Here is a 72089-nt window from a genome sequence, read left to right on the forward strand (position 1 = left end):
AAAATTAGATGCCTGACCCTCGATTTTACGCACAAAGCATAAACATCACATTAACCAATCTCACCGCGACTTTTAAACAGGGGTTCCGCTTAAATAAACGAATTTTAAACGGGGGTTCCCTTTTGTCAAGATATCAAGAAATTTCAAGATTTCTTGAATCAAGACAAGAAATCAACTCTCAAGAAATGGTCAAGACAAGATTTTTTTTTTAATTTCTGAAAATATTTTAAGAATATAGATATTGCTTGTCAAGACAAGATTTCTTGTCTTGCCGATCCCTAGTGTCAATAGACAGGTAGAACTAAAATAAGATTTGATGGTAATGCATTAAATAATAAGTTTTTGGAAATTAGCCCCACACAAGACAGAGGCAATTTTGTTGACAACCAAAAGGAAAATATCTGAAATATATTTTAACTTTGAAGATGTAGAAATTAAACTCAGCAAAACCATTAGATACTTAGTAGTCTGGTTTGATACCAAAATAAAATTTGGTGAGCACATTGATAAAACGGTAACTAAGGCAAGCAAAACCCTTTAGCTGTCGTCTACTTCCAAATGCTGCTGGACCAAGAGATTCTAAGAGAAGGATTCTTGTAGGAATCATTCATTCCCAATTTCTGTATGCTGCACCTATATGGTCCAAAATAATGGAATAAAATAGATATAGACAGAAAATAAATAGTATACAGCGTACAGCGGTACAGCGGCTATAAGAGTCAGTAGTGTCTACAGACCCACTTCTGCAGAGGCTGTTCGCGTTATAACGGGTATACCCCAATGCACCTCTTGGTTCAAGAACGAGTTGAAACCTACCAAGGAACTTTGAAAGCTGAAGCTAGAAATAAACTATGGATAAAATGGTAAGAAGAATGAATCATCGGCAAGTATGGAAGGTGAACGTATAGTTTAATTTCTAATATTAGAGAGAATTGGTAGAGAGACTATATGGTGAAGTAGATTATTATACCACCCAGGCCTTGTCCGGCCATGGGCGTTTCAAAAGTTATCTATTTAATCGGGCGGAATCACCAAAAACCATTGTATATAATGTAACGATATACAGGGTCCGGCAATAGTGCGTCGGGCATCTGTAGCTCCTAGAATAAAAAACTTGGGAATTTTGTTTAGCAAACTTAAATTATGTACTAGGATATATTTCAGAAAAATATTTTCTATAATATATAAAACTTCTATAGGGTGGCTCAAAAAGTGTGAGTAGATCGTGATGATTTTATTTAAATGGAACACCCTGTATATTATTGCAATTTGGCTTCCTTTATATCACTTTACATAATCCTAATACATGAGTAAACATATTTCTATAATTTCAGAGATATTAATAAATAAATAAAAATTATATTTTTACAGCCTTTCTTAATAAAATTATTAATAATACAAGAACTGTCCTGAAATCAAAACTATATTAGATATTTGCTTTAGATAGTCAGTACTTACTTTGCTATAAATATGGAAATCGTAAATCAAACAGGATGTTCAAAATTCTACGCCAAACTTTCTAAAATATAAAATAATTTTTCTTCGTTTTTTTTTAATGTTAATACACCCTGTATATTATTTTTTAAATAGATGGAGTATTAAAAAATGAACATTTTTTGTATTTAGAGTATTTCAAAATGTTTAGCGGTTTCGCAGATATTTCCGGTTATGTATTTCATATGGCATTTTCCACAGTAAATTTTTATCAAAGCCATCCAATGATTTTTCTCTCGTATTTTACCATTGAAAGCGCCATATGAAATAATACTGCGTGTATCCGGAAAATTATTAAAAATTTTGAAATAGTTCAAATACAAAAAATGTTCATTTTTTAATTCTCCATCTAATAAAAAAATAATATACAGGGTGTTCCATTAAAAAAAACGAAGAAAAATTATTTTATATTTTTGAAAGTTTGGCGTAAAATATTTTACATCCTATATGATTTAGGATTACCATATTTATAGCAAAGTAAGAATAGACCATCTAAAGTGAATACCTAATACCTATAGTTTTGATTTCAGAATAGTTCTTGTATTTTTAATATTTTTTTAAGAAGGGTTGAAAAATCTACATTTTTGATTTTTCTTTCAGTATCTCTGAAACTATCGAAATAGATTTACTCATATCTTAGGATTATGTAAAGTGATCTGAAAGGAAGCCAAAAATTCAATAATATACAGGGTGTTCCATTTAAAAAAATCATTTAGATCCACTCACACTTTTTTGAGCCACCCTATAGAAGTTAAAATATTTTCCGGAAATACATCCTGGTACATACTTTAGATTTGCACTTAAAGTAAATTCTCAAGTTTTTTATTCTAGCAGCTACAGATGCCCGACGCACTATTCCCGAACCCTGTAGACGATGCTCAACATACCTTGTTCGAATGTCCAAGTCGGTCTGGGTTAAGACATCAGTACTATGTAGCTATGAGCATTCCTTTTACAGTAGAAACTATGATGAATAGCCTAAAAGGAGGGGAAAATGGGACTCTGGCAAAGAGTAGATAAGACAAGAGACGACAGTGAACATAGAAGTCAAATTTCGCGAGAGAGACGCAGATATATTAAAATTTAAAGGTCCCATCAAGTCCCATTTTGTCTGTTGCCATGTATATTTCTTTGAAAAATAAACAAGATTTTCTGAAAATAAATTAATAATATAAGAAGGATATAAGTAACGTATGTTAATACGGAAATGTAAATTTTTAGTTTAGGTTGGTTTAGGTTCTTTTTTCGCAATGTACTGATAATATCAAAGAAACAGAATGACTAACTAAGTTGATCGATTTCAAAGATAAACAGATAAAATCTGAAAATCTGACAACGGCGTATTTTATTTATTCTATGATTTTAATTCTAACCTATGATTTTAGGAAGCTAATCAGCTGTGCTAATCAGGCTTAAACATAAACAAATCTGATTAGTTGTTTTCTTGCATTTTTGCCTTTTTAAAGTGTGTTTTCAGAGTTTTTCGATATATTATCGTTTTGAGAGTTTTTAAGGTTTAATTTTAGTATCGTTTTTGTTGCGTACTAATTTGTAATAATTGTTAAATATGAATAGTGAACAGGACACGAGTAGCAGGAAAAGACGTGATGGTGGCAATGTGTGTGCTTATACGGACTGCAAAAATAGGTCTTATTCTTCGACAAACATAATATTTCACTCTTTTCTAAAGGATCCTGAAAAGTATTTTTATAGAAATATACTATATAATTATGTTATTAAACTTAATGTAATCCATAGATCGAAGACATGGTTAGAAGCTTCTAATATATTTTTACAAAAAAAATTGAGCAACTCTATTTTTTTGTACATAAACTCCACATTGTGATATTATACTTGTTCAACTCCATATGTAAAAAAATACACGTAAATAAAACATTTCTTACAAATCGACTTGGTCACTTTATCTTGTTTACCAACGATATACAAAATATTGCTTTTATTATCTTTATTCCCCGACTAATATGTTTCTAATTATAATTTATTTTATATAATATTTAGAAAACTCATTTTTTTTCCTTTCTATTTATTTCTTTACCCATACAGTAACTATTTATAAGCTATACGGGCAAGTTTTTATAATAGTCTATGAGAACGAATCGTTCTGTGGCCATCTTCACAGACAGCCAAGCGGCTAAAGGCTAAAGGCACTCAGCTCCGCGGAGGTCAATTCTAGACTAGTGTGGGACTGTGTGCGAATACTTTGGGCGGACGTAGCACTGTTACGTTGGCCTGGGTGCCAGGGCACGAGGGTCACAAGGGTAACGAAAAGGCAGATGAAAGGGCCAAGCAAGGCTCATCAATGCCATTCATAGGTCCAGAACCCTTCTGCGGCGTTGCAAAGGCGGTCACGAGAATGGCCACGGAACGGTGGGTGGCCAACAAATCTCTAGAATGGTGGAGAAATTCACCAGGGCAGAGACAGGCGAAAAGGTTCATTGTAGAATATTCGCCAAAATTCACGGTAGACTTGATAAGCAAGGACAGAAAGACAGTCAAAGCTGTAGTAGGTCTACTAACAGGGCATTGTAAGCTAAATAGGCATCTAAAGCTGATGTGATTCGCAGACGAAGCTATGTGTAGGTTCTGTCAATTTGAAGAAGAAACGTCAGAACACATTTTATGTCGGTGGACAGCCTGGCAAATGTGCGGTTCCCGGTAATAGGCAATGATAGGCCATTGCCAAGGAGCTACATGGAGGGTTCAGTCTCCAAGTTGCTAAACTTTGTCAAAAGGATAGGACTGGAGAATGTAATCTAAGGATCAGAAGAGGACCACAATAGATCTGAGAAGGTCGCAGTGGATCAGGCCGAAAGCCACCTCTAAGAATCTAATCTAATCTAATAATAGTCTATTTCAAATTTCCCGCGAAAAAATTACGAAAACTTAAAGGGGCAAGCGAGACGAGGTCACTCTCCCCACCACTCAAACATGAAAGGTACCGCGCGAACTGTCGTCTCTTGTCTTATATACTCTTTGACTCTGGCCTATACAGTAATAAAAGGAATCCTAAAAATTAAAGAAAAAAAGCACGTAGAAATACGTAGAGAGTTCTCACGTCGCAGAAATGCCCAAGCGGTACCGGCATGATGTGCCGTAGAGAGGGGGAGGTGGTTTTAGTCAGTAGGAATCTGACACTACGTCTTATGCAAGATTTCCTCTTCCTCTAAAAAAAATAAAATAAGTTTTCTGAATAATATACACCGTCAGCTGATACTAAATTGTAAATTGTGTGGGAGGGGGTAAGTTAATTACCGTAACGTTATATAGATCTATGGTGTCACCCTTTCTTGAGTTATAACTCATCATATAGTCTCAGCCGGGCTTTGACAAAAGCCAGTACCTGAAACAGCTTCACAGAGGCTTCTCCATCTCCGATATCAGTCGTACCAAAGTTTATGGCACGAACGGTTGTCATCTCGGCGAACTTAGTGGTGAGGTGTTCTGGTGTTTCTCTCTTTTCCCCACAAAATCTACATACGCCGTTGTTTCTTAGTTTCAATCTACTGAGATGTTTATTGAGGAGGCAGTGTCCAGTTAAAAACCCCGTGACAATCCGAAGATTGTTCTTACTTAAATTTAGGAAAATCATTGATTTAGTTTGGTTTGGTCAGTTCTGAGAAATTTCTTCGAGTGTCTTAGACCGTTGGAGGATTCCCATTCCAGGTTACGGATGGAGTCTTCCAGGTTCTTGACTTCGGCTTTAAGTTGGTTTTCACTTAGGAAGTAGAACGGTTCTGGTGCAGTTACTGGAGTGTTTGCCCCTTTTCTAGCTAGATCGTGTGCTTTTTCATTACGTTTTATCCCTTTGTGTACTGGCACCTAGAGTAGGAGGACTTTATTTTCTTTGCCTAATTTGTTCAGCTTCTCTAGGCATTCTTTGACCAACTTCGAAATGGTTATTACTGAGTTGATCGCTCTTAAGGCTGCTTGAATATAGGATAAGCCCGTGGTTACATTGGATGCGTGTCCGTGCGTTTTTTTGGCCGTACGTGCTCGGACGTGCACGCAGCAAAAAACAAACAAATGGTATCTACGCAGGCGGTTACATTGCATCGGAGTTTGCGCGTTCGTGCACGTACGTCAATTTCCGTTGGTCGGATGAAAACAAACTGGTTTGTTTTTTTAATACGTGCACGTCCGAGCGTTCGAATTTTTATGTCTCTGGGCCCAATACATTCCCTAAAAATTTGAATATTTTTGAATACCAGGTTTATTTTTATTTTAGATATATTAATGGTGCTTGAAACATTCTAAAATATTCAAAAAATTTGACCGGTTGCTATTTTAATTCACCAAATATTTTACATATTCATTTTCTTCCCCCTTTTCTTGCATATAAATCATTTACCTAACATTTTCTTCTGTTCATTAGTAGTTATTTTAACATTACATCCTCAGACAGCATCAAAGTAGTGGCGTCCGTTTTGACAAACTCGACACACAGGACACCATGAACGCGCATCTAATGTAACCACTAAAATAAAACAGTCGTGCGAATAAATTTGGTCAGAGCTCGCACATTTAAAAAAAACGCACGGACCCGCGTCCAATGTAACCACGCCGACGGAATTTACTCGCACGACTAATTTATTATAGTGGTTACATTAGATGCACGTTCATGGTGTCCTGAGTGTCGAGTTTGTCAAAACAAGAGCCACTACTTTGATGCTGTGTGAGAATATAATGGTAAAATAACTACTCATGAAAAGAAGAAAACGTTGGGTAAATGATTTATATGCAAGAAGAGGAGAATAAAATGAATATGTAAAACATTTCGTGAATTAAGACAGCAACCGGTCAAATTTTTTGAATATTTTAGGATTTCTCCATCAACATTTATATATCCTAAATAAAATTAAACCTGGTATTCAAAAATATTCAAATTTTTCGGAAATGTATTGGGATTAGAGAAGAAAAATTCGAACGCTCGGACGTGCACGTATTAAAAAAACAAACCAGTTTGTTTTATCCGACCAACGGAAATAGACGTACGTGCACGGACGCGCAAACTCCGATGCAATGTAACCGCCTGCGTAGATAGTATTTGTTTGTTTTTTGTTGCTACGACCAAAAAAACGCACGGACACGCATCCAATGTAACCACGGGCTAAGGTGGCTATTTCTAGCTTGTACCACAGATTATACAGATTATAAACTTATCGTCAAAAGCATTGTTTTTCGTGGTTCCAATTTTTGGAGTCGCGCACTAATTAGGTTACCAGTTTGCGCACAAGCACGCCCACTTATGGCCTCTAAAATTGTGCACAGCGCCTGACCGGCCTTGTGACCGGCCCAGTTATTACGCTGTTTAAACGGGAGTTTATTTTTGCGCACAAGCAAATTTACTCGTTTGCTCATCGTCATAAAAAATAATTTTTGTACCACGAATTAGGGACAAGATTTTTATCTGAAAATTATTCTCATTAGTGGACGGTACTGCACCACTTAGTTTAGAACCAGAAAGGCAGGACTTTGATTCTATTGGATTCCTAGTAGAGAAGGTCAGATCCGCAAATTTTAGATTGCAGTTATTACTACTTCCAAATGGTAGGATTCAAAAAAACAGCTCAAAAGTAGCAGATTTTTGGCCGTGCATATATAGCTGCCCTACACAACACTTCCATCCACAAACCCTTTCAAAAAACCCTTCCACAAACCAAATTTCAATCATCTCAAGTAAACTGTTCAACTGTTATTTGACTGTTAAACTGCGATTCAATCGTAGCGATTTTTAAAATCGCAATCGCAACCTGCGATTGGCTCTCATAGGGAACTGCGATTTACTATATCTTCTACTTGCGAATTTCAATTTAAGCAACCATTATTACTATAGTTGCGATTTGCGACTTTGTTGGAATTGTGATTTTGTAAACTAGGACCCTGATGTGATAACCTTTTATCTGCGAGTTAGAATTTTTAGGAGTTACGATTTGCGATTTTGTTGCGAATGTACCTAATATTGTGGTTCATTGCAGCATTTTATAGTTAATTGCGATATTATTTTTTCTCTGATTTTATTTATTTATAGATAAGGTATTTTGTTCTAGGGCCAAGATCATAATATACCGGGTGTTTCTCAAGAGTGGTTCGCTTCTATAAATTTTTATTTTTTTTCTGATAAAAAACGAGATTTGGTATGTCAGCATATTATGACATAAATTAGGATTGATTGACGTATTCAATTCGTTTGGACCACTTCCTGTTTCACTGGAAATGACTACAACTTTTGATTTTTAAATGGCACCCTCGGTATTTTTTTTACTTTATTCGATAGAAATTGACACTCATCTGAATAGAATGCTTAGTACAATATTTAAATATTAAAATCGCAATCGCAGGTTACAATCGCAACGGCTTGAAAATCGCAATCGCAGTTTCAATTGCGATGATGCTATCAAATGCTTCCAAAGCTAAATTAATACTCTATTATAAATTTTTCTTTACAATTTCAAACTGAATATATACTCTATATCTTGAAGAGGAATCGAGCAAAATATCAAGTGTGTTATATTTTTGGAAAGATAATTTTAAATTCTTTTCAATAAATTAAAAATATACAGGGTGTCCCATATTAAAAATCAAATTTTCTTTTGATAATTCTAAAATTATTAATTTTAAAAAAAATATACTTAAACCATTAAATTCTACGTAAAAAGGTGCCTTGGAAATGTTTTCATAAAAATACAAAATTTTCCATAGCAAAAAAGTCACAGTGATTTGTTAAAAATGCATATTTTTGAAAAATACCCCGTAACTCCGAAACGGTAAATCAATATGCGGTTTTCACCATCATATTATTGACAAAAATTGAGCTACAGACACCGATATTAGTTTTTGTCTATCTCCTATAGAAAAGAGTGTTTCCATTTAAAAGCGTCGAATTTGACCCACCCTGTACATAATTTTTGGTACCGTTTTTTTGCTCTCCTGTAAAATTAGAAATAATGGAGTTAGCAGTTTATCACATTTCACCGACGATATTATGTAAAATAGATAAATCCAACTTATACGAGTATTTTGTGTTACCCAGGAGCTTTTGAGGGGGTTTGATGAGTTTACAGGGTTTCTTGTTTGTGAGTAGAGGTATCAATGACTAAAGAATAGAAGAGGGTACAAAGATATGGTGTTCACATAATGCTTTTTTTATATGCTTTTTTTAAAATGTTGTTTTTTTTTACCTCCTTCGTATCTTGGTTATCTTCGTACTAAAGCAATTGAAGCTCGAATTGAAGTATATGGAGCACTGAAACGAAACTTTTCCTACATAGCTTTTCTGAAACAATGGATCACCCTGTATATAAAAAAATTATAAGGCGTTCAGCATAATACACTTTAATGTGTGATTTTTAAATAGATAATTTTTATTTACTTTTTGTTTGATGGTTTTCTATTTTAACCATTATTTAATGTAAATATTAAATTTAATAAATTTTTTGAATATTATAGAAATGTGGCGCCATCTACCCATCATAGCGTTAACACATTAAATAAAAATACCGTGATCTACTTTACTAGGCTAACTATATCGTTGTCTCCTTTCACCCGAGAGAGATAAATAAAGAGAAAAAATAATGACAGATCACCTTGTTCCTATTTTCAAGCCGGTTGTTGATCTGTTTACATTTTTCATATGGTTGTCGAAGTTTAATGTTGACTTTCTAAACATTTGTCAGTATTTTCGAACGATTTTAACTATTGTCGATATTCATTGATTGTAATAATGCGTTTTTACGTGAACCTAGTGGATAAATTTGTTACCAGTTTCCAGTGTTTGATTTAATTTTCGTACTTATTCTTTAAATGGTAGTGGTAAAAACTTGTTTTTTTATTACGCATATTATTAAACTTTTATTATAATGAGTTTAATACAAGCTAGTTTACTTTTCTTAATAATTGCCATATATGAAGTTAATACCAAAGATTCTTGTAACAGCCAGGTTAGTTAATATCCCAGTTATTTTTACACATTAATTTTAAACTTTATACCTTTAAGTAATAAGAATTCTGCATCTAAATTAACTATTACCTTTATTAACAATATAGATATCTTTGTCTTAATTATTTTTGGTCTATTAACAATTAATTATATACATAATTAGATGCATGTTCTGTTTGTATTCTATTCGAGTTAAGTATATTTTGTTTATATTGTGTAAAGTGTGTTATCTTGATCCTTATACTATAAGTTAGAAGTTAAGTACCTATAACTATTTGAGAAGATTATTATTTACATAGTAATCTACTTCGATACAAAGATATTTTATTTAAGGATTGCCTAAAATAAATATGCTTACTCAATAGGATAGTTACACAAGCCATAAAAGTTAATTTATTTTAGATATATCTGGATTTGCAGGAACAAATTCGAGTAAAACATTATTCACCAAATGAATGTCTTCAGTTGAATTTTGATGGCAATGAAAAGCTTAATTCACGTTTGGGTAATGTGGGCTTGGAAATTCTGAAGGAAAATAAATCTATATTTCTAAATGTATCCTTGAATGAAATAAAATGGAACAGTAAGTATTTAAATGTAGATAGAAAAAAAAATCTTTAAACCTAATAAAATATTTTATAATAATGAATAAGATTTATTTATCCAGAACGAATGTTGCAGCTGTCCTTGACTAAAAATACAGTACGTAGTATTTATTACCTATATTTGTATTATATATTGAGTTTTGATTTTTTCCAAAATGATCTAGCCTTGGTAGTTATTTTTACTATTTATTTACTTTTATAAAGTTTATTTAGGAAGTTTGATTATATGCTCAGTAAGTAGTGATATTTCTTATTTTAATAATTATGCATCTTGCTATTTCCGGTCTAAGCTTGTTGGATAATACAGGGTTATTCACCACATACCACACGGAATATTATAGGTAAACAATTAGATTTTTACAATTTGTAAGTTTAAGGGTTCTTTGTAAGACTATTACAGTTACAGTTTTAAATATTTTTACAAGATACCGAGTGTCCCAAATAATTTAAAAATATTATAGTATTTTTTTGGATGGATGTGTAACACCTGTATACTATTTTATTCTTAGATTTTACAATTGAAATAAAGGTAAATTTGATTAAGGTTTATCACACTTAAACCTTACCGTTTTTGAAATATATTCAATTTTGTGAAATTGTAGTAAAAATTTAAAGGCTTCATTTCTCCAAGGGTATGCAAGTTTTTAATGCTAAATATTTACTGAAATTTATTTATTGATCAGATATCGTGTTGCAATAATAAAAATAATACTACCTAATACAGGGTATCTAAAAATTTATTTTAAATAATTACTAGCACAGCAATAACTTGTTTAATTTAAATGGAACACCCTGTATATTTTACGGGAATCAGATGTACAGGGTGGTCGGAATTGGTCTGTTTTAACAGAGAAAACCTATTTCCTGCAGCAAAACCGACATAGATGTCATGAGCTCGATTTCTAAGACACCTTTAATGGCATAAACCGCCTGTTGATATTTTCACTGCCAACTGAGATACGGGGTCTTTTTGATTTTTTATAAGGCACTTTTTTAAGCACAATCCAGTGGCGTAGTCAGTTTTTTTCAAACCATATATTGGTAATTGGTATTATACACAAAATTATATTGGTATAATGGTATTATAAAAAAACTAACGGTAGTTGAAACTAATGGTGGGTTCGTGGAGCACGCTATTTGCGCTATCTGGTACATGCACGAAATTGCTCCGCGAGCAAAAAGTAGTATCAAACAGAGCAAATAGTACACTTTAGCATGACCTCCCCGTACACCCTGTGTCCAAACTTTTCCAACCATCAAACTTTTTCCATAGTAAAAAAATAAAATAAATACCATAAAAAATAAAAGTAACAAACGGGTAACCAAAATAGAAGATAATAAACTAACAAGAATTAACAGCTTTTATTTGGTAATGGCTCCTGGTTCGTCAAACGGGCGAGTTGACGTAGTTCGTTTGCGGTCCGTTAAGATTTTTTTTGCTAAAATTAGCATCGTTGTTGTTCATTTTTCCCTATTACATTTTGTATACGACGCTTTCTATGAAATAAAATATAGAAATATTATTACCTTTTTGTTAGAATGTAAAATTTTTCAAGACAAGAAATTTCAAGAGTCTTGCAAGACAAGACAAGACTTTGCCATTCAAGAAATCTTCAAGACAAGACTGAAAATTTCTTGTCTTGAATTTCAAGACAAGACAAGAATTTGATTTTCAAGACAAGAATTCTTGTCTTGTGCAACACTAATACTCCGTGTCGTATCTGGTGAATAACACTGTATACAATATGATCGAAAAAAAATCGTCGTCAGCGATGGCTATGAATTGAAGATCGCTGTCATTTTATATGTAAAATTATATGGGGAATGTCATCGATATTCATTTCCAAGCCAAACTGGGACGCCGTTTTTTTTTCGATATCATACGGTATTTTCCATAAATTCTTATAAATCACCTTTTTTAAACATATTCATTTCTTCTGTGTAGTAAAATACATATACAGGGTGACCCAGGCTTATGAAGAAGCTCTACATATATTGGGTTTTTGGTTTTTTATTTTCATTTACATGTTTTTACATAATATGGAGGCAACGGTAACGCAAATTTTAAGAATATTTTTGAAAAGGCAACTCGGACAAAGTTTTGTTTAATCTTTTTGTTTTATTAAGCACTTCATATACCTAAAATCGATAGTTAAGGAGAAAATTGTGTTTGTTTTTAAATATTAGACAAGATCTGACTTTTGACCCTGTAATTCTAATTCAAAAAATCAATGAAATAAAGAAAAAAATTCTGATAAACAGATGTACTACAGCATTCTTATATTAACTGTTAAAGTTTTATTTTTATAACATAGTAATTATCTAGCATAAGGAACATGGGGATAAGTATTTCATCGTATTTTACTTGTTACTTTTAATCTCAATTAGCCATGTACTGGGTGCGTCTGAAAAGTGGGTCACCTCTATAACTTTTTTATTTTTTCAGATAAAACAACGAGATTTGGTATGTTAGTACCTATATAACATAAGATAGGATTAATTGACGTATTCAATTGTTTTGGTCACTTCCTGTTTCACCGGAAATGACTACAACTTTTGATTTTTAAATAGCACCCTCTGTATATTTCTACTTTATTCGATAGAAAATGACACTCTGAATAGAATGACATTTCATATGTCAACTTTTGACATTTTCACAAATTTATTTGAAATTTTAACATACGGTTCATAACGACAACTTGACTCGAAATACCAAGTGTGTGGCACCAAATTATTCGTAAAGAATGCTTTTCCCAAATATCCTAATAAGCAATCCTCGTTCCATTTGAAGAAATTGAGGTATGATTAAAAATACGATTTGGGCGTCTTTTAACAGGCCAGGACAAGACACGAAGAACGATTAGACGATCAAAACTAAAAACTCCAAGGCTTCTTGATTAAAAATTAGTGTTTTTAACACAGCCATGGCACTCTAGATTGAAATTTAAAATACGATTTTATTTAGAGCAAAAATGTCAAAAGTTGACATATGATACGCTATTCTATTCAGAGTGTAAATTTCTATCGAGTAAAATAAAAAAATACGTAGGGTGCCATTTAACTATCGTAAGTTGTAGTCATTTCCGGTGACACAGGAAGTGACCAAAAACAACTGAATTCGTTAATCAATCCTAATTTGGGTCTTATACTAACATACCAATTCTCATTTTTTTATCTGATAAAATAAAAAAGTTATAGTGGTGAGTCATTTTCGAGACGCAAAGCAAGCATTAAAAAAAAAAAGTTTTAAATCAATATGTCAATATTAACCTCAGAATTGCTGATCCGATACTAATTTTTATTGCATTATTTGCGATATTGAAGTTGTACAGTTTTATAAAAATATCTTTTTATGCTATAAATATGAATGTTATTTTTAGTTATGTTATATCCTTTCATAAAATTCATATATAAGGGTTATACAGGATGGCCCATCGAAAACGTTCCGCAAGGCATAACGGCCAGGGTATTCTTTTTTCAAAAAATCCAAAAAAACACGTCAATTTTGTTTGTGAGGGGGACAACTTTTGCCCCAAAAATGATTGCAAAATCTTCAATCCTTTAAGCGGGGTGCCATCCCCCAACTTTTTTCGAATGGGAAGGGGGGTCAAATGATGCCGCAATGAAAAGAGCTTTCTATTCTCTATATTTCCCCGCCTCGTTTTTGAAAATCGGTCTGAAGTCAAATCGTTTTTGAAGTCATTGAGAAAATATGAAGGATTGAAATTTGAAAAGTTTATTTAAACATTTATCAGAGTAAATGATAAGGATAAATTCCTTCGACCTTACTGTATCTTCTTCAAAATTCTTTCTTCTTCAAAATTTGAGTTTTTTTCTTATAATTTCTAGATGTTTACGCATTTTTCATTTGCCACAAGGTTGAACGATCAGGTGCGGTAGTTGCTAGATAGCTGTTCTGTGACTTGTGCGTTGAAGTTCTTCTCAATATCGTTAAACTGACCCACTAGAATTTCCAAAAATACCAGCCCACACGTTCAATTTCTGAGGGTTTTGTGTGTGCACCTCCTGACAAACCCTGGGGTTTTTCTCAGCCCAGTACCGACAGTTGTGCCGATTAACTACACCGTTCAAAAAGAAAGTACACTCATCCGAAAAACACATTAAATGGGAAATTATTATCATTCGCCACTCGTTCACTCATAGTTTCACAAAATTGCAAGCCACGATCAAAATCGTCTTCGTTGAGTACTTGTATCAACTGAATTTTGTACGGGTGGAACTTGTGTTTTTTAATATCCTTTGGACACTTGTACGATTCACGCCGGTCTTATTGGCTAATTTTCTTGTACTCAGCGTACTATCCATGGCAACTTGGCCCAATACGAATACCTCCATAGCTTCATTTACTACAAGATTTTCCCTCTGCCTCTTTTTATTCATAACGGAACCAGTTTCGCGAAATTTTGCTACTAACTCGCGAACAATTTTGCCATAAAGGTGTTTGTGACGTTCATTGAATATCTGCGCAACCCGATTGCCACATTCGTTATTTTTAAAATAAAGTTCGATTATTTCCACTTTTTCTGCAAGTGAGTACATCATAATTATTAAAAAGTTTAACGATATTGAGAAGAACTTCAACGCATAAGTCACTGAACAGCTATCTAGCAACTACCGCACCTGATCGTTCAACCTTGTGACAAGTGAAACAATGCGTAAACATCTAGAAATAATAAGAAAAAACAGCAAATTGGTCGAAGGAATTTATCCTTAGCATTTACTCTGATAAATGTTTAAAAAAACTTTTCAAATTTCAATCCTTCATATTTTCTCAATGGCTCGACCGATTTTAAAAAACGAAGCCGGAAAGTATAGAGAATTAGCCCTTTTCATTGCGGTACCACTTGACCCCCCTTTCCGTTTGAAAAAAAATTGGGGGATGACACCCTCGCTTAGAGGGTTGAAGATTTTGCAATTATTTTTGGGGCAAAAGTTGCCCCCCTCACAAATAAAATTGACGTGTTTTTGAATTTTCTAAAAAAAAATTACCCTGGCTGTTACGCCTTGCGGAACGTTTTCGATGCTTGTATGTATTATTATCTTAATATAAAATATTTTTGTGTTTTATGTTACTAAAAAACAATGAAATTAATGCAAATATTTTTTATTGTATTAAATAATCATATTGAGATCGGAAAAAAACTGGCGTTAAGTGGGCTCGGAAATGACGATCGATGTTCACCATATATCTAATTTTACATATAGAATGATAGTCTTCATTTCCATTCTAATTTTGACACTTTTTTTTGATTGCGTGTTATGCGAGGGGACAACCGCGGCCAAAATTTTGTACACCATTGACAAATTAATGCCAACTAATGTTATCTATTGCCAAATAATGCCAACTACTGCCAATTAATTTCAGTAATTTCCATACTAATGCCAACAATGCCACTAATTCCTATGACAATGCCAAACCGTACCGTGTAATTTCTGATGTAACAGTGATCGCCATTTCGTTAGTTTTCTAGGTATGTAGTTAAAATTGATATTTGCTTAATAAGGTACTATGCATATTTTGATGTTTAAATTATCTTTTATCACTTTTACCACTGAGAAAGTACAATATGATCGAAAAAAAGGGTGTCACCGATAGCTATGAAATAAAGATCGCTCTCATTTTATATGTAAAATTATATGGGGAATGTCATTGATGAACGTCATTTTAAATTAAAGAAAATATGCACTTTTATATTACCTTATTAAATACAGGGTGCTTAAAAAACATGTGCCATCTCTAGTGGGGAGATTCTTCCCCTAGAAGATGCAAGACCTTGTCGTTGGTGGGGAAGCTCCTGGTCAGGTGCTGGGGGGAATCCCCCCTAGCACTTGGCTTGGTATAAGAAGCATCTCACTCATCGTCTTGTCCCTAACTGTAGTGTCGTGGCCAGGGAATTGCACCAAGACAGCCTCTACCTTGGGGCATCGGGGGGCACCCCATTGTATTTTACCCCTTACTTCTACATGCGGGGCTCTGTGGAAGTGGACCGACTGTCCCTAGCGACTCATGGGAACACTATGAGATCTGGTAATAATAGTAATAAAAACATCACCGGTGAAGCTGTGGGGAAACCCCCTAGCAACACTGGGAACAGTAACAATGAAAGTTCCAAGGTGCCAAACCCAAAGACAACTACAGGAGAGGTGGCTGACACTTGCGTGAGACCATCCTCCGCAAGTGGCATACAAGTTACCACCTCCTCCAAGGGTCGGGAGCCTACCTCCTACCTCTAGACCCAACAGGCGACACAAGCTACCGTTTCGTCTACCCGGCCTGGGTCGTAGCTCCTCGACTGTGAAGGACACGGGTCTCCGTAGGAAGTCCTGGGACTGTATGATGAGTTATAACTCAAGAAAGGGGGACACAATAGATCTCTAAGGTCGCAGAGATTAACCCCCCTCCCACTTCTATTCTAGTGGGGAGATTCCTCATGTAAAAATATGACTTATTTTTCATATCAACATAGGCCCGATTCTGCTTTGTTTTGTAGCTACAGGGTGTTAATGTTTTAATCTTTTTTGGATTTATTATAATTTTCTTCCAAGTACTTTTAGAGTTTCGAATGAAATTTTGAGGGTGAAAGTTATATAAATGCGACGTCTTTCAATGCTAAAAAAGTGTTAATAAATTTATCAGGGACGTGCATCTTAGACCAGTCGACAAGTGGTTTTAGGTGGAAATAATTAGGAGCAAGCTGCAATAACACTTATTCTGTTTGTTTTGCTTTGTTGAATACTCTACTAAATTTGCACGGTTTATCGATCCCGGATTTGGCCGCCATATTGGAAAATCCTGTCAAATTATGACATTTTTATGTTTTTTTTAAATAACTCGGTCTGGGTACGCTGTACAGAAAATTTGCAAGAAACCAAAATTTTAATATATAACTTAATAGAAAAGCTATTTAAATTCTTTACAAAAAAGATCCTATTCACCGATTTCGTGCATGAACAGGTTAACGTAATACAGGCGCTTAAATACAAAGCATATATTTTCTAGTAGTTCATTTAATATGAGACACTGATTCTATGTAAATTTGAATAATTTGCCAGTACAAATTTGTTTTTCTTGTGCTCGTTTCCACACCACCTGGCGGCAGAGCACTCGGCGCACTTTTTTAAATGATTTCCCCTATAGGCCTAATCCACTTTCTTGCCCTTGCAAATGTTCTATTTTTATATCCATATGACATGATATGCTTTATAAGTATTATGTATTTTCACCGTCTGCTTTTTTTGACGTAGAAGGTTGATCAATTGACTCATCAATATATTCTTCATCAGACTGTTCATCTGGTTCTTGTTCAATGTCTATGTCTTCGATATTTTCGATGGTCATTAATTCTTCTAATCGAGAATCGATTTCTTTATCGTCCCCTGGATCTTCTAGAGTTATTTCATAATTTGAACACTACCGAACAGTGTAATCCTGCTTTTCTGCAGCTGCAGGCTGCGTTGCAACCTTTTATGCATTTACAAGAAATCATCTTCAATAACTCTTGGGGAGCGGCGTCTTGCAGCATAGGAATCGGTATAAGTCCATTGGACGACTGCTTCCTACCCCAGTCAGTGGGTATTTTTTCGTTACCGTACCATTTTTGGACTTGTAGGTATATACGAAATGAGTGCATGCGAGCCGCATCTTCGGTTGGAGGAAGGGATGCAAGATTAAATAAACTCTTTGTTATAGATTGCGCAAAAAATCGATGTCTATAGATGTGTAATGATGTATCGTCGCTCTTTGAACCATAAAGTTCAAGAAGAAATTGAATTCCAACTTTGGCTATGCTTTCTGGAGTTTCATTTGGGTCTCTAAAAGAGTAAATGGCAGTTTTCAAACTTGTCTGATTTCTTAGAACCTTAAGGAACTTCATTTTACCCTGCCTGTAAATTGCTGAAGTGGTGTCGCACCCACTAAATGCATGTAAAAACAAAATGTTTTCTTTCACAGCCGTGTCCAATATAGATGCAGGGGGTGAATAGAATAATGAAACACTAAAACGATAATAATTAATAGAACCTTTTTTGTAGAGAATTTAATTTGCTTTATTTTTGGTTACCTGCATTTTTTTTCTACAATGCACCCAGACCGAAATATTTTAAAAAATCTATAAAAATGTAGTTTTTATATCGACTTTTTCAAAATGGCGGCCAAATCCGGGATCGACAGACCGTGCAAATTGAATATATCATTCAGCACATCAAAACAAAGAAAATAAAAAATAATTCAGCTTGCCCCTAATTATTTTCACCTAGGCCTATTTAAAACGACGTACCGACTGGCGTTATCACTGGAATATTTTTCAAAAAAAGCACATGTGCGCCACTGACTTTTTTCTTTTAATACCAAAATTGGGTAGGCCGTTTAATGTCAGTTAAAAGTTATCTCTTAATTTTTTGGCAAATTCGACCTCCTTGATGAGATAAACGCAATTTTATTAATTACAATTAATAAATTTAACATAAAAATAAAATTAATAAATTATACATTTTACCTAACTTATTATTAAATATTATTACTATTAGTTATTATTACTATTAGTTTAACATACAGCAATTTCAAATAAAAAAATAATGGTATTTAAGATAATTACAAAAAACAAATATTAAAATTTTTAACGTAACTCTAAAACTATGCATTTCCATACCCATGTTTATGGGAACTTTTTTTCATATTTTTTGGTGAGAAATCAATGAGTACTTATGTAAAACTTTCGCAAGTTAATGATATTAATTTTTTTTAACGGTTGCTATTAGATATGGATCAAGGCAAATTAATAAAATTGCGTTTATCTCACCAAGGAAGCGGAAATCGAAAACATATCAAGAGACAACTTTTAATCAGTATTAAACTGTTTACACTATTTTGCTAACTAGAGAAAAAAAAGTTAGTGGCGTACATGCTTTTTTAGAAAAATATTCCAGTGATAACCCATATGCACGTCCCTGGTGAATATGTGGACACTTTTTTAGCTTTAAAATATGTCTCATTTATAGTAACTTTTACCCTCATATAACGTGAGTTTCTTTTCCCAATAATATTTCTTTTAACATAGGTTTTAAAACGACACATTTTAAGAGTTTGTGCCTGCTAAGTATTTCTGCGTCTCAAGCATGTCACGCCATATCTGATTTTTATGGGCGTCCTGCACTCCGATTTAGGGGTAAAAGTATTCCTAGAAAAGCGTTCAAAATCGAACGATGATTGGTCGAAACAATTCTGTTTCGGAAAAGAAAGTTTGAGAATATTACCTAAGGCAGAAAAATACACATATTCCGACGCACAGTACAGTTTTGAGTGCGGTGGCGTGAATAGTGTGTCAGTTAAAGTAAAGTTAATTAGTTAGTTAGTGCAGTGATATAAGCAGAAAGCAGGGTGAGTACATCTCACTAAGTGTCGTAGTTTATTAATTAATTAGATCATGAATATTTTGATAAATATATTGATACGTTTTGTTAGATATCATTTGCGTACACATATTATTAAATATTACATTAAATAACTGCGTCGTATACATTAGCTAGGTCAAAATATGAATATGAAAGTTAGATAGGGTTAGCTATTAAGTAATGCGGCGGTATACCGATGCGGCAGCTACGTGAGCTTTGGTTAGATAGGCTATTGAATCTCTTTACTCTGTAGAGTCGGTGCTGTCTAGTCAGGAGGAGCGCAAGGATAGGCCCGTTAATGTTGCTTGGCAGGATCTGGGATCCCGTAATGTCATAGTAGCAGGGACGCGATTCCTCGTAATGTCGCAACGGTGTAGGGAGTAAAATCCTGGTTATCACCGGTTTTTGTTGTGCCTCTGGGCGTAACCAGATGCGGGAGCGGGACCCCGAGAGATTCAGCCGCTGTATCCGGGTCTTCTGGTTCGTCTAGACCGTGCCACGGGGGGGCGTGGACGGGGGCAAGACAGTACGTTAGTATTTGATGAGATAGAGAGAGAGAGAGAGAGAGAGAGATTGGATAGTTCTTTTGTAAAGTAAATAATTAGTTAATATGATAGCCACGTAAGCTTTAGGTGGATTAGTGAATTTCTGTTCTCAGTAGAGTTAGTACTGCTTAGCTTGAGGAAGCGCAAGGATAGGCCCGTTAATGTTGCTTGGCAGGATCTGGAATCCCGTAATGTCATAGTAGCAGGGACGCGAATCCTCGTAATGTCGCAACGTCGCACACGGCAGGGATCTGGGATTCCGTACGCCGTGTGTCAACGAACATTATTATTATGTCTGGGACGGTACCTCCGGGTCTTCAGCGGCGGGAACAGACCCCAGGGTCCTCGAATCTCGGGATCGATATGTTGTGTTTATTCTGTTGCCCGTGCGGCTGATTAGTCTGGAGTCCGCGCCATCAGGGGGTGCGTGGGCGGAAGGCCAAGCAGTGCATTTGCATAGATATGTTGGTAAATCTTGTATTGAGAGAGACAGAGATAAATTAGTCCATCTAGTAAGATAAATAGGAATAAATAATAGGTAGTTAGGGCAAAACAATATCGGCACATAGCAGTTAAGTAGGTCGGAATTATGAACTGGACACTTATCCTTACTTTTAATTGTGACAGGTATTAAAGTACGCCTCCGCTCAGGGTCAATGCTTCACGGATTATTTGGTGAGTCTGTGATTTATTTATTTGTTTTCCTGACAATATAATACTTTGAAACATTTTAATTATCCTGTCACGAGTTATGGTTTTGTTAGTTGTTTAGATTGTTTATTATTATATAAAGAAAGTAAACAAAAAAAAATCTTACACTCAAAATTTCATTTCAAACGCTAAAAGTACTTGGAAGAAAATTATAATAAATCAAAAAAATATTAAGACTTTAACACCCTGTAGCTACGAAAGAAAGCAGAATCGGACCTATGTTGGTATGAAAAATAAGTCTTATTTTTACATGAGGAATCTCCCCAAGAGAGATGGCACATGTTTTTTGAACACCCTGTATATCCACATCATAATTAGGTAGTCTTATAGAAAATAAAGCGAAATGGCGAAATGTATCCTATCTTCGTGGTTAGCCGGTGGTATGACAAAAAATTTGTCCTATCAAATGAAATTTAACACACCCATAAAAAAACATATCTTTATTCTTTTAAAAATGTATAATTCTTATAAAAATGTATAATTCTTATAAAAATGTAAAATTCTTATAAAAATGTATAATTCTTATAAAAATGTAAAATTCTTATAAAAATGTAATAAATCGTTATGGAAATGAAAATATAAAATGACACCAATCACAAGCAAATCGTACATCCGATGAATGAAAATGCAATAAATTTAAAAACTGCGTAATTTTCTAACCAATCGAAGTCTTTAAATTCAACCAATAAAATTAATATCGTATCGTCGGATAACGGATGCATGAAAATCAAACTTTATTATAATTATTTTTTTTACAGGGGCTTATCTAAAATTATCAGAATTGAATAGTGGTGCTATCCTGTCATGCAAATCTTATGTGGTTGGAAATGGGCAGTTATCTCAAATTATACAAGCCAGTGATCGATGCTTCAATTTAACTGGTCAAAATTCGTCGTTAGATTACGAAATTGAATTTCGTGCCCAACTTAATACTGATGTACTGTATAAGAAACTTGTCTTTAAACCTTTACACCCTGATGCATTTGGTAAGTTACTAAACTTATAGACTTATATTATATTGTTACGTATTCCGTGTGTTTCTATAACAAAGACAAACTAATTTATTAAAATAATCAAAACTATAATTAGTTATTTCAGTATTACGCAGAAACACCACATACACGATTAACTAATAAACCCTTTGTTGTTGACCTCGACACGTCGATGGTACATTGACAATGAAATTAATATCGACAATGACCACCACCCCCTCCACTTAAGGCTATTCAACCTTTTCCAATATGGCGGAGATAGAAGGACTTTATTTGGCGCGTATTTTAAACCCTGTTTTATTTCCAAATAGACATTTTTCACACAAATGTCGGGTTAGATTACGTAATATTTCACTAATTTTTAGCCGACCATACCAACAGGTATGGTAGGCTATTAAGATCGGCAATAAATTTTTTTTTTATTTCACTCAAAATGCGTTATTTGGGTCATAAATGACCTAAATACAAAATATTTTCATGGTCTGTTCGTCTGTCTGTAACACGATAACTCAAAACCCGCTAAACCGATTTTAACCAAATTTGGTCTTACTGAGGCACCCGAGAATCTGGCCATTAGTTTTTGGTGGGGGTGGGGGTTTGGTAAGGGGGTATGGGAGGGGATTAAAAATTTAAAAAAATTACAGTAGTCCAAAAAAACAGTAAAAAGTCCAAAATTACAGTAGCTAGCGAAACGCGGTTTTCAATTTTAGATTAGGAATAATATTTGCAACAAAATTTGTAATAACAGGGAGTCCAAAGTTCTCCACATAAGTATGGAATTTTTTGTATTACTTTTATAAAAACATCAGTTAGTTACTTTTTATAAAAATGTCTGCTTTCTCAGAAAATAGGTAGTGTTAAAATATTCAAACTTGAGGTAGCATATACATATAGGGTGTTCAAAATCATCAGAAAAAGAAATAACCAGAAATATATGACAGAAAATAGCAATATAAACTAAATATTCAATTGCAAACACTTACCTACCATAGTTTAGAATTTACTGAACGTTTGATAAATATATACTATTATGGACAGTATAGGAAGTTACTTGTCTTAGTAAAAGCCTTGGTAAATGCTCTTGGAAATAATTCCAAGCCAGTGTAGTTTATAAAAACTACACTGGCTTGGATAAAAAAATATGGAATATTTTTTCTATGTTTTGCAGCATTACACAAATGGGAATAAATTTAAATTGTAATAGGCGAGGATAACTAAAAAATATAATATGTGTTTAAAGATTTTATATAGAAAAAAAAACTAAATACCTTTTTGGGGGTTTGTAAGTAAAACTTACGCTTAGCTTAGTTTTCTTTACTCTTTCTCTTTACATAGGGCATTGTCTTTGTGGTAAAGACGTCATTCTTTTTTTTGCATAGTTCTTCAATAAAATATTGGATATTCTGAACAAGATAGATTTAATAATAAATTCTGACGTATGTGAGGGGCAATTGTCACCTGAAAAAAGACTTACTTCCAGGCCATTTATATTTTCAAATGTCAATGTTGTCAATATCTTTCTGGGATATTTTTTTATGTAAAAAGCTTGATTCTTCTTGCAATATTTTACTTATAGTGAGGTAAGTGTAAGCAGTAGCCATAACTACATCCTCACTAGGGTAACAGAGGCTTTGGCCTTTTTGAGACATATTTAATGCACTTCTTAACCGAGAACTACTAGCAGGAGTGAAATTATCTCTTTTAATAGCTGTCAACCATTTTTTACGAAGCTCGTCATTTTGAGGGAATATAAAAGCAGAAACCTTGGGACCCCCTCTATAATTCCCGTGACAATTTGGAATAGAGCATGTATAAGGCATGCTACAATAAAATGTTAACCCTTTAATATCTATCTTTTGATTATTGTAAGTAACCATTATGGTGCGTCCAGACCTGAGGAGTCGAGTGCGAGATGAGAGCGAGACAAGAGCAAGACGAGTGCGAGACGAGAGCAAGACATTTTCTATCCATTTTTTGACACAAGCCTGCCACGAGACAAGCTAGTTGGATCGTAGTGAAAGGTGACCGGTTTGTGTAAACATGTTCCATGAAAAACCTGCAGCAAATAATAACGCATAAGTAATAAATTTTTGTATCTTTAACATGATATTTGGTTTGTCGTATTTTATTCATCGTCGTTTCATTCATTTCCCCTTTTACCCTTTATTTGTTTCGAGACACGACGTCTTTTACAAAATTCGTTTTTAGAACAAAATGTTAAATAGAAAAGTTATAGGAAATGTTAAGAAGCACATTTGAAAATCACTGTAGAGTATACGGGTACTTCAAAAAGTGTTACGGATAAGGTATGTTTTAATTATTTTAAATACTTTTATATTTTTATTTTATTATTAGATTCTACGTAAAATTCGGTAATTTTTTTGCATATCATATATATCTAAAATAATAAATTTTGTAATAGTTCAATTTGTTTAAAGAAATGTTAGATTTCGGTACGGTAAAAAGTGTCAGTGATGCAAAATTTGTAAATTCTTTTAAAAAAATGATAATACATACGGTGTTCAGATTATTTAATTTTAAATAGTCGAAATTGTACCCTGTATACTCTATAATAATTTTAAAATGTGGATTCCATAATATTGATTTTGCTTTATATAAATCGATGAATTTCAGCTGATCTTTTTCCGTCCAAGTTTCCATTTCAATATGCACTAATATCAGAGCTAATATCTCGCAGTCGAGCGACTCTACCAAAAACACGTCCAGACTTGGCCGCGAGCTTTCTTTGATCGGCCGTCGAAAACCCGACAGGGGACGCATAGCAACGAGACTCCGTGGGTTGGGAGGTTCTTGCGAGACCCGTCCACACTTAGCGAATTTAGAATGTCTCGCGCTCGTCTCGCACTCGACTCCTCAGATCTGGACGCACCATTATAAAGTACTATGCCGACTGGCGGTGAAGGCCTTTTACTCATTTAGGTGTAATATCTTGATAAATACTTCTAGTTCTTACCTTAAAATAATTAATAATACAGGAGTACGATAAGCACAAAAGTTTGAAGTTCCCTATGCGGAATGTCTGGTTTGGATTTTTATTACACTCTTATTTTACCACAATATCCTGATCACACCATGCACTGAACACTAAGAACTAAACAAACGTGTTGCAGAAGCACAACAAACTAGAGATAATTAATTATTTCTGGTATGCAATCGGAACGAGAAACCACTACCGGTTTTTCAGGTTAAAGGTAAACAATTAAAAAATGCACTGCCGTCGCCGCCATATTTGCCTTGCGCATATCTTGTTGAATGACCTTAAGTGAAGGGGGTGGTGCAATGACGATAATGTCACAGGCGCAGGTTTGAGGTTAGGTTTCTCATTTTTGTTTTGTTTCAAAATTCGGAGACTTTTCAATGTCCCGTCTCGAGTCGGTAAAGATCAAAGTGTCTATGTTTTGTTCGTATATTTTTCGACAAGTTATGAGCGCAGTGTGGATGGCGTATGCTGCCAACAGTAGGAGACCAGAGTTACGCCCACGGATTCCTGCACACCTGCTAAAAAAATCAGGCCATCCTGATGGGAAGATGCGGTCCTTGCAGTTTCCACGAGCACCTGCACCAAGCCGAGGAGACTCTTTTCTCACATTTTAAATTCATTCCATTGTCTTTGCTCTTACTGTAAACACCTCGTATTTTTATTAAATAAAATTAAAATTTATTTTTTAAAAAGACCCCGTTTTCTTGAAACGTAATTCCAGTGAAAAATCACACTTATTTAATAAAACTCTTTCGCAACAACTAAACTGACTTTGTTGTACTTTTGTCCTTGCGGTGTGGACAATTTGTCTCAAGTTTGTGTTGTCAGAATTCCCCATTTCCCCATTCCCCATTTTTACTCAATAAAAAAAAACAAATTATTTTAGAAATATTGGGTTTTTTCTTTAATATTTGCAAACAATCTTACATGATACAAATAAATGTGTAGAATCTGTGAAATTAGTCTACCAGAATTATATAAAATTAGTTTTCAAAATAAAAACATCTGTTAAAAAGTTTAATTTTGTAGACCTGTTATTTATTAACACAAACATCCGATACACTAGTGAAGCATGGAATTAGGATTGATTAACGTATTCAATTATTGTTTTTGGTCACTTCCTGTTTCACCGGAAATTATTACAACTTTTGTTATTTAAATGGCACCCTCGGTATTTTTTTCCTTATTCGACAGAAAATGACATTATGAATAGAATGACATATCATCAACTTTGGACATTTTCGCTTAATAAAAAATTGTATTTTAAAATTCAATGTAGAGTGCCATCATGGTACAAAGAATACAAGGTATGATATTGCGCAGGTTGGTCGCTACGTCACAGGTGATAACAGGCGCTATTGGTCAGCACGCTCCGCGCGCCAGTTCAAATCGTCAAGATATTGTTATAAACCTGTTTTTTTTTTGTTTATATACCGTCATTGAATTATTGCTAAGCAAGTTACGGTGGAGCAGTGCATAAGGAGTCGGGCTAGGAAGCGAGAGACCGGAGTTCGAATCTCGGCCGGAATATCACTTTTTATTTATTTTTTTAAATACTGTTGTATTCTATAGTTTATTTTGTAGTATAAAAAAAAGAACTATTTATTCTGTTATTTTTAATCTCCGTTATTAATATAAATTGATTGTTAGTACAATACCTCATTTAATATAAAATAATATTCTACTTTTTGAAATGTATCGGGCCCTAATTGTACCTAAAAGTAATATATTTTTAGTGATATACCATATTGTAAACTATTTAATATTTTAGTCACTTAAAAAGTTAATTTGCATTGAATAATTGCCTACCATTAAAGGAAATTTGAGCTATATAATCCTTGATGGGCATATTCTGGGTATGCAAATACTTCCTTTAAATTTTGGGTGTCGTTCAACCGATTTATTCTCAAAACCAGAAACTTCTACATATAAAAAGAAGCAGAGGTCACTAATTATAATAAACTTCACCCTTGGTATTACTTCCACTAATTATAATAAACTTCACCCTTAGAATTACTTCTATCACAATTACAATACGTTCATCTGCATTGGCATTTTCTACTTTTCGATGGGAAACAATAAACTTCCCAATATTTTTTAAATGATGTAACAATTCCTCTTGTGGTTACTTTTCCATAGATATCCTCAACTCTGTCCTCATGTGAATTCAGAGGCAATGAAAATGAAAATTATTTACCATAAACATCGCAAACTAAAAACCTAATAAACAATTTTATACCGAATATAGAAATAATTTAGTATTTTTACCTATTATCGTCCAAATCCATGTTAATAGATAATTATTATTTTTAAATATATTTTTGGAACTGCTGGTTTTAGTAATTATTAAATTAAACGAACTAAAAAGTCTTAAAAATAAACAATTCTTAACCATAACCTCAAAAATGCAGATCTCCTGTCAACTTTCTTTATTTTTTATTTATTCATTATTTCCCTAGTGATGTCACAGGTGGTATGCGCGAACTGAACGAAATTGGAGCCGCTATCGATCATACCTTGTATTCTTTGTACCATGCTAGTGAAGCGGGTAAATGAAATTGACGTATCTAAATTCTTTGACATCTCAATCTTTGACAAGTAGTAAATAAAAGCAAAGATGTAAAAAAAAACATATATAATTAGTTAATTTGAAATGAATTTTATAAACGATCGGTTTACTACACGTATGTATATCATATAGTCACTTACTAGGAAAAGTGTTTTCCATCGATTTTTGACCGGGCTCTACCGCACGCTACATACCTATACACAACTAACTATTTTACAGTCTTTTTCGGTAAATCGCAATAGTGTCACTGTTAATTTAAGTTGTACCACAATTTCCTTCTAGATTTACTACCTCTAAACAACGTTGCAGAATAAATTATAAATAACATAGAATAAGGTTAGTAAAACCTAACAAATCCACAAAATTTAAAATCAAATTCAAATGTGTCAAATGAATCGTCTGAATCAACAGAACTGTCAAGAATCCTCACCCTAGGGCCCTACCTCCGTCTACCGTGCATGGTTGCTCTATTTTGTTTCTGGTGTTTATCAGAGAGAAACTAATAACTAAAGTGAGAGGGCTTGTGGAATAGGGCATTTCGTAGGCAAGTTTATTTTGTCACCGCGCATCACAGACGCGCATACCATTTAGGCGGTCAAAAAGGAAGTTTTCAGCTTTGCAAGTTAAACATTTGACAGGATTAATTAGATTGTCAGTAGCTTTTTCTATTTCTTAGTTCTAGAAGGAGATAACTAAAATCTGCTTATAATCGTAGCAAATCGGAGTAATAAATTGTTTTTAACTAAATGTGCCTGTTCTTTTAGCTTGTCAGAAGAGAAGTTTATTGTCATTATTGATTATTTCAGATTCCACGATTATTCGGCATTTTTGTAATTTTTGTTTTGTTGTTGAGACCCAGACAAAACGTTTCCTTTAAGGGTAAGTTTTATCTCGGTAATTATTTTAACATACCTAATAGTAACAGTGAGTGCACATAATAATCGTACATTGCTAATTTAATGTTTTTAATTTAAAACATCACATTCTTTTCTGATACCTATGGAACGACTAGGTATTATACCTGGTATTATTTCCAGTAATACAAATTATTTTCTTCAACTTCTAGGTTCTTGTTATAGAATAAAGACTATCAAAAACATTGAATACCTACGGGATACCTACTGATACTCTGTGCGAGCTCCCAACCGTGCTTCCCTGTTCACTCCCGACCAAGTTAGATAAAAAAGATACTGAAGATTGCAGCCTTGAGTTGGAGTATGGCAAGGAGTATGGAGTTAAATAAATTATTATGTTCCTACACAGTATTTTATTTATAGGTTTTAATGCTTTAAAGTCTAATAATAAATTTTCGTTGTCAACAAAATAATCTAAAAAACTACGAAGATTTCTTATTATAAACTTGACAGATTAAGATTCGGTTCAAATATACAAATTTTAAATTTTTGGCGCCAGTATATTGATATGAATGCAACCTACTATATCGATAATACGCTCATAGTTCGGGTTAGACGCCAAAGGCCGCGCCACTAACACATTCTTCAAAAATTAACGTTGATGGGTCTCTCTCACTTTAGTTATTAGTGTTCTCTCTGGTGTTTATCAACGACATTGCAAATCTAGACATTAGCGGTAAAATCTGCCTCTTTGCACTAGACGATACTAGTTTCACTTGGAGCGGCCCAGATGTTACGGCACTATAATACTGTATCCAGTGACTTACGCACCATTAAATCTTGGTGCGATTTTAATCTCCTATACCTCAACTTATCAAAAACTAAAATTTTGTCATATAAAAATACTATACAACCTTTTGTACTTAATAACACCACTATTGACGTCGTGGACTCTGTGAAATTCTTAGGACTTGTTGTAGACAACTCGTTAAAATGGAACTTGCACATCGAAGCTTTATCAAAGAAACTAAGCGCTGCCTGTTTTGCGCTAAGATCACTTTCTAAGGAACTTAACTTATCAACCTCTAGAATAGCCTATTATGCCCTTTTTGAGTCACATCTTCGTTATGCCCTTCTATTCTGGGGTACTTGCTGCCCAACAAAATTTGATCATATTTTCAAACTTCAAAAGAGAGCAGTTCTATATTTATTGATACTGAACAGTAGAACTCACTGCCAGAATTTCTTTAAAAATTTCAAAATACTGACTCTTCCTTCTTTATTCACTTTTGAATCCGTTTGCTGAATCTTCAAGCACATATCTGCTATTCCCGAAAAAAACCTAACACAACTATTCACTTAGGAATGCAGAGCACAATCTTTATCTGCCAAACCCGAGCTCAGAACTAGTTAAAGGCTCAATACTGTACAATGCCAAAAAAATGTACAATCATCTGCTTTTGAATATCAAGTCGCTTTCATTCTTTCCCGCATTTCGCAAAGCTCTGAAATCATACTTACTGGAGAGAGTCCTATATGTGGTAAACGACTTTTTTCTTTAATCATGAACAATTTTGAATTTTAAAATTTTGATCATCTCACACACTGGTCAAAAGTCGAATATTTAATATTTTATAACTCTTAAAATTATATCCTTTTACAATTATCCTATTGTAAAATTTTATTGATACGCCTTTTTTTGTGTTCTGCAATTGTCCATGTATTTTTTAATGACTTAAACTTATTTGAATTGTATGATTTGTATTGTATATTTTTGTGCTTTTGTTTGTTTTGTAAATGCTTTGACGATGAAGGTATTTTGGGTTTTTGGTACAATAAAGCGTTATTTATTTATTTATTTATATTTATGAATATATGGATAGCATTATACCCCTTCCTTAATATTTTTATTCAAAGGTTTTAAACACGATTTAAAGTTGGGACAATGTTTAAAATTAGTTTTTATCTCTTTTTAACATGTTTGATTTTTCTCTTTGGATATCGCTTTCATTACCTTAAGCGTGATAATGACACGGATTTAGGATGACCAGGCCTGTACAAGTTTGTAATAATATTTTATGTATTTTTTACAGATGATTCCATTTCGTTATCTAAACGGCCCATATTTACAAGTGTAGACGTATCTAGTAACTATGAAATCATTTTAAAGATACAGCCACTTCCAACACACTATAACATAATTTATTATAAAGTTGAAGTGTTTAAGGAGAAAGATGAGTCTGACTTGTTGTTGGACGTCAGATTGCTTCAACATGGAACTAACTCCTTTGAGTACATAACATACAATGAAGAAGGATATTATTTTTTTAAAGTTAGTGCTATTAGTAAGGAATGTCCCGAGGATATGTGTATGACGACTGTTTCTTCAAAAATTTATATTAGTAAGTGTTTTTTAAACAAATAATTCAAGAGTACTTATTATCTTATTCGTTTTTAGAAAGAAAATACCCACCTTTAGTGATAGGTATCGTTGGTGCTAGTTTTATGATCCCATTTATTTTATTTTTATTTCACATGTGGACTAGGAGAACGCAGCTTCAAGGTAATAAATATCAATAATAAATTAAGGCAGGTTCAGATGCACGCGAATTGCGAATATTGTTGTTATTGGTCAATTTAAAAAAATACGCACCTAGCAAAATTGACAGAAAGTTGTTTTAATATTTTGCGATAATTTAAAATTGTGTTTAATTTTTGCGAATATTCGTTGCGAATTTTCAGTTTTTAGGTTATAATCATATGTCGTCTCTTGGTCATTTATTTCTTGTTATGGTTATAATAATATGATCATTAGTTAGATAGAAGAAATTAAAAAGGTTTAAAAAAATTGTACATGATTATTATTAGCTACTTAATTATTTTAGAGTCTAATTTAATTTTTTTAATTTGTAGTGCAAAGTTTTGACTGCAAACTGGTAAAGTTTTTGGAATTTTTTTTGTTGGAAAATCCCGAGGAATATCCTTTATACCGAGTGCGTCTCAAAAGTGGCTCACCTCTAACCTTTTTATTTCTTCAGATAAAAAATCGAGATTTGGTATATTATTTTTTTGGTTGATATAAATTAGGATTGATTGACGTATTCAATTGTTTTCGGTCACTTCCTCTTTCACCGATAATTACTACAATTTTTATTTTCAAATGGCACCCTCGGTATTTTGTTACTTTATTCGATACAAAATGACACTCTGAATAGAATGACATATCATATGTCAACTTTTGACATTTTCGATTATGGTTTATTTGAATCCAAAAAAGCAAAAGACTCCGAAGTTTTTTTTGGGGTTTATAAACCAAGTCACGTGGGGAATAATGGACGCCTATTTGAAATTGCAACATTCATAACGACAATTGACTCGAAATACCGAGGGTGCCATTTAAAAATCAAAAGTTGTAGTCATTTCCGGTGACACAGGAAGTGGCCGAAGAGAATTGAATACAATAATCAATCCAAATTTCTGTCATATACTAACATACCAAATCTCGTTTCTTTTATCTGAAAAAATATAGTATTGTAGGGGTGAGTCACTTTTGAGACGTACCCGGTAAACATTCTATGGTAGTTTCCAATTTTTTCTCATCGTTAATTCTCATTTATTACACTAAATTATGGTATGCTCCTTGCTATTTTCACTTTTTAAATATTTTGCATTTGTTGTTTTTTATTAATAAATATACAGGCGTAGATCGTCTTCTACATACGAAATTTCGTTATTATATGAACTACGTAAATAAAAGAAGTTTTATTTTGCGATATTTGCAATTCGCCTTTCGCAATTCGCGTGTATATGAACTTTAGATTTTATAAACTTCGTGGATAAGTAAATTCGCTTCATTTTTGTTGAAGACACGTCAGCGACATTCGACTATCTGATTATCTTTGTCTTTGACACCGACTGACCAATCGTTTGTCTTTTTTTTGTGTACATTTTTATGTCATAAAATATAAATATATAAATTAGAGAAAATAATATTGTTATTTGGATATTAATTATTTATTGGATAATGTTTACTATAGTCTGTGAAACGAATAACTTCGAATTTGACAGTTCCCGCGGTCTTTTCTAGTGTTAATTTTATTAGGTTAGCAACTTGCGTCCATGCTGACGCAATGCCGTCTCTAATATAACAGCCTCGGAGCGAGATTTATGACGTCACGCTAGTTAGATACTACGGATTAATAAATATGTTGTATAATACATGGAAAACATAATTATTCCTCGTATTTTTGGTTTGTATTTTAAAAATGATATAGTTTACATGAAATATACATAATATAATAAATAATATATATATATATATATATATATATATATATATATATATATATATATATATATATATATATATATATATATATATATATATATATATATATATATATATATATATATATATATATATATATATATATATATATATATACCTATTTATAGTAATAAATACTTTGACAAATAAACTATGAACCATACAAATGCAGCAAATACACACAAAAATCACAATCTACAAAAAAATAATAATATTAAATAATTAATAATAAATACATCACTAGTAGGTATTGAATGTTTTTTGCTTGTTTTTTGTTAAATTAGATCGATTTTCAAATCTCAAAATTTAAAATATATTTTACATTTTCCCATTATCTTATGTACCTATTCATTATTTGTATATTGTAAAACATTTGCTGCATTTGTATGATTCATAGTTTATTTGCCAAAGTATTTATTACTATAAATAGGTAAAATATATATGGTATTTATTAACTGTATATTATGTATATTTCATGTAAACTATATCATTTTTAAAATACAAACCAAAAATACGAGGAATAATTATGTTTTCCATGTATTCTACAACATATTTATTAATCCGTAGTATCTAACTAGCGTGACGTCATAAATCTAGCTCCGAGGCTGTTCTATTTGAGACGGAATTGGTCTGATATTTAGAAATGTCAAAAGCTGATGACATTTTACTTTTGACAATTATGACATTTCGTGTTGATTTTTGGAAGAAGAGGAAGAACTGTCACCTGTTTTATTATTTTCTTTTTCTATTTCACGAAAGTAAAAAGAGTTACGTATCTGATTCGTTCAGGTACTCAATTTAAACAATATTAGAGGGATTTTATATTTGCCATGTTGGTAAAAAATAACGGTCAAAATTAAAAGTTATTGATTTTATAGACTATAGTATAGGTATTAATTATTTAAAGAAAAATTAAAGGAAATCGCCTAATAATGTTTAAACTGATTAAGTTACCTAACATAAATATATATTTCGCGGAATAAAAGTCGGTTTAAAAAACGATTTTAAATAAGATATATCTTGTTTTTTGAAAATATGGAACATACTTCAGAGGTTTTCATACTTTTAGTGTTGTGAAGTTCTTTTAAGGATAAGATTTTTCCTATTGCGGATAGCTTCACATATGTATAACACTTTTATTAGTCATAGTCATAATATCTATTTATCCACTAACTTTATCACACTACAAGAACAAACTTTCAAAAAGAATGCAGTCCTAAAATATCGTCGGAGTTCCAAATGAACTCTTTATTATCATGGGTCAAACAGTTTACAAAAAGCACAAAAAGTGACATTAAATAATTTGTTTATTAATATATGTTTTGACTTTTCAATGTCACAACATATTTTAATTATTTTAATGTGTTGCCCATTCATCATCGCTATTTTTCAAACTAGTATTCTAGAGCATTGTTAGAAAAGAATTTATCGTTATATGATTTAATTTTTGTTTAAAATTTAAATAAAAAGTATATTGAAATAATATTGCAAATATTTTCAAAATAATAAATACACGTATCAGTTATAACTTGATTAAACAATTGTAATAGTCTATATTAGTATAGTCTATCCAACGAGAAGATCCTTGACAGTGATAGATGTGTCTGTCATTTTAATTTCAAAGTAGTTTATTTTATTTTACAAAGAAATAAGTTGGTACAACTGGAACGCATAGCAGGATATATTTAAAATATGATTGACAAGATGACAAGTGATTACTTCAAAATATTGTGAAAAAAACTCTATAAAACTGAAAAAATGTAATCGAGTTATTTTATTTAATAAAAACGGTATGTGTTAATACAAAACAAACAAGAACAAGACACTACATACCAAAAAAATATAAAAAAGAACTATTATTTACTTTCAAGCTTTATGAAACTACCCGCATTTATGATTATATTTATCAATATAATTTATGTACCAATACAAATTTGTAATATTCCACAGGGATAAATAAAACAACATAGGTAAATAAAACAAACTATTTTATTAATAATAACACCTACCAAATTTTATACCCTAAAGGTTGATTAATTAACTTTAATCTTATTTTTTTTAAACCAGTACCTTTTGACATATTTTTCTGCAGTACTAAAATCCATTATTTACCTATCGTGTGATGTCGATATTTTACAGCTAATCCAGTTTTTAGTATGTGTTTAGTTTGATCCTTCTACCATATACAAGATGCACTTATCTACAACGAAATGGTATACAAACTTTATCGATGGCAACTTCATTGGTGTATAAGACTTTCTGCCTGGGCAGCGAGTATTAACCATAAACTGTGCTCTGGGTCTACAGTTAATTTTCACTCGATTTTTCCTCCACTTGACTTCAAAAGACACAAAACACACGTAATAATACGAATCAAATCTATAATTTGGCAAGACTTTGACAAGCGTCAAAAATGACAAAAATCTAAAGGCGAGTTCATACGCATCGGCGTTCGTTTGTCGTTCATCGTTCCGTCAAACCAATAAAATTGAAATATGATCTGTCATTTTTTAAATAAACCAATAAAACTGGTTAAAAACAACAAGAGATGACGCATGACGGATTTATATTTAAACCCATCCATAGTTAACTTAAAAATTATTAGAAACTTTTTTTAGTAAAATAAATAGATTGGTATGGGACGTCATCTGCTTTTCTTCTGTCATCGTCTGTCGAAATCTTACCTGAGAAAAAAACAGAGTATAGTAATATAAGTTAGCATTCACGTCTAATATCGTTCTACGCATGCTCAGTAGCGTATTCAGAGACAAGAGTAGGCCATACGATAATCGTGTTCTACGGTATGTTCCCGGATTGTTTTTACAAGAGGAAAAACTTTATTATTATTGACATTTTAAGAAAAATGCATTCTTCATAGAAGTTTTGCTAGTACTAAAATGGTTAATCCCGTTTATACTTTTCGAAATTTCCATACCGTTTCAGAGAAAATTAAGAAAAACATGAAAATAGTGTTGAATTTTCATGTTTTGAATCATGTGTCATGAATCAGAATTAATAATAACGAGCCTTTCGATTTTTAGGACTTGAATGTAAATACGTATGGAAATTTGGAAAAGTATAAACGGGATTAACCATTTTAGGAAAAGCAAAAATTTTTATGAAAAATGCATTTCTCTCAAAAGTCATAATAAAAAAGTTTTTCCTCTTGTTGACAATTCGGGGACGTACTGTAGAAAGAAATAGATAGAAAAATGCATGTGAAAGTCCCGTAAACAAATTCGTGTGTAATATACATATGGCATAGCTTTATCCACGAAGTTTATAAGATCTAAGATATGAACCTACCTTTTGTATAGTAATATACTGGGTGGTGCTTTGTCATAACGAGTCAAAATTTCGATATATGACGCCCAAAGAATGATTCCTTAAATTCCTTGAATTGTTATGTATCTTCTCGTTGGACAGACTATAGTTAATACTAGGCTATCTTTGTTGCAATATTGTCATGAAAATTTATATTTTGAAATTGTTTGTAGATGAAAGCGAGCCTCCAAAAGATCAAGTTTTTATTGTTTACAACCAAACTCCCGAAACTCACTACAACATTGTCAAATTGTTGGAGAAAACATTGAAAAGTCTGGGCAACGTGCAATTAGTGACGAAAATAAACGAGGCGACTCACATCGTTTACGTTTGCGGAACGCACATATTCGAACCCGATGCCTCAACCCACAAATTCCTAGTGATCGAGGCCAACAAGACCATTTCCAACGTGGAAATTCTAGTTTTAGCCTTTCCGTATTCGACAAAAGAAATTCCTCCCTATTTAAAGAAAAGCTTGAGGTTCGAACTGATGTCGGACTTTGGTAAGTTCATTCACATTTTTAACTGCGACGCCGAGTACGAGGATGCGCCGCTCTACGCAGAACTGAACAATAAACTAAAGACTGCGCAGCTTCACACGGAGCCGAAAAAGATCGTGCTCAACATGCCAATAATTATCATAACCGAACAGTCTGACAGTAGCGACACGGAGCCAAAAGAAGCGGACGTGTTACTTTAAACTGCTTGTTATTTTTTATATATTATAAAGACTGGACCTAAAACAGAGTAAAGACTTACTTGCTTCTTAGCATATGGCGACATTTTTATGCATTTCTGTTACCTATACCAAAAGTTTTAGAATCTTTGATTTTTTTTGACCATGTTGCTGAAGACTGTGAATACTCGTAGTGTTGTATGTGTCTTCTTTTCATGAGACTATAAAATCATATACTCTAGGAGCTTATTATAGGAAAGATTATTTGTTTTAAAGTTTTAACCTAAGTATGGCGGTTGGTAACGCCTTATTTGACTATAAAAAGGTGTATACAGGCTATCCCAGGCTGAGTTTGCATTAGAAGTTTCTATATACAGGGTGGTCCGAACTGTATTCCCGAAACTTCGGCAGCACATCCTGCAGATAAAAATAAGTAAAAAAGGTCGTATAAATGTATGTCCTAAAATGCTTAGTTTCGGAGATACCGCGTGTAGAGGTTTCATTTTTATTTCGATTTTTTCCAAATAATTTATGAAGTAACGTCAATATTTGGATGAAAATTGGTGTCTGGGAGTTTTTTGACATTAGAAATTTGTTTTTGATGTCAGTATGAATCCTACTTGGCGCCACCTACATGTGTTTTAACTGTTTTGAAGAGTAATAACTTTTCTCGTTCGTACCTGTATAAAACTATGGAGTGAAGAAATGTACATTTCATTTTTTGAGTTTTTTGATATGAGAAATTTGATTTTGATGTCAATATGACTCCTTTTCTGTAGAGGGAGCCACCTACATCTTTTCAACTGGTTTGAATAGTAATAACTTTTCGTCCGTAACTATATAAAAGTACTGAGTAAAAAAGTATACACTTACGAAGTTTTTTACGTAAAAAATATCTCTTGGTAAAAATCGCTACGAGTAATGGTTCTCGAGATATTTGGAACCGAAATTATCAATATCTATCATCATTGACATAAATTAAACATGTCGACTAAATAGTTATTAGACTGAATTGACTGATAAATTTTAAATGTAATTGTGTCAAAAGTTTAACAGAAACTGTTTTATCATCAGTTTTTCGCAGAAAAGTTTATGATTAATTTAAAAAAATAAAAATTTACGGAATTTATTATTTCAGTCAAGTAACTATCTACTCAGTGTGTTTATTTTTTGCCAATAATGACACGTATTGACTATTTTCATTCTAAACATCTTGAGAACGGTTGCTCGTAGCGATTTTCACCAAGAGACATTTTTTACGTAAAAAGTCACGGAAATGTACATTTCTTCACTCCATAGTTTTATACAGGTACGAACGAGAAAAGTTATTACTCTTCAAAACAGTTAAAACACATGTAGGTGGCGCCAAGTAGGATTCATACTGACATCAAAATCAAATTTCTCATATCAAAAAACTCCCAAGCACCAATTTTCAACATTGACGTTATGTTATTTTCAATATTGACGTTACTTCATAAATTATTTAGAAAAAATCGAAACAAAAACGAAACTTCTACACCCTGTATTTCCGAAACTAAGCATTTTAGCACATACATTTATACGAACTTTCTTACTTATTTTTATCTGCAGAATATGCTGCCGAAGTTTCCGGATGATATTCAATTCCGGATGAAATTTCAATTCGGACCACCCTGTATATAAATCCGGGTTCATAGCGTTCTACGTTCCGGTACCCAGTTGCCAGCCTTTCCTATTTTCCCAATCCCCTGGATGAAGATTTCTCTCCAACATAGCTTTATGTACTCCTCCAGTCCATGCTGGTTTTGGTCTTCCCTTTTTTCTCCTCTCTGATGGTATCCATTTCAAGACTTTCTTAAGCCCCGGTTACACGGTCCGTGGTCCGACGAACCGCGGACTGTGTGACATAGGCGGTCGCTGTGGCTCGCGGTCCGTGATCCGTGGTCCGGACAGTCCCGTCGGTTGTCGGTAAAATTTCACGGAACAAAGGAAAGGACTGTGCTGTTCCGTGAGGGTTCGTATTGGCTCGGCAAATTACGAACCATTGTCGGTGCATGTAACTTGTATTTCGCATATATGTTGCCACCCACAATCCCTTCTTGCGTTTTTGGCATTTTTGTTGCAACAATAATCCACTATACATGACACACAAAGTAGCAGCTGCCACAGCCTGTTGCCTTGCATCCATGTCAAATCGAACTAAATTTTCAAGTTCCGGGATCAGTCTGCAGACCACGAACCACACAAACCGTTTTGACAATGTCGGTTCGTCAAATGGCGGACTAGGGCAGGCCACGGACCAGTTCCGTGGTCTACCAAACCACGGACCGTGTAACCGGGGCTTTAGATATTCGGTCCCCACTCATTTTTCTACATGCCCATACCATACCAGAGCTGTCTTCTCTCTATTTCATCTATGACAACGGCCCAGCTACGTCGAAACACCGGTTCCCACTAGAACACCGAAGTTAAGCTACGTAAGGCGATACTAGTGGATGGACGGGTGACCGGTTTGAAACTCTGTATTGTGCTGTTGTCCATTAAAGGTAAAAGTGTAAAATCTATTGACACACACTGCTCATTCACGCAGCTTCGAGGCCGGATGAGATTGGATATCTCGTGAGTAAGAGTCGATTTAGACACTTGCCAAGATATGGCCGAGGACCGCGGTTCGGATTCCGCGTAAACAAAGTAGGCCCCGTCCAGATTAGCCCTGGCAGCAAAAAGGAGACGTTAACTGAAATCTTTACTTTACTTTTCTATTTCATCTATTATCGTTTGCTGGATATGCATACTTTCCCTTATCTTTTTGTTCTTTACTCTTTCCATTCTTGATATCCCCGTAGATCTTCGCCAGAAGTCCATCTCAAGTGGTAATAATTTGTTCCATTTTATTAGCGAGCTGCCGTGTTTAACATCCATACAAAACTATACTTTTAAAGGTGAAATTATAAATAGTATGTTTTCCAAGGATTTTTTTACCTTTCAGTATTTTTTCCTCGATCTCGCTCTCTGTTCGCCTGGTATAATCTATCTAAGTTCCAAGGTTGGTGTATTTACTGAATGTCCCTATCTCTATATTTCTATCCAGATGTAGAGTTTCTGCTGCTTGGCCAATACATAAATATTTAGTCTTTGATGTATTTACCGACAACCCCCACTTTTAATACTCGTTCAAATGTCTTGTTGTCATAAATTGTAAGTCTTCCTTATCTTGGACCACTACCACTTGATCATCTACCAAGTGAAGGTTGTATAGAGTTGTTTTGTCGTTACGGTTCTAGATCTAGATCCAAGATTTTTTGCACATAGTAGTTTAACATTGAGATCTATAAATTAAAAAATTTTCAAAATGGCGGCACTTTCGGAAATACCGGAACTTCACAGCAACCTTCTTGTTTTAAATGGATACCTACATTCTTATCATATACTGGTAAACTGGGTAAATACCTACCGTGATTCCCAAATGCGTCAGCCATTAAAATCTGCTTCTTTCATTTCCGTCTTGCCTTAACCCTCTAGTAATATACGTATCGTCGCAGACAATCATATTAGGTCTTATAGACATAGAATATAGAATTATACTGACTACTAGCAATAGAATTATTATATTCTACAGGGTGTCCCCGGCTGAGTGTGCATTAGAAGTTTCTAGAGAACTACCATATCTAGATCGGAGATTTTTTGCATATCTTTGTTTCACACAGAGATCTATCGACTCAAAATATTTTCAATATGGCGGCACTTCCGGAAATATCGGAGATTGACAGCAACTTTGTTATTTTAATTGGATACCTCCTTTTTTATTACATACTTAAATTCTCTGTAAAATATTATAGTCTATAATAAAAAACCTTATCATCGTTACATGGCTAATTTTTTGTGTGAATTATCCTTTTGTGTAGCCATTATGAAATAGTCATGTCTGCCAGCGCGATCTCGGGGCTTAAAGCGGGGGTGGCCAATCGAAAGGGTGAAATTTTGACACTAAAAATATTATAAGATACATGAGTTATAATTCCGAAAATAGCTTTTATTTATTATTAAGAAACGTGGAAAATTGTTGGCAGACATTTTTCTAGTCGCTAAAATGCCGACAGACAACGCGAAAGAGGCATGAAATTTTAAAAATTATTAAAAAATGAAATTTGAAGAATGAAAGAAATCATGGCATATTTGCATGCCCATTTGTTGAAATGTCATATTTATTTATTTTAAAAGCCGTATGCAAAAGAGCAGACAAAAAGATTGCGGCTTAATCAGCTGCAGACAGTTACCAAAAGCGCGATATTACTCTAGCGCTTTATTCAGAGAATGCTGGCCGCCTCACCCATTTAAGTATAGATAAATCATATAATATACGATTATATTATAAATGTATTTTTTTATTATTTCAATAACGATTTTTTTGTCTGCCCTTTTGCATACGGCTTTTTAAATTAATTAACAATAAACATGACATTCCACCAACCGACATGCATGTATGCGATGATTTTCTTTTGTCAAAATTCTATGCCTCTTTCGCGTTGTCTGCCGGCATTTCAGCCACGAGAAAAATGTCTGTCAACAATTTTACACGTTTCCTAATAAAAAATAAAAGTTATTTGGCGATTATAACTCGTGTACCTTATAATATTTTTAGTGTCAAAATTTCACCCTTTCGATTGGCCGCCCCCGCTTTAAGCCCCGGGATCGCGCTGGCAGACATGACTATTTCACAATGGCTACACAAAAGGATACTTCACCCAAAAAATTAGCCGTGTAACGATGATAAGGTTTTTTATGTAGCCAGCTCTCGGTCTATTATGAATGTTGATATTAACACTCTATATAAAAGTATTTAAAATTTTTGGATGAAAAAAACTGCCCGTCAAAAAAAATTTTACAGTCTAAACACCAAATTTAATGATCACCATAGGTAATGTAATGTGACATAAAGAGAAGCTATATCGCTCTCTATGTCAAAAATTAAATTGTTCGAATGTCATGTAATATTGGCCGTAGATGTCAATCAATTGAGCAATTAAAAAATTATCATAAATCATTTTTTTTATTATTTTTTTTTCAAGAGCGAAAATACGACATATTTTTGTAAATACACTTTATAAAGTCTCAAGCAGGCAGCATTTATAATATACGAAATTCAAGTAATTAGTTCTCTGACAGAAGGAAATGCATTGTCTGATTGTTTGTCACTTAATGTCAAAAGAAGCTAGATAAAATCAAGAAATATTTCCGCTTTAAAATTAAATCTTAAATAACTTAAAAACGATTTATTTTAGGTATAGGAACATCTATAATCAAAAAGTAACGAATTACAAAACCTTTTCACTAGTAAAATGAGAAACGTAGGTTTCTATTTGAAAAAAATGATAGATCATTTTTGAATCGCTCAGTTGCAATATAGCTATGGCCAATACTATATGACATTCGAACAATTTATATTATTTTTGAAATAGATAGCCATGTGGAATTATTACATTCTAGAGGGTGGTAATCACTAAATTTGACATTTAGGTTATACCCATTTTTTTGACAGACAATTTTTTTGTCCAAAAAATTTAAATATTTGTTTCTCAAAAACGCTTAATATTGGGTATAGTGTCTGATATCAAAATTCATAAAATTTTACAGAAAATATAAGCAAAGTTTACTAAATAAAATATCAACCATTCAACCAACCGTTACTACTTTACTTATAATTACTTTATACTAAATAAATAATTAAACGCATTTTACTCCATATTCCCCAAATATCTCCGCTAGACGAATTTGGTGTTTTAATACGCTTACTACCCCTCCTTTTTTTATCACCGTTGCCGATTCGATTCGGCGACGGCGGCTCGCTTGTATTCCGGATACCTGAAAGTGCCGCTAAGAAGTGCTCTAACTTATATATTATTTAGTAAACTTTGATATAAGTATGTAATAAAAAATGGGGGTACCCATTTAAAATTAGAAAGATGCTGCCAACTTCCGGTATTTTTAGAAGTGCCACCATATTGAAAATATTTTGAGTCGTTGTGAAACAAATATTTGTAAAAAATCTCCTATTTAGATATTGTAGTTCTCTAGACACTTCTAATGCACGCTCAGCCTGAGACACTCTGTATATGTTCTACATTAAAATACATAGAGGTTGTATTATAGATTAAATTTTATTTATCTAAAACTTTTGGTATAACTTATAACGTTAATTTGATCATTTAACCACTTGGTATTACTTTAAGGTGTTTGTTTTTATTAACATTACTTGCTAGTTGATAAAAACGGTTTAATTTTCTCCTATATTTGTGTTCTGTGAATACCTTTTAATATTAAAATTATTTTATATAACTTGAATGGACTTTCTCTATAGTAGGTTGATATTAGCATATTTAGAAAAAAAATTATAAAGTTTTGATATGTTGAGGTTATACGTACTAAAAGGAGACTTCTTAAAATCTAAAGAGTTCCTAACTGTAAAGTGTGAGCTTCACCCCCAATACGCACTGCGGTAGTCTTTCTCGTTTTTCTCGAAAACCTTTAGTCGCACAGAAAATTTTCTTGTCAAAAATATTCCTTATAAAAATCGCTACAAAAAAGGTTTTATTTATTATTTATATGTATCCAATGCATTTCGAGCAATAACCGTTTGAAAAATGGAGTACAAAAAAATACAGGTTGCCTTTCAAATTATAGTCTCCCAAGGTATTTTAACGTGCTAAATATACACGCAACACATATAATACTGTATAATATAAACAAAAACATTGCCTATTCCACTAAACTAACACTCATACTTTCATTTCATCAAACAAGATTGTATAAAAAGGTGCAGTTGCATTAAAGCCGGCATGAAATGTACAACTATGTGCGGAACCTGTCGCGTCATGGGCAAAGTTGTTCGAATACTGAGCACATTCTAGAAACTATAGAAGATGACAATATGTAGATGAAAGTATGAATGTTAGTTTAATGGAATAGGCAATGTTTTTGTTTATATTATACAGTATTATATCTGTTGCGTGTATATTTAGCACGTTAAAATACCTTGGGAGACTATAATTTGAAAGGCGACCTATATTTTTTTTGTACTCCATTTTTCAAACGGTTATTGCTCGAAATGCATTGGATAAATATAAATAATGATTAGAACCTTTTTTGTAACAAATTTTATAAGGAATATTATACCAACGGGTTCTGAGAAAAAAGCGAAAAACCATGGAAGGCCGTATTGGGGGTATTTTTTGAGGTGAAGCTCACACTTTAAAGTTAAGAACTCATTTGATTTTGAAAAGTCTTCTTTTGGTGCGTCTAATCTCAACATAGCAAAACTTTATAACTTTTTTCTTCTATTCTATTTCTGCTATTTTAAGTCTAATATAAATATACTACTATATTTGGTTCAATTTAGTTATTTTTCTTCTCTATACTAAATGATGGTCTTAAAAGAGCGGGACCACGTAGTTAACATTCCTTTTTGAGGATTTGATTGAGAATTGAATATGAAAATTTGTTTACCATGTTTATTCACACTATCCATATAGTTTTTTTTGTCGTTCTAAATTTTGTTTGTTAATTTTTGCTTTACTTTCTTGTACGTATATAAGGAAGAGACTGCATAGTTCACTTAAACTCTAATATCTATAAAAATTACTGTAAAAAGTGTTTTACTGAATCTTGTTTGAACATCGTTTATAACTATAAAAACATTAAAAAAATATAATAAATAAATAAAAATATTTAAAAAAGATCTAATTTAAAATATATAAAAATAGTTTTTTTTCTCAGCAATTAGCTACCATTCTATTTTTTTATGTAGGTACAAAACGTGCATTTTATTAGTATTATCATACAACAACTCAAACTCAATTTAGATGACTTTATGATGTTAACTTTGCGAAGAAAACGAAATTTTGTTTTCAAAGGAGTAATGTCTACAATGTAATAACAAAATGCCACGGTTTATTGGGCATAGATTATTAGTTTTTAATTCTTGATTGATAACAGAATCATTGAAATTTGTGATGTCACAAGATTGAGTAACATATTTTTTTCTTCATAACAATAAATGTTTTTTATGGTTTAGTTGATTCCTACCCAAGTAGCATTTTATTTTTAGTAGATTGGAAGTTAGGCTGTTATTATTATTATTCATTATTATTCATATTGTATTTTTATATAAGAGAATGCCACAAAAAAATATTAATATTGCTATCTGCTCCTTTCGACCAATATATACAAAACATTTGTATTACATATTAAAAAATATACCTACAAAGTAAGCAAACCAATCAATATACATGTTTGTGTATCAGTGTTAAAACTTCTACATGTTAAGAAGTTTACTTCTGGCATAAGTGTACGCCTAAAGTTTTTTAAGAACTTGTCAATTTCAAAGTATTTAGGTATGTACTTACTATTTTTAAATAAAGAAAATTGAATGGAATGGATTGAAGAGAATTTTTGTAGTTTGATAATGTAATTAAAATTCGTTACACGGCATTTCCTCTTTTTTTTTTCTTTTTCAGAAACAAAATGATACGTTTTACGAAAGCCATAACTTGACTATAAATATTTCCTTTTTTCACAATTATGCTAACTATGATACACATTTTGTACTTTTTAAATTCTCTTTTTTATTACATTATAGGAACAGAAGATTGTGAAAGTCTAACTAATTTCAGCAAAAGCAAGAAAGTTGTATTACTTTTTGTGTATTCTTTTTGATTTTCTTTGTTTGTACAAAATAAGTCTTCCTCTAAACTTCTTATATTACTTGACTGTCCTGAACATATAGACATAATAGTAATAGCCTCTGATTTGTACTCCAATTGATGTGACTATACTGTCTGTGGTAAATAAATAGCGATCTATATTTTTTATATAATTTGCTAGATCTGTAATAGACAGTAAAGACTAATATATATTATTAAACAATGTGTTTTGTCAGTTTTTTGTATTTTCTTATATTTTTGTATATATTTGTTATAACAGATACACAGTGTACTTTTCAATAAATATGTGTACGTCTCCAGTTACTATGCGTTTCATTATAACTATTAGTGTTAATTTAGTATAATGGGTAGTGATGGGATAACTCGAGCGAAAACTCGCTTGAGTACTCGATTATTGAAATAACCGACATCGCTCGATTATGAACGAGCGATGCAAGTGACGAGTACCAAGCGACGAACGCAAGCGATCCTAGAATGAAATAAATTGAAATCTGATTTTAATGTGACCTACTCGATAAAAAGCCCAGCGAATTTTCTACATACATTGCAGGTAGCAAATTTATACGACGCCGTATATACCGGGTGCGTCTCAAAAGTGTATTTAGGGAATGCAATCCCGCAAATGCGGGATCCCTCTGTGATTCCGCGGGATCAAATTTGCGGGATTTACCGTGCGGGATCTGCGGGATCGACCCCCGGGGGTTCCCCTTACGGCTTGGCCATTAAAAATAAGTGAAACAAACAGGTTAGGTATTAGATTTCTTTCTGGCGTGCGTAAGTGAAAAAAGCGTTAACTACTTGTGGACAATTTCGTCAAATTAACTGCCGGACATAATTATCGGGACAAGCAAAATTTTAATGTAAATTTGAAGTTGAATATCTCTTGAACTAAAAAATATGTTGGGATGCGGTTTGGACCAGGTTTTAGATGCATCTATTGTGATTAAGACACTCGAAAATATATTTAGCGAATTCTCGTATACAGGGTGTTTTATACGAGTGTGAACATTTGGTCAAGAATCTTTTTTACCGCAAATTTACAGTTTTTAAAAAATCGAAATTTTTACCAAGTACGACTTACCTGTATTGAAATTAGAAAAAAACAATTTGATCGGTTTTTTATTTTTTTTTGTTTTAAGGAAAATACAACGTTTTTTCGAAAAATATGCATTTTTAGTCATACGATGGTCCTAAATGGTACAAAAAGCTTTGTACATTCTGCATAAGCCAAAAAATTATTGATATAGAGTGTATCTAAAAGTAGATAACTAACACAAATTGAAAAAAAAACTTCAACATCAGAATAATATTTTTATTTGTAAAATAAATAGATAAATTATAATAAAATTTAAGTTTATTTAATATTAAATATATTTTTTGAACACCCTGTATACAACGGTCCAAACTTCTGTTTAGCTAGTTTAAGATACACGCTATATCAGTATAGTGTATTGTGGGCTTATGCAAAATGTACAATGCCTTTTGTACCATTTAGGACCAAATGTATGACTATAAATGCATATTTTTCGAAAAAACTTGTATTTTCCTTAAAACAAAAAATTAAAGAAAAAACAAATTGTTTTTTCTAATTTCAATACAGATTAGTCGTACATAGTTAAAATTTCGATTTTTCAAAAATTGTAAATTTTCGGTAGAAAAAATTCTTGACCAAATTTGTACACTATTATAAAACACTCTGTATACGAGAATTCGCTAAATATATTTTCCACATAGCATCTTAATCACAATAGATGCGTCTAAAACCTGGTTCAAACCGCATCCCAAAATCGGAGAGAGAAAAGAAGAGCATTTATTGTTTACAATCCCGCAATTTTGCGGATCCGCGGGATTGATTGCTTTAATCCCGCGGGTTTGCGGGATTGAGATTTTGGTGCGGGATTGCATTCCCTACCCCTATTACTTTTTTATTTTTTTAGATAAAAAATTAGATTTGGTATGTTAGTATATGACATAAATTAGGATTGATTGACGTATTCAATTTTTTTAAATGGTACCCCCGGTATTTTTTTTACTTTATTCGATAGAAAATGACATTCTAAATAGAATGACGTATCATATGTCAACTTTTGACATATTCGCTTAACAACAAATTGTATTTTAAATTTCAATCTAGAATGCTGGCTGTATTAAAAACATTAATTTTTAATCAAGGAGTCTTGGAAAAATAGATTTGATCGTCTAATGTTTTTAGTGTCTTGCTCTGGCCGGTTAAAAGATGCTCAAATCAAATCGTATTTCTGAACGAGGGTGGATCATTAGCATATTTCGAAAAAAAAAATTTACGAATAATTTGATACCACACACTTGGTAGTTCGAGTCAAATTGTTTATTTTTTATGTTTAATTTTTGTCAATGATTTTTTTACTAAGAGACCTTTTTTACAAATTTTTATTTTATTTTTTTTATAATCTATTCTCTTAATTTTAATAATTTTTTTATTTATCTTTATCTGGTTGTGGAGATGAACAAAATTAACAGGTAAAGATCTTAATTAACGTCTATAATTGACTGAATATTTGTATCGAAGCCCAGCATCAGCAATAGACACCACCTTTATAATACCTTTTATGGATGGATATCTTACAGGATATATTATGAATATGTTTACAAAGAAGATGAATTTGGCGATATCAACTCATGTACGCATAAACTTGTAGTAGAGAGCGCCGGGAAAATATAAATAAATCCTGTCAAGGCTTTCTAACACCGTAAATGTCGAACCGCCACGCCAGACGAGTTCCCCCACATCAAGATCCAACAGGAATTCACTTGGATTGGAAAACCTGGAGAACACATAATAAAATTATCAGAACCGGTGCCGGCGCGGCGTCGCCCGATTAAAAGCCAACCTGATGAAATGAGGAAAACTAAATTAATTTCTTTTTCACAATATTGCAAACTATTATGCACATTTTCTACCTTTTAATTTGTCTTTATTAAATTGTAGGAATAACAGAATGCGAAAGCCAGACTAAATTCAGCAAAAGCAAGAACATTTGACTACTTTTTGTGTATTCTTTTTGATTTTTGATTTTTTTGTTTGGACAAAGTATGTGTGTCTTCCTATAAACTTCGGAATTCAATTACTGTAGATGTATTAATGTGAAACCTTCTGTATTGTGTTTTATAGATAAAATACTAAAATGTTTACCCATTTTTTTTCGTTGCTTTTAATTTTTTATTTAAGTAAATTCTTACTTTTCTTCTTAATTTGTTTTTTTTTCAAATGTTTAAGCATATTTTTGAAATAAATGAATCTAATGCATAAGCTATACCTATTCTGCTTATACTCTAATCATTGAAATTTTGATTGAAATCGAATTATACACGATTATACAGGGTGGCGCCTCATATACGATGCGGTTTCTGCAAGGAGAACAACAGTTTATATTGAAGTGAAATTTTGTTTGAGTTTATGTAAGCATTTTCTAAAATTATATAGAGTTCTACAGGTCTCAAAAAAGTTTACACATCAGAGTTGTGTTTTTTGTAATGGAACACCTTATATATTAATTGATTTTCGGATTCTAGGAAAAAAAAATAAGGTGAGTTTCATTAGAAAAGTATATGGCTAAAATGTAAAGTTTTTGAAATATTTAGCATTTTCTAAAAATGAAGAATAAATTTTAATTCTCTGCCCTTAAAAATCCTTAATTTGAGAACGACTGGCTACCGTGTCGGCTCCAACTTCATGAAAGGTTTTAAGAAATTCGAACTACAACTGGGTAAGAATGAGGAATATGAAGATAAAGAAAATTGGGATTTAGAATTTAAAAATATTTCAGAAAATCTGGAAGGAATGGAATAATATCACAATCTCATTACACATTCGATGTACTTCACACACGTTGAATCTTATATAATTCCAATATATTCAAAAAGATGTTACATTGAGGCCTCGTCATATAAATATTTTGGCAAAATGCAATGTTCTGTGGTAAATGGCAAGTCGACCCAAAAGCTCAGAAATTATTCAAGGACCCTTAGTCCACACATTAAGTTATCGAGGGCCAACACGCTGGAATTCTCTATATGATGCTAATATAAATTATTCAAGAAAAAGACTGTTTAATAGAGGTATTCGAAAAGATGGGTATTAAAAATCAGATGCTCAGGCATGCTGAAATTGCTTCTTTAACTGACTACTGCCGAATCTCGAAACATTTAGCAAATTCAATTGACAGTTTACGAGGTGAAAATGTACACAAACATACAAAGAAGGTGAATTTGGTGATATCAACTCATGTACGCATAAACTTGTAGTAGAAAGCGCCAGGACTATATAAAAAAATCCTGTCAACGCTGTCTAAACACCGTAAATGTCGAACCGTCAGACGAGTTCCCCACATCAAGATCCAACAACAGGAATTCACTTGCATTGGAAAACCTGGAGAAAATTAATATTAAGAGTTAAAACCGGAGTCACCCGATTAAAACCCAACCTGAAGAATTGAGGAAAACTATAAATGATTTCATTTTTCACAATATTGCGAACTATGATACATATTTCCTACTTTTTAAATTTCCTTTTTAGGGTTCCGTACCCAAAGGGTAAAAACTAAGGTTCCCCTATTACTAAGACTTCGCTATCCGTCCGTTCGTCCGTCCGTCTGTCACAAAGGTCTATCTTATGAACCGTTATATAGCTAGACAGTTGAAATTTTTACAGATAAAGTATCTATGTTTACAAATACTAAAAACAAAATTAAATAAATGTTTATAAATAAAGTACTTTCACTACACATTATCTTTTAAGTAAGAATTTTACATAGAATCTTTCAAGTCCTCGGTGGCCGCGTGGTTTAAAGCGTTAGTAATTTACGCTGCTATGACGTTGGCGCCGTAGTAAGGCAGGTTCGAATCCTAGTCAAGGGACTTTTTTTAATCGTTTTTTTTAATTTTTACATATTTTTACATATTTATTTTTACTTTTTACATATTTATTATAATAAATAATAATAAATAATGTTTATTCAAACTGATCCAATTACAAAGTATATACAAGACTTATACATAACTTACGAATACAAAATAGTGAATAAACATAATATCCTCTTAAGGTAGAACCTTGTCTGAGGAGTTTTATTTCTACAACAATAACTACAATATTTTATACTAAATTCTTAACTATATCTAAATGTATCAAATTAATATATTTCATTGTCCAACACTTAAGCACGCTAAAACACAAGTTATTACACAGCGGTCTTATCTCCTATATCTAGTATTTTATAGGAATAATTTAACGAACATTTTATAAGTACTACTACTCCATCATTTTTATTTAGACTTCCTTCATTATATATAATGTTGTATCCCGGTATCCCTATATAAATCAATATTCCAAATTTTAAAACTTTCAGTAAGTACTATACAATCAAATTAAAATCTATTCCACGTAAAAGAACAAGAAGCTCATCAAAATTGTGATCTATGCTACGAATATTATTATGAAAAAGTTTAAATGATGATAATTCAATGTCAAATTTACATATATTAATGTCATCCACCACATCTGCCTCAATCAACCTTGTTTCAAAGTCCCTAATATATGAATTCATTGTTATCTTATATGTTAAGCTTTTAAATATTTAACTTGCAATCTGACCCATATCGGAAACACCTAATTTTTCAAAAGAGAATAAAAGATAAAATATATATTTTTTTGTTTTACAATATACTCCAAATACCTTTAATAAAGAAACAAATAATCTATATTGGTTTATAAACGTCCATGTATTTACTATATATTTAAATATTAATAGTCTATTTATTTTTAGCCCAACACCAAATTAAATTTAAACATATAGTATATTTTAATTATTTAAAAGTCCCAAAAGTGCAGAGTCAAGTCGCGATATATGCTTATATCTCCAATTAGACTAAAATTACAAGGAAATTGTAGCCGCGCACAAACGAGCGCCATCAATGTATATAAATAATTCACTAACGTTTTGTTTAAAAAAAAATGTCTCTTTACACTTGACGACATCTTCATTTCTATACCGGCTTCGAGTAACTTCTTGTTGCTGGTCTTCCCTTATTAGTTGAAGGTAGGGATGCGGTTATAAGGCCAGCCGAACCCCTGCGAGTTTGCGTAGTCGATGTCCCGGATTAATGGTAAATTCAATAGTACTGGTCGGCTTAGCTTTTGGATCCGGATAGTGAGTTTCTTGCTTGTGACGCTCTATAGGTTGTACAGGTTGTTCGTTGACGGGTGTCCCCGGAGCACTTAGGGATGGTCTAGATGGAATATCGGTAAAGACTTCGCAATCAGATTCGTTACCTTTATTTCCTCTCTCCACCAATTGTTCGTAATTATAAGTTTCGCTGCCAATTACAAGAGTATCCCTTTTAATGTACGCCCTTAAACCCTTTTCCTTTGCCTCTTTTAAATTTTGTTTGAGTACCTTGTTCACCACTCTCTCTTTCTTGGAAAGATCGTGGTTAATAAAAATGTTCTTTCCCTTCAGCTTATAGGCGCTTCGAAGAATCAATGCCTTTTTTAAATATGAATTGAGTTCTATACGTAGCGGTTTCGTTGAGTCGTTTCCTAAGTAGTATAAATTGTTTATATCGCTTATATTTATATCTACTTCTAACAGATTTCTTAGTTGCTCGGTTACCCAAGTAGCTAATTCAAAGTCCTTTAGGTTTCTGTGATCCCGTAGCCCAAATATTATCAAAATGTTTTTTTTAAATTACTTATACGCGCATTCAACATTTCAGCTAAATCGAAAAAAAAGTTTATAATAATATAGTGTCTAATGTTGCATAGATAATGAATGGTACGGAACCCTTCGTGCGCAAGTCCGACTTGCCCTTGACCAATTTTTTATTACATTATAGAAATAACAAAATGTGAAAACCAAACTAATTTCATCAAAAGCAAGAACATTTTAGTATTTTTTTAGTGTTGCTTAATAGCCGTAAAAAACTTATCGCAACTTTATTAGAATATTTTGAACGGAAAAACGGTAGTTTATGTCCTTTGTTTTATGTCCCTTAAGTCCTGTTAAGGAGGTGAGTTTTGTTTATGTAAATAATAACTTTATATATTTTTATAATTAATTCATGTTTTTTTCCTAAAATATTTGGATTAAAAGAAAATATGTAAAAGAGGGCAACGCTGTGCCGTTCAAGCTTAATCACGTGACTAAAAGTTTATTTGATATGAACTATAGTAATGCATAATAATTGTAATAAATTTATTTTTTATTCAGTATGTTGCTTACGACTTAAATTATAAAAAAATATATTATTTTTATCCTAGGAACTATAATAAAGCTGTATTATATCCATTTTGACGAAGAAAGATATTGCCAAGATCTTGGTGGAATGTGCAGCGAGACGCGTGTAGCCTTAATCTCTTATTGTCGGAAATCAAGACGTATGCTGTCCAATGAACGTTTCTGGAATGTGTTAGTGTTTCAAATTATTTAGAAAGTAAATATAATCTTGGACAGAAAACGTGCGCATTTTTCAGGATCGTTGATAAATCCCGGTGACATTATTCTTAATTCTGGTAAAACGACTAAAAATATTTTTCTCTTTTTCTTCGCCAGGTTGTTTTATTAATAAATATGAAAGTATATTTATTATCCCTTTTATATATTGCAATGACAAAAAATGTGTAGCTCGTCAAATATAAGATGATATAGTGAATTGCTCGATGCTACATTCACCTCTCGATGTGAAGCAAACAATCAGATATCAATAGAAGCTGGGCGGCGTCCATTGGTTCACGTTCAAACGAGGGGTGTCTCACTATTGGAATTACATCTATATTTTCTTGGCAGTCATTGGCAGTCTTACGGCAGTCACCATTAATTCACCTTATAATAAATACATGGCAGTCATAGGCAGTCTTCTTCACAATCATTGGCAGTCGCTTGGCAGCAAAATGATATTTTGGCAGTACATGTACATTTTTTACCCAAGTGAGACACCCCTCGCGTTCAAACAAATCAGTTCGGGAGGGAGTCGGGACAAATCTTACGAAACCTCACCGGCAGGGAAAGGGAGAAGCAATTCACAAGGGGGATGCCCCCTTTGGTTATATGATAAAAAGACAACATAAAAAAACGTATTTACACACACTATACAGGGTGGTCCGAACTGTATTCCGGAAACTTCGACAGCATATTCTGCAGATAAAAATAAGTAAAAAAGTTCGTATAAATGTATGTCCTGAAATGATTTGTTTCGGAGATACAGGGTGTAGAAGTTTCATTTTTATTTCAATTTTTTCCAAATGGTTTCTGAAGTAACGTTAATATTTGAATGAAAATTGGTGTTTGGGAGTTTTTTATATACGTGTGTTTTAACTGTTTTGAAGCGTAATAACTTTTCGTCCGTACCTGTATGTAACTACTGACCGAGAAAATATACATCTCCGTTTCACATAATAAATGTCTCTTGGTACGAGTAATCCGTACGAGTAACCGTTCTCAAGATATTTAGAATGGAACTAGTTAATACATGTCATTATTGACAAAAAAATAAACACGTTAAGTATAGATAGTTATTTGACTGAAATAATAAATTTGGGAAATTTTTATTTTTTTAAATTAATCATAAATGTTTCTGCTTTAAGGTGCCCGGTGGCGTAGAGGTACAGGCTCTCGTCTACCAATCTCCAGGTGTGGGTTCGATTCCTACACCCGGCATTTCATCAGCCGACAATTTTTATTAAAATAAAAATAGTTTGGGTACCTAGGTCGACTCAGCCTTAAATGAGTACTTGGGATTCACAATCCTGAGGTAATAAGAGGCGGTTGAAGCGTAGTGCTATCCACATTACCTTCCTTGTATACCGAACGGCTCTAGCATGACAAGCTGTACCTTGCTACTCCCAAGGTGTTACGCGCTATATACGGGAGCTATTATTATATATAAATGTTTCTGCAAAAAAACGATGATAAAACAGTTTCTGTTGAACTTTTGGCACAAATACATTTCAAATTTATGATTTCAATATAATAACTATTTACTCAACATGTTTAATTTATGTCAGCGATGACAGGTATTGATAATTTCGACTCCAAATATCTCGAGAACCACTACTCGTAGCGATTTTTACCTAGAGACCTTTCTTACGTAGAAAATGTAAATGTATATTCTTTTGCTAAGTAGTTTTATACAGGTACGGACAAATAGTTATTACTCTTCAAACCAGTTTAAAAATATGTAGGTGGCGCCATCTACAAGTAGGAGTCATATTGATGGAAAATAAAACACTAAATCACCACAATACACCAAAACACTTATACTTTTACATTGGACGCGCGTTTCGCTAACCATGTTAGCATTATCAGCAGATGATTATAAACTAAAATACAATCTACAATTGGAGCGTTTATATACTCGCTCAGTGGGCACAAAGTGGGCGTGACAAGATCTAGCCAACCGAGTCAGAACCCACCGAGCGTAACAGTTAGATTTCCGCCACTAGAGTAGTAGGAACAAAGAACTTGAATGAATTGGACCGTTGTCTCTGTTCATACTATCTTTACATTTATTAATTCTGATGCTTTCTTCTTCTTCTTCTGCTGCTATCCATTAATGGATGTTTGCGATGAGTTCTGACCATCTTTCTCTCTCTCCGGTGGCGTGAATTAATTCTCCTGTAGTTCTTATTCCCGTCCAATGTTTAACATTTCGGAGCCACGACATCCTCTTCCTGCCCAATCCCCTTCTTCCTTCTATCTTTCCTTCTATTATTAGTTGGAGTAAATGGTATCTCTCATTGCGCATAACATGTCCCAGGTACGCTGTTTTTCTGCGTTTTATTGTGCTTAGCAGTTCACGCTCTCTCCCCATCCTCCTCAGGATTTCCTCGTTGGTCTCTCTTGCTGTCCATGGGATTTTCAAGATTCTCCTGTAGACCCACATCTCGAACGCTTCCAGCCTGTTCATGTTTCTGACTTTCAATGTCCAGCCTTCTATACCATATAATAACACGGACCATACGTAACATTTTGTAAATCTTACTCTAAGGTCAAGGTCAAAGTCAGAGTTGGTTAAGACGTTTTTAAATTTCATAAATGCGCTCCTCGCTTTTTCTATACGGCACTTGATTTCCACGTCCGAAGACCAGTCTTCACATACCCAAGTTCCCAGATAGCTGAACTTTTTTACCCGTTCACGGTATTTACCCGTTCACTCACTGATGCTTTCATATGCATCTAATTGCCTGTAATTTGAGACTTGTTTAAGTAATTTTAAGTTATTAAGATCTATACAATGTTCTTTATCGACAATATGTTCGGCAACGCAAGATTTATCAGGTCTACCATACCTTATCTGAGCTAAATGTTCTTTAAATCTAGTTAATATTGATCTTCTAGTTTGCCCAACATATTTCTAATTACAATCTTTACAAGAAATTTCATAAATACCCGACCTTTCCAGTAGAGGTGTTTTATCCTTTGGATTACCTAATAATTGTTGTAATTTATTATTAGCACTATACACAAGTTTATAATTGACATTCTTAAAAATTCCTTTTAGACCACTGGATAACTGTCTATCAAACGGTATTGAAAAATATTTTGACGTATCTTTCTCCACTTGTAAAGTCGAATTTTCAGAAATCATTAACCTATACCTATATTTTATCAACTAGTGAAAGAGAATATCGATTACACTCAGCTACATTCCTAATGTAATCTCTTTCTATTTCATATCTTTCGTTGGAAAGTGGAAAACTAAGTAATCTATGAACTAAGAAATTTAAACTAGCCATTTTATGTTCAATGCTATGATATGATTCATTAGGAATATATCTGCGTGTAGTGGTATTTTTCCTATAGATATCAAATTCCAGGCAATTATTCGTATTTCTAATAACTAATACATCTAGAAATGGTATTCTGTCGTTGTTCTCAGTTTCATGTGTAAATTTAATGGAAGGAAAACGATTATTTAACTTAGAAATAAAATTATCTATGGTGTCTGAATGTGTGTCAAACACAGCAAAAATATCATCCACATACCTAAACCATACTCTTGAAAAATACTCAAACTGATTCTTAGCCTCCACTTCAAACGTGCTCATGAATAAATTAGCCAAAAATGGAGACAATGGATTGCTGTACCATTGCTGTACCTTCCCGCTGTTCAAAAAAGTTGTTATTAAATTGAAAACAATTTTGTTTCATGCATAATGATGTAAGTTCAATATATTCAATCACAGTTTTGTTGTCGAGACCATTTGCGTTCAGTAATTCCTTCAAGTCGCCTAAAGTATGTGGAATTGGAACACTTGGGAACAACGAAGATAGATCAAAGGAGACCTAAAATTTTACCTTCATGCAATGTCATATTTTTAATTTTGTTAATGAATTCAATATTATTTTTAACTAAGAAAGAAGGTTCATGATTAGGTAAATTTTCGAACTCCCTTGATAACCATTTTGCCAAATTATAAGTCGGAGAATCTACAGCCGAAACAATTGGGCGCATAGACTTGTCCGGTTTATGAATTTTTGGCAACGCATACAATTTTGGTAATGAGGGATTGGATACTTGCAATTTTCTCTTTAAAGAAAAATCAATAAGGTTGTTACATTCTTTTAAAGTTTTTTTAACATCTGTTACCATCTTAGACAAAGGATTCTAAGTTACAAGTTTTGCCTTGCTGTACGTTGCTCTAGTTTTGTATACCAAGCAACTGCTCCATAAGTAATTATGGGTCTTACTATCATAGTATACATCCAGCGCAAAATGTTAGGGGCGCAGCCCCACCTATTTCCCGCCAGTCTTCTGCATATCATGAGAGCCTTTGTGGCTTTGCTGGTAATGTTCTTAATATGCCTATTCCAGAGAAGTTTACTATCCAGGGTTATTCCCAGATATTTCACTTGCTGTGATGGCAGTATTTCCTTTCCATCTAGATGCATTCTTTTCAAGTTTTTCAAACTTCGCTTTCTGGTGAATGGCACTACTGCGGTTTTATCTGAGTTAATACTCAGCCCGACAGTCCTGCACCATCTCTCAGCGATGCGGAGTCCTCTTTGGATAATATCACACAGGGTGCCTTCATTTTTCCCCCATGCAATCCACTACCAAGCTCCACAGTAGGGGGGTCACTCCACCTTGTAGAGTTCCTTGCGTTGTTTTAACAACTACAGTTTTGGTACCTATCTCACCCCCTGCTGTTCGTGTTGAGAGCATTTCTCAAAACCAGCGAATTATCGTACTGTTCACCCCTCTTGTTTCAAGAGATCGCTTGACCGGGGGGGGGGGGTGTCAAAAAATACTCAAAAACGCTTCATGTAATTAATAGACGCCCCCCCTTAGGCCAATTTGTTTTTAAGTAAAAAACCACTGAGCGAGTTTGTTTTCGTTTAAATTATAATCCCTTAGCATTTTACAAAAATAACTTTTTATCTTTTAGCTTGTTGCTACTGATAGTAATGAGTACTAAAATGTTTTATATTGAGTAAAAAAAGTATTTTTATATTATTTTCAATCTAGAATTCTAAACATTCCAATGGCTACCTGCTAAAATATACATTATAAAACAGTGTAACAAAAATTCCTCTAAACCAGCTCTAATATAAAATATTCTGTAGTCATTGTAAAAGAAACAAAAATATAAGAAATAAAAGAAACAAAAATATAAGAAAAGTAATTTTCCAATTTAGTTCATTTCCAAAGTGGGAGATTTAAAAAAGTAAAAAATATTTTATTAGGTAGAACCAATTTAACGTGGGCAGGCTTAAGCCACAAGAATTTTATTTATCTTTAATAGAAGAAGTTCTGCCTGTGGGCGGATAAATGAGATTTCTTTCTGTTTAATTTTATTATCACAAATAGTTTTATTGCGAGTCAAGCAATATATAAGTACCGAATTTTGCTTTATGAAATTAAAGGACTTGGTCAGGTAACTAAGAAAGAATTAAAAAAAATAAAGTATTGTTACAAATTTCTTATAATACATAAAAATACTGCAGTAATAGTTAACTAGGTAGTACAGGGTGCTCCAAAAACGTGTACCATCTCTCATGGAGAGATTACTTAATATAGGACCGATTTTGCTTTGTTTCGTAGCTACAGGGGGTTAAAGTTTTCATTTTTTTTTTCGATTTATTATAATTTTCTTCCAAGTCTTTTTCTTTTACTTATTTGAGATCTAGTCGATCTATTAATTTTAAGGTTGCCTCTGTAGGAGTTCTTGGGAGATGGACTGCCAACTATCTTTCCATCTTTTTGGAGGTCTTCCCGGCTGTCTCTTATCCATGGGGTTCCCTTCAATAGCTATGCGTGGTAGCCTGTTTACTTCCATGCGTTTTACGTGTGCGAACCAATATCTTTTTCTTTGCCTACCATCTCACTACGTCCTATATTCCACATTGTTGTCTGACATTTGTGTTTCTAATTCTGTCTTCTCTATTATGGTTCTTAGGATTTTCATTTCAGCGACTCTTAACATGCTTTTGGTCTTGTTTGTTTCCTCTCGGATATCTATGTCATGTCATTATTGGTCTGATGCAGGTCTTATAAATTTTAATTTTGCTGCCTGTTCACATGAAGGGATTTGTCCACACTATTTGCCTCAGACATCCTGACATGGCCCTTGTTATATTTAACTGGCTTCCCAGGACTTTCTCTAGATCATGATAGTGCCGAATATCTATTCCAAGTACATATTTCTTCCAAATACTTTTATTAAATCATTCATTTACTTCATTCATAAAGAATATCTGTATTAGGGGTCGTCAATTTTGATTTCAAGACAAGATCAAGACAAGAAATGATTTTTGGTTTTCAAGACAAGACAAGAAATTACTTCTCAAGATCAAGATTTCTTGACAAGAAATCGAGAAAATCGTGAAATTTTTTGAAAATATAAAATAAAAAAGAAATACTCATTTACTTAGGTATTTATATATTATATGAATACCTATCCATTAATTGATGGATAAAAAAATTATTAAGCAAAAAATATTTCTACGAGGCGGCACTTTGTCGGATGTCCAATGTCCAAAGTTGACATAAGTTCGTCCAAAATCGGATGTCCAAAGTTGGCATACTGTGGCCAAATTAAATTGGAACCTTTTTTAATGCCTAATAATTTTTTAATTTTTATATGTTTTTTTTATAATTTTTTGGATATGTTATGGCCTAAGATATTAGAATAAAAAAAAACTTTGCAAAGCGGGTCTACTTCAGTGGCATACAGACTTTTAGAATTAACGTAAAACTTTTAAAATAAAAAAATAATACGCCACTGAAGTAGAGTAGCTTTTATCATCGTTGTTTTGACTGTTTTTATCTGTAGTAGTATTATCACCGTCACTATATACTGTCAAAGTCACTAATTAAACTTCTACGTCCAGGTGTCTGAGGTGGTAGGTATTCTGAACCAGATTCAATTACGAATGGCTCAGATTTGCTGCTCAACAAACCATTACAACCACTCATTTTAATGTTAGATAATAATAATAATAATAATTAACAAAATTATGTAAATCTGATGATTTTGACTACTGTAGTATAATGAGCCCAAAGTTTTTGAATTTTTTGAAAATGAGATGCTTGACCCTCGATTTTACGCATAAACATCACATTAACCTTCACTATTCCCCTTTAATACACGAATTTTAAACGGGGGTTCCCCTTTTGTCAAGATATCAAGAAATCAACTCTCAAGAAATGGTCAAGACAAGATTTCTTTTTAATTCTTGAAAATATTTCAAGACAAGACAAGAAATTGCTTGTCAAGACAAGATTTCTTGTCTTGCCGATCTCTAATCTGTATAATTTCATAAAATATTTTTACAAGTCCGTGAGTAAGAGATATAGATATAGAGAATTATCGTTTCTTAATAAATATTAAAAAAACATTATAAAATTATAAAGTTAGAATAGTATACGGTTTTATATTAACTCAATTTTTTTTGGAAATTTATAAAAAGCATTCATAAAAAATATCATCATCATCATCATCATTTAGCTTATACCGTCCACTGCTGAACAAAAGCCTCCCTTAACTCTAGCCATTTCCTTCTATTTTGTGGCACTTGAATCCAGTTTCCAGCCACCCTCTTAATGTCATCTGTCCATCGACTAGGAGGTCGTCCTCTGCTTCTATAGGCCTCGTGTCCCGGTCTCCATTCCACAAGTCTCTTTGTCCACCGTCCATCTGTCATCCTAGCCACATGTCCTGCCCAATTCCATTTAAGATATAAGACAGATATCACCGCATCTCTTACTCCTGTTCGATTTCGTATTGTATGATTGGGTATTTTATCTCTGAGTGTAACTCCCAACATAGACCTTTCCATTTTCCGTTGCATGACCTGTATTCTATGTATGTTCTTTTTTGTCAAAGTAAGCGTTTCAGCTCCGTACGTGAGGACAGGCAAGACACACTGGTTAAAGATCTTTCTTCTTAAACATATGGGAATATCAGATCTCAGTATATGCCTTAGTTTGCCAAATGCCGCCCATGACAAACCTATTCTTCGTAGATTTCGTGGGTCTGATTATCCCTTCTAATACCGATCTCATGCCCTAAGTATTTATATATATGCACTTGTTCCAAAGGTATGTTATTAATGTTTAAATTTCCACTTAGTACTAGGTTTGTCATGTATTGTGTCTTTGACAAGTTAATTTTCAAACCGACTTTTTCCGAAGCATCATTCAGCATATCCAGCATATTCTGTGCCTCCTGTATGTTGTCTGTTATTAAAATAATGTCATCTGCAAAACAGAGATGATTTATCAATTTGCCATCGATGTTAATTCCTGTTGAATCCCAGTTTATCATTTTTAGCATACTTTCTAGCACAGCAACGAATAGTTTAGGGGACAGTGTGTCGCCTTGTCTTACCCCTCGATCGATATTGAATTTATCTGTGCATTGATTTGTCGATATTCTGACGTTTGCCGTGGCATTATCATATATATGTCTTATGATTGAGGAGTATCGATGATCGATGCGACTCTCACTTAGTGTCTCTAGAAGCTTCCGCTGGTCTACCGAATCGAAGGCCTTCTCGAAATCCACGAAGACAAGCATTAGTGGTCTATTATACTCAATGCATTTCTCGATAAGGACCTTGACTGTTAGAAGATGGTCATTTGTTCCGTAACCTGATCGGAAACCTGCTTGTTCGCTCGAAAGAAAAAAGTCTATTTTATTTGTCAAACGCTTGGTGAGTATTTTAGTAAATAATTTGTATACGTGGCTAAGAAGGCTGATGGGCCTATAGTTTTTAAGGTCTGTAACGTCACCTTTCTTGTGTACAATAATGATGGTTGCGTTGTTCCACTGTGATGGGGTTATTTCTTCTTCAATGCATTTATTAAATAGGACATTTAAAGCTTTGATGATTTCTGGTCCTCCTTCTTGGATTGACTCTATTACCAGTCCATCGTCGCCGGCAGCTCTATTGTTTTTCATATCTCTAAGGGCACTGATAATTTCTTCCTCGGTTATTTCTGGAATTTCTTCCGACCCCTGATTTATTACCTTTCGGATGTCGGTTCTGATCCCCTGCTGTTTTGATGTGTAAAGTTCTTGATAGAAAAGTTAATAGAGTGTAGGATTTCCTGTTTGTGTGTTACTATGTTGCCGTGCATATCCTTGATCTTTTGTATTTCTTTTCTTCCCATTGTACTATTTCTCAATACCTTCAAACTTTGATTCTTCTCTATGACGTTCCTAATTTTTTCCGTATTCTGTTGCCTCCTATGCTTTCTGATTTCTTTGGGTATCTCTCTATTTAAAGTTCTATATTCTTGTGTACTCTTGTCCTCCATATCTCTTCTCTGTTTCATTAAAAGTTCTGTTCTTTGATTCAGTTTTTGTTCTTTTACTTTTTTGGGACAAAATTTTTCGATAGCTGTTTGAGTGGCCCCTTTGATGTTTTCGTATATTTCGTCTATCGTATTAGTATTTTCATAATTTAGATTTGAGGCTATACATTCCTTATAAGAATCTTTATTTTCAGGGGCAACCCATTCCTTGTGGTTTTTCTTGAGTATCATGTTAGTTCTTTCCTTCTTTATATTTATTTTTATCTCGGCTCTTACAATGCGGTGATCGCTGCCTATCGAAAATCTGTTTAATACACTTACGTCTTTGATTACATCTTTTCTATTGCTGATTATGAAATCTATTGCATTTTTGGTTTTGCTATCTGGACTGGTCCATGTCCACTTTTTGCTGTTTCTTTTCTTGAAGAAGGTGTTACAGCGAATTATACAGGGTTGTTCACCACATACGACACGGAGTATTGTAGCTAAACGACTAGATTTTTAAAAATTGTAAGTTTTGGGTTCGTTGAAGGACTATTAGAGCTACAATTTAAAAATATTTTTACAAGATACAGAGTGTCCCAAATAAAAAAAAATATCAAAGTTGTATTTTTTTAAATAGAACACCCTATATATTATTACATTTTTAGTTTCTACTATTAAAATAAAGGTAAATTTGATTAAGGTTTATTATACTTAAACCTTACCGTTTTTGAAATATTTTCAATTTTGTGAAATTGCAGTATAAATTTTAAGGCTTCATTTCTCCGAGGGTATCAAAGTTTTTAATACTTAATATTTACAGAAGTTTATTTATTGATCAGTTATTGTGTTGCAATAATAAAAACTTTACTACCTTATACAGAGTGTCTAAAAATTTATTTTAAATAATTACTAGCTTTAAACGGCAATAATTTGTTTAATTTAAATGGAACACCCTGTATATTTTATGAGAATCAGATGCAGATTTTTTACCTATCTCTTCAAGTTTCCGTAGAAAATGCATTTTCTTGTAATTTAGAACTCATTTATCAATATACCCATGGAATACTGACATTTTAGATTATTTTTAAAAACGTACCAAATTTCTAAAGAGTACAGATACTAATATTGTCGATATAGTTCGTTTATTTCATTAAAAAATAAAAAAAAAACTGTTTAAATATTTGTTGACTGTTTGCATTGATTAATAATAATTGCTCAAAATACTAAAAAACTGAATTATGTATGTGTATTAGACAGTGTGGTAAAAAGTAACACCTTAAAAATGATATTTAATTTTTTGACAAATGCTTATTTATAACTTCATTTTCATAACTTATTATTATATTGATTTCTGATTCAAATCCACATTTATTTAGAATAATTTATTAACTAACATAATTAAGTATGTAGTTAATTAGTATTTGGGCGGAAATACTGGTGGTATATTTAATTAATGGTATACTCTTTTATAAAGATTTAAATAGTTTTCTTTTTGCATACAAATGGGCTAGTAATATTATCGTTTTACTAAAAACTAGCCTGTACATTTTGTACATTTGTTGTTTTAAAAACAATCTAAAATGTCAATATTCCATGGGAATATTGATAAATGAGGTCTAAATAATAATAAAATGCATTTTCTACGAAAACTTGAAGGAATAGGTAAGAAGTGGTATAATACAATTTGATAGACAATTAAATTGTACATCTGATTCTCATAAAATATACAGGGTGTTCTATTTAAAGTAAATAAGTTATTGCCGTTTAAAGCTAGTAATTATTTAAAATAAATTTTTAGACACTCTGTATAAGGTAGTATAATTTTTATTATTACAGCACAATAACTGATCAATAAATAAACTTCAGTAAATATTTAGTATTAAAAACTTTGATATCCTCGGAGAAATGAAGCCTTAAAATGTATACTGCAATTTCGCAAAATTGAAAATATTTCAAAAACGGTAAGTTTTAAGTGTAATAAACCTTAATCAAATTTACCTTTATTTTAATAGTAGAAACTAAAAATGTAATAATATATAGGTTGTTCTATTTTAAAAAATATAACTTTGATATTTTTTATTTATTTGGGACACTCTGTATCTTGTAAAAATATTTTTAAATTGTAGCTCTAATAGTCCTTCAGCGAACCCAAAACTTACAATTTGTAAAAATCTAATCGTTACAATATTGCGTGTCGTATGTGGTGAACAACCCTGTATATAATTTGTTGTTGTGTGCGAAATCTATCAGTGTATCACCTCTTTCGTTTCGACTTCCCGATCCATGATAGCTGACTGAAGTTTCCGCTTCATCTTGTTTGCTACCAACGTTGGCATTAAAATCTCCAATTAACATTGTATAGTGTGTTTTTCTATTTTGTAGAGCAATGGATACATCTTCGTAAAAGTTCTCCAATTCGTCATCTGTACTTTCGGTAGTTGGTGCATATGCCTGAATAACCTTTACAGAGTATTTTTTATTTAATTTGATTTTTAAACATATGACTCGTGGGCTTATGTTTTTGACATCTACAATCATATCGTTGTGTTTTTTGTGGACTAGGATTCCAAAGCCTCTTATGGCAGTTTCTTCACCTGAGTAGCATAATGTATTTCCGGACTTCAAAATAACCTGTCCCTCTCCTATCCTGCGGGCTTCTCTTATACCCAGTATGTCCCATTTTAAATTCTTAAGTTCTTCTTCCAGTTCTAGAAGTTTTTCGTCCGATAACAGTGTTCTGGCATTGTGTGTTGCAATATATAGTGAGTGTGGTCTTTGGCAGATTCTCTTCATTTTTGTTGTTGGTGCAAGCGAATTTTTGCCTCCCCCAGAATCCTCGAGGCAGACCTTTTTCAAGGTCTGGGAGTTGACATTCGTTCTACCCACCTGGGGTACACTTTCCTTTTCTGTTTTAGAATTCGCCATGTCTTTGGGGTTTTTAGCCATAATCTTCCACGTTGGCCAAACGTCTTGAAAGATTGGATTTGATATAAACAGGGAAATTTTTTAGGTTTGGACAGGAACTGAGGATAGGACTGTATGGAATTTGGAGATAAAAAAAAATCCCTCAACTTAATAGCTGTCAGTTCTAATTAACACAACGAAGGATCACTGACCGAAACGTTGTGTTAATCAAAAATAAATAAAGACAAATCCGAAATTCTTTTAATTCTTTTATTATACAAAATCATTCGTGTTTTACTAGGAAACGTAGTTGTACTTAAGTACTACTTTTTTTTATTAGGGTGTTTTCTTAATAACTGTTTTATAATATTATTTCTTCTATTCAATAACGGTACAAATTTATTCTAGAACTGAAAAATAACGTTTACCTTATATTATTTTCAGTGACCATTAGCTTTTACAGAAGCTCAGACCAGTCTATCGGATTTGTGTCTCTTGTCCACACAATATTTGACCTAACGATTTAAAGCTGATTATATTTTTTGTGGTTTTAAACGAGGGTTGACAAAGGCATGATTGACGTGGTATTTTGAATTAATAATCGTATTTTCCAAATAAATATGAATTTATTTTGGACAGTATTTTCCAATATTTCAGTTATTGTACTTATTATTTATATTGAAAGATTAAGTAGATATATATTTTTAAATAATAATAAATGTTTTATCTACATACTAGCTGACCCGGCAAACATTATTACGGCATAACTGATCAAGTTAATTGATCAGCTTTAAATTGTTAGTTTTATTAATATATTGCTGCCATAGATTTTTGATGTTCTTGTAAAATACTACGTCTTTTTAAGATCATAGAAAGGTTGGTTAAAAGAAGGCTGGCATCTGTTTAAATACTAAATCAATTGAAAAAATGAAATTGAAGAACACCAATTTGGATTTCTAAGCAACAAGTCCACAAATGACGCTATGTTTTCCCTCCTTAATAAAGTTTACTCTAAGCCTAAATAACCATCATTCTACAGCAACAATTTTCTGTGATTTTTCTAAGGCGTTCGACTATGTAAATCATAAGATCCTAATTAATAAACTGCAGTACTATGGGTTCAGGGGAGCATCTCTCGAATGGTTTCTGCAGTACTATGAGTTCAGGGGAGCATCTCTCGAATGGTTTAAGTCGTATCTGAGCAACAGAAGTCAACTTGTGAGGGTGGATAGCATATTGTCTTCTAGCAAGCCAATAGAATGTGGAGTACCACAAGACTCAGTACTAGGCCCTATGTTGTTTCTTCTTCTTATTAACGACATTGCTAACATAAACATCAGTGGTAAAATATGTCTTTTTGTGGACGACACTAGCTTCACTTGGAGCAACAAGGGCGTCACGGCACTTCATAGGATTATATCAAATGACTTAATCGCCATTAAATCTTGGTGCGATTCGAACCTCCCCAGTCTCAACATTTCTAAAACTAAAGCTTTTTCGTATAAAAACTCGCTGCAGCCTTTTGTACTTAACAACAACACCATTGACGGCGTAAAATCTGTAAAATTCTTAGGGCTTGTTGTAGACAGTTCTCTGAAATGGGACATGCATATCGACGCTTTGTCGAAAAAATTAAGCTCTGCCGGTTTTGCATTAAGATCTGTTTCTAAGGAGCTTAACTTGTTAGTGGCTAGAACTGTTTATTATGCACTTTTTGAGTCGCACCTCAGATATACCCTTCCATTCTGGGGTACGTATTGTGTGACTTGTGTGATTATTTGACCGCATTTTCAAGCCCCGGAAGAGAGTGGTTCGATATTCACTGGGACTAAACAGCAGAATTCATTGCCAGGACTTTTTTAAAAAATTAAAAATATTAACTCTTCCTGAAAGGCCATCTCACACTTATCCACACAGGAACGCGGAGCAAGATCTTTATCTACCTACCCCACGCTCAGAGTTAGTTAAAAGTTCAATATTATACAACTCGAAAAAAATGCACAATCACCTGCCATTTGAAATCAAATCCATAACATAATTTTCTTCATTTCGCAAAGCATTGAAATCTTATTTACTAGACAAGGCTTTCTACGCCGTAAATGGCTTATATTTTGATGATCCAATTTGATCTTGTAAGCACTGGTCTAATATTTGCTATTACTATATATTTAGTATAAACTTACTAAATATTTTTGAATCTTATTTTTATTTTTTTATTCTTTGACATTGAAAACATTTATAAATGTTTATTTTAAACAATAAGACTGACAGTGTAATTTGTATACATGTTTTGTATTCTCTTTTGTTTGTTTACTTTACCTTTGTCTACAAATTGTAAATTTTTTTGGCAATAAAGGCATTTATTTATAAACGTGTTTCTAAGGGTTAAGGTCAATACTGGCAACTTCAATTTTTAATTTACAAGAATATCTACACAAGATCTTTCAATAATAGACTGTTAAACTTTTGGGTTCTTCTTCATAGCCATTTTTTTTAAATATTCGACATCTACTGCGATAGTTTTGAAAAATTCATCTAAAGTTTATGATTTTGATTTTTCTCCAACTTCTTGAAATTCTCACTTCCAAGTTTAGCAGTTTGAACAATTTGCTCATTTCTTTCAGTGAATTAGTAACAAATTTTGTATAAATTCTGGTAATAGTATACAATCATTATGTGTATTACATACAGTGTGTCAATTTTAAAACTCCCCACCCTTAATATCTTTCTTGCAGTTAAAAATATGAAAAATCGGAAAAACACGGCAATTTTATTAGTAAGGGGGACACTTTAAATAAATATTTTTGGCCTTTTTCTTTTAACCCCTTAGGAAGGGTAGATGTCACCCTTGCAATCTTAAATGGGAATGGGGGTCAAGTGGCACATCGTTTTAAAGGGCATTTAATTCTCTTTTCAGTGGTATCCTACTTTGTTGCTTTTTGTTCAGATATTTCCGAATAATCGCGTTTCAAAGTTGCAGAAACAATTAAACATGCCTGCATTGAGATTTTGGTTTTCAGGCTAGTGTCTACACAAAAATTATTGCAATAGATCTCCTTGTAGTACAAATGACTAGAATATTAGGTGGTAACAAGGACGTAGCCATTACATTTTAGGGGGTCGAAATTCGAAATACTAATAAACAGAAAACATCATAAACATTAACGTTTCCTTTATCAAATTTGAATGAGTGGCAACCTCTAATCAGTTTCACAGGAGGATTTGTTAACATTCCAGCAAGACGGTGCTATAGCTTATTATTTTTTTCCGGTCCGACATTGGTTAAACGAGAGATTTCCGGGTACATGAATTGGCAGAAGGAGACCAATTGAATGGCTTTCAAGATCACTTAGACTTTTGTGTTTTTGGGGGGACATTTTAAATCCATTTTTTATAAAACACAATCTACTGATATTGATGATCTTAAATTACAGCAGAATGCCAGTCAATTCCTGGTGAAGTTTTCCAAGATGATAATGAGATGTTTGAAAACAGACTTTATTACTGTTTACAGGAAAATGGACAACATTTTGAACAACTTATAAGATAGGGCAAGTAAGTGGTGTAACCTAATCTTCTAATCATCTGTACTACAGGAGATCCATTGCAATAACTTTTGTGTAAACACTAACCTGAAAACCAAAATCTCAATGCAGGCACGTTTAATTGTTTCTGCAACTTTGAAACGCGATTATTCGGAAACCTCTTGATAAATAGCAATAAAGTAGGATACCACTGAAAAGAGAATTAAACGCCCTTTAAAACTATGTGCCACTTGACCCTCATTCTCATTTAAGATTGTAAAGGTGACATCTACCCCTCCTAGGGGGTTGAAAGAAAAAGGCTAAAAATATTAATTTAAAGCGTCCCCCTCACAAATAAAATTGAGATGTCTTTCCAATTTTTCATATTTTTAACTGCAAGAAACATATTAAAGGTGGGAAGTTTTAAAATTGACACACTGTATATACCTAAATTCAACAATTTCCGAATTATGAAGTTTTCATTTTGAAATGTTAACGAAAATTTTGTAAAATCCAGACTTGATCTCATTTTATACATCTACTAGCGTGTACCAGCGACTTCGTTCGCGTCGAATTAATCATTTGTAATGGTGATGATCAAGCAAAGCAAGAATTTCCATTAACATACAAACTGGATAAAATTTTCTCACATTTATGTCAGCATGAGAAAAAACAATATGACGATATTATTGTATAACATGGTAATATTTGAGGGGTAGTTTCATCTCGTTGGAACTTGACTTTCGAAAAATCCGTTTGCCAAAAATAAGCTTTTTACGTCAAGCAGTTTAAGCAGAATCGTGGTTAAGAAATTACCCAACTTTTTGGAACACCCTGTATGATTTTGTAAAAAATTTCAAAATATGTAAAAAAACCAAATAAATTATGCTTGTTCAAGCGTTTTCCCGAAAGACTAACTGTTTTTTAAATAACAAATATTTTAATATTTGAGGGGCGTTTTCACCCTCTTGGAATTTGAGATACGATAAACCCCTCCTTATCGAACCTCTACACCCCACAGTCAATCCGTTTTCCAATAAGCAGCTTTAAACGTCTAGCAGTTTAAGCAGAATCGTGATTACTCATTTAAGCAGAATCGTGATTACTCAATGGTCATATTTTATGAAACACCCTGTATAAATGTATAAAAAATCTTAAAATGTGTAAAACTACAAAATAAAATTTACGTGTTTAAGAGTTTTTCCGAAAAACTCACCGGTTTTTAAGTAAAAAATATTTTAATATTTGAGGGATAGTTTCACCCCCTTAGAATTCGAGTTTCGAAAAATCCCTTTTTATCGAACCTCTACACCCTAAAGTCAATCTGTTTTCCAAAAATCAGCTTTTTACGTCAAGCGCTTTAGGCAGGATCGTGATTAATCAATGACCAGATTTTTCGAAACACCCTGTATACATTTTTAAAAATCTTAAAATATGTAAAAAACAAAATAAAATATACGTGTTTAAGGGTTTTTTCGGAAACTTGACCGTTATTTAAATAAAAAATATTGTAATACTTGAGGGGTGGTTTCACCCTCTTGGAACTGGAATTTCGAAAAATCCCTTCTTATCGAACCTCTACACCCTAGAATCAACCTGTATGCCAAAATTGAGCTTCTTGAGTTGGGTGGTTTGAGTAGGATCGTGATTAATCAGTATGTCAGTCACTTAAGGATTTTATATATTAGTATAGATAATTGCTAACTTGAAAACTAATGTCAAATATTATTAGATATCACAGGAAACCAAACACATCCAAATTAATTAAATCGAATTGTTTAAGTGATATTTTTAAAAGTCAATAACTCGGAAACGGTTGGTGTGTATCTCGATTTTTGCTTAGAATTGAAGGAAGAACTGAAATATGGCAATAATATACAGAGGGTTCTATTTAAAAAAATTAAACTTTGATGTGACACGACTTTATGACATAACCCTGTATACTTAAATGTATTACCCGCTAATAGATATTTAAAAACCTTATAACTTTTATATTTAACTTTTTGCGGTACATCTTATATATTACCTAATAATCGACCGTTCCCCTACATTATCAGCGACCCTGTATATCACATATTCACTCACGTGAAATAGAAAAGTTAATAAATATTTTGTTTTAAATTATTTTCGTGTTCTCGAAATAATTAAAAAAATATATATTTTCTCTACTCAATCAGCCTCAAGAATAACAGAAATGGAAACAAAACAATTACTGACACAAATACCAAATTGAATGAAGATTGGGTAATGGGGTTTAGACGCAGGGGAAAATATCTCAGTCGGTTCAGCCCGTGTAATTATCCGTAGGCCAAATTAAACTGGAACAATTACATTTTTCTGTATTAAATGAAATAGGCAACCGCCGCTACACATCTTTAAGTTTTACGTTTATATTTCCAATTATTTCTTCATTACCTAAAAGAGAAATATTTTTTTATAAAGGAAGCTGAAACCGTATTTATCCTTTGAAATTCATTTAAAATTAATAAATGTTTGAAAGCTGAGTTAGCTAAGTTTTTCAATACATTAGTAAAATATGTCATTAACACATCGTAATAGTAAGTAGGTATATTAAGATTAGGTCTTCTCAGACTAGAGATGGGTTGTTATTTAACTATCTGTTATTTTGCAACAGTTATTTAGTAAATAATATAACGCAACGTTGTCACTTCTAAAAATTAATAGGCATAAAATTTTACAACTCAAGAATTAAAATGGTATGATCGTGTCTCAAACGTATCGGTCCTTCAAAAAGCTAACTGCGAAAGTATTGAAGTCATGATTACAAAATCCCGCTTGAGATGGGCTGGTCACGCAATGCAATGCAAGAAAACCGCATACCAAAATCCATGCTTAACGGTGAGCTTGTAGACGGTAAGAAGAGGCCGGGTGGACAAGTCAAAAAGGTACAAGGATATTTTCCACGAAAACATAAAGGAGATTAACATGCAGAATTGAGTGGGTTGAAGCAGCTGTAACGAAAATATTTTCGTTACATTTTTCCTTTTATATCGTTTATCCGTTTTTTTATATATCTCGATTTTTTGCGGAACCTCGATAGTGGTACACATCACTAGCGATGGTTGTTAGTTTAAATTGTTTAAATATTTTATATATTTTCTGGTTGCCTATGGGTTACCGATAATAATTTGTTTATTTTTAATGAAAACGAAGGTTTATTATTAATATTTTGTTTAGTGTTAAATAATGATGCAATTGTTACACACATTTTTTTGAAGGTATGTAGGAAATTTTATCGTATTTATTATTTTACTATTAATTATAAATTTTTATATTGACATTTGGTACTTAACGCATGTCTAAATGAATGGGAGAATTCTATAAAGGGACTTGTTTTGCCGAAAATCACGCTCTCTCATCTCGATCTTCTTTGCTTAAACACCTAGTTTTTTTTCCAGACACCGGCACGAGGTACGACTTGGAAATTATTTATTAGTTTTATTTTTTAAACATTTCTTACTATCTAATATGATTTAATTATTTAATTAGCTTGTAACTTTAAATTCCTTTTTCTATTTTATCTTTTTATCTCACAGTTCATTTTTTTATCATCATTTCTTTATCTTCTTATCTTAGTAGCACGTGTATGGTAGTTTTGTACAAATTTTTATAATACCTTTAACTTTTATTTAGTACTAATTATTTTTATCTTTCTTATTTATGTACTGAGACGCAAGCTGTCGAACAGGAACCCGC

The 72089-nt window shown here is 32.8% G+C and overlaps 2 protein-coding genes across 3 annotated transcripts; one reads left to right on the forward strand and one right to left on the reverse strand.

The window, feature by feature from the left end:
* The first annotated feature begins 9133 nt into the window (after nucleotides 1-9133).
* LOC115874247 lies at nucleotides 9134-36871 on the forward strand. Of its 2 annotated transcripts, none has more exons than XM_030889345.1 (6): nucleotides 9134-9452; nucleotides 9854-10034; nucleotides 21482-21709; nucleotides 30233-30541; nucleotides 30598-30702; nucleotides 35964-36871. In XM_030889345.1, the coding sequence occupies exons 1-6, from the start codon at nucleotides 9372-9374 to the stop codon at nucleotides 36488-36490; spliced, it is 1431 nt and encodes a 476-aa protein (XP_030745205.1). In that variant the 5' UTR covers nucleotides 9134-9371; the 3' UTR covers nucleotides 36491-36871. The 2 variants fall into 2 exon arrangements, with proteins under 2 accessions (XP_030745205.1, XP_030745206.1); XM_030889346.1 differs by having other exon boundaries at nucleotides 9872-10034.
* Nucleotides 36872-51251: 14380 nt separating this feature from the next.
* Nucleotides 51252-64890, reverse strand: LOC115874286. The gene is made up of 4 exons (XM_030889393.1): nucleotides 64203-64890; nucleotides 61768-62252; nucleotides 61435-61696; nucleotides 51252-51739 (listed from the first exon to the last, which is right to left on the reverse strand). The coding sequence occupies exons 1-4, from the start codon at nucleotides 64888-64890 to the stop codon at nucleotides 51252-51254; spliced, it is 1923 nt and encodes a 640-aa protein (XP_030745253.1).
* Between the last annotated feature and the right edge of the window lie 7199 nt (nucleotides 64891-72089).

This window comes from Sitophilus oryzae, unplaced genomic scaffold, assembly GCF_002938485.1.
Source record: "Sitophilus oryzae breed Bouriz unplaced genomic scaffold, Soryzae_2.0 scaffold_125_pilon_pilon, whole genome shotgun sequence".
Taxonomy (NCBI): domain Eukaryota; kingdom Metazoa; phylum Arthropoda; class Insecta; order Coleoptera; family Curculionidae; genus Sitophilus; species Sitophilus oryzae.

What these genes read in the sequence shown, in the direction of transcription:
- LOC115874247 (XM_030889345.1), top strand. Translation starts at nt 9,372, where the DNA reads ATGAGTTTAATACAAGCTAGTTTACTTTTCTTAATAATTGCCATATAT. An exon ending in GAATGAAATAAAATGGAACA is followed by an intron (nt 10,035 to 21,481) that starts GTAAGTATTTAA and finishes TTTTTTTTACAG; the next exon opens with GGGCTTATCTAAAATTATCA. An exon ending in TTCTTCAAAAATTTATATTA is followed by an intron (nt 30,542 to 30,597) that starts GTAAGTGTTTTT and finishes ATTCGTTTTTAG; the next exon opens with AAAGAAAATACCCACCTTTA.
- LOC115874286 (XM_030889393.1), bottom strand. Translation starts at nt 64,890, where the DNA reads ATGGCTAAAAACCCCAAAGACATGGCGAATTCTAAAACAGAAAAGGAA. An exon ending in AGGATATGCACGGCAACATA is followed by an intron (nt 61,697 to 61,767) that starts GTAACACACAAA and finishes TCAAAACAGCAG; the next exon opens with GGGATCAGAACCGACATCCG. An exon ending in CATTATTGTACACAAGAAAG is followed by an intron (nt 51,740 to 61,434) that starts GTGACGTTACAG and finishes TATACTACTTAG; the next exon opens with GAAACGACTCAACGAAACCG.